Here is a 72,089-nt window from a genome sequence, read left to right on the forward strand (position 1 = left end):
CCAAATCTTCTTCATTCACACTGGGGGGGTCGGATTGTAGAGGTCAGACCAATTTAAAGGGGTTGTCCTGTTATGGACACTTATTCCCTAGCCATAGAACAGGGGCTAAGTGTCTAATTACAAGGGGCTCGATCGCTGGGTCCCCCAGTGATCAGGAGGACTGAGAGTTCCCCGACGTCGTCCTTGTACACGGATTCGCTTGTGTGACCGGCGATCCATTTACTTCTGTGGGGCCATGGGCACGGCCCATAGAAGTGAATGGAGCGCCGGTCACACGAGTGTACTGGCGCTCGGGCTTTAAAGGGATTGTCGAACTGCCGTGCTCCTGATCGCTGGGGGATTTTTTTTTTTTGTAATAATTGGGAAAATTGGATGCGGTGTAAAATGGTTTCGATCTGGTGACAAAAAGGCCAAGCACTGGCCTCAGGGGTTAGGAACCGGTGCGATCACGGCTGGTGATACCCAACATGTGCCCACTGAGGTCAGTAAGTGGCCGTAGTGATCACCATTGTCAGACATAATAATGGACCTGAACACACTTGTGTGAAATTTGTCATATTTGTCAAGCTATAGCAGACAAGACAGTAAAGATGGGAATGGGGGGGAGCCCAGCACTCAGGATTAGAGCAGAGAGCGCCTCCTACAGGAGATATCACATGCTTTACACCATACACATGTACAGACTTCTATATGAGGCTGAAGATTGCACAGCCAAAGACCATTGAGAATGTGGCTCCATCCTATGGCCTGGGGAAGAATCGGTACAAGAAGGAAGAATAAGATAATACTGAACATGATGTGGATTTGGATACACCATCAATATCCGATCGGGTGTGACCATTGACATCACCATGATCAGCTTTTTGAAGAAGTGCAGTACATTGGTGGCCATGCATGGCTCTAAATAGTAAAGCTGTGGAGGTGCTGAGAGTCGCCCATCAAGGTCCTTGAGGTTTGTAGGTACATAAAGTAACCCCCCAATCCCAAACAAGTATGAGTGCTGCAGATTGAAAAAAGTGAACTTGTCTGACCCGAAGAGTAACCCATACATGACCCCATAATCGTATGTAGCAGCCATTGACACTCATACCAGTGTGTTGGCCACGAATATTCCATCCTAAGATGTCCACTACTGGTTTTTGCCACTTACCAATATGTCCTTAGATGATTTACAATAATGGACCAGCAAAGAAGCCTCAACCAAGCACTGGTAGCCTTCTGCTAAAAGAGAGGTCTCCATAAACCATTTCCCAACCCTTCAAGCAAGGAGGCCCTAAAGAGGTTGAGCCTTGATGGTCCTCAGAGCTTTGCGAGACCCGTCTTACTCTCGGCTCCCACCTGGGCCTTCACATTAGTGTCCTCCAAGGAACCTACATTTGGTTGGCGGGTTTGCCTCAGCTACGTGCCCTGCAAGCTCTGCACATAGGGTAGAGGCTAGACTGTCCATCACCTGGATCTTTGGGGGTTCTGCTAGGGAATGAGAACGATCTCACTAGTGCCATCTTGTACAGATAACTCGAGGTCAATCAGTAGAAACAAGAGCTGGGGCTTAGCTAAAGTTGTGGTGTAGCCCTAATTTAAGGCTATGTTTACCCTACTGTCACCCTGTCCATTGTTCTGATCTGATCAGTTTCCCCAAATAATGGAGTGAGAAGTTAGAAGATCCCAATCTCTGGCCTCCTCTGTCATGCGCCATAATTGTTACCATCACTATTGGCCCCACTGGTTGGCTGCAGCGCTCATGGAAGTGATATATGGGCTCTGCAGGACATGGAGGTCGGGGAATCCCAGTACCTAGACAACAATGAAGCGGAGAAGCTTCTAGAATATCAGGTTCCTATCGGGGCCCTAAAATTCCAGATGAGAAAGTGGGCAGGTGAAAGGGGTCCTCCAGGCAAAGTGAAAAACTCAGGGGGGGGTGGGTAAGGGAAAAATATAACAGGCAATACCTGACCCCGTCTGCTCTAGTCCCCCTTGCGTCACTACTTACCCCTGTGTTACTGCTGTCGGTGACTTAGATGTGGACCAGAGCGATGTAATAGCGCCATCATGTCTGCTACACCGAGACAGCGGAGAAGACCAGAGGAACAGGCCAGGTGAGTATTCTGATTTTTTTATTTTTTGGCATCGAACTGGAGGGGCTACAAGGGTGCATTATACTGTGTACAGGCCGTTCAGGGGGTGCTATACTGTATGGGGGACACTGTCCGGTACTGCCGCTCAGCTCCATAGGAGTGAATAGAGCTGAGCTGCAATACTGGAAATATATGGGTAAAAACAGAAATCCCACAAGTTATAGATATAATGTATCATTGTATTACTATATAGCTGTATTGGGGGTCACAAGGGGAGCGTTATACAGTGCTGGATCCACTTGGAGGATATTATATGGTGTGGGGGCCACAAAGGGAACATTATATTGGGTGATACACGGGGGAGCTTATACGGTGTGTGGGGGGCATTATATTCAGTGGACATAAAGGACATGATACCATATCGGGGCAATAAGGGGGAATTATATTGTGTGTGTGGGGCTTATAATGACATGATTGTGTTAGGGAGCCCTCACGGAGTATGCGCATGTATTTTTGCAAAATACACGTGTAAAAATAAGACTCCCATTGACATTTTACAGGCGTATTTTTACACGTGTAAAAAATATCATTGAAGTCAATGGGAGTCTTATTTTTACACATGTATTTTGCAAAAATACACGCGCATACTCCGTTTGAAGGCTCCCTCATAACATGGGGAAAGTATTAGCCTTGCAGAACATGCAATTTCTGCCACTGGCTGTCACCCAGCTTTCCTAGGCTGGGATGTCAATGCTTCTATCTCCATTTTTGGACATTTATTGAGAATAACAAGCAGATACAACACTTTGAGACTATTTCTACGGCGAGGGATTGGGGACAAACTTCTTCCATGTCGCGTTGCTCTTCAGCTTCAGGAAAGGGCGACGTGTCACGTGATGCGCTCTGTGGCTGCAGCCAATCACACGCGGAGGAGGGCGGGGTTTTCCGAAGTGTCATGGCGGCCTCCAGGATTGGTTGACAGCTTTCAGTCTGGGGTCATCGCGGCGGCTTCACCGGAGAACGAAACAGAGCGGGGAGATGGGGACGGTGCACGCCCGGGTGAGGCCTGGAGAGGGCGGGACAGGTTTAGGAGGGGTATAAGGGTATGGGGCGGGAGGATATAGACGTGTGGAGGGCGGTATATATACTTATACATATACTACATGTATACTCGATTGGAGGGTGTGACATATATATATATATATATATATATATATATATATATACACAGTGATCACTGTCTGATGTATAGTATACTTAGTTATATCTTTACCTGGGAAAGTTGGGTGATTGCCAATATGGCCGCCATTGCGTCATACATGAGGCTCGCCACCCAGCTTGCCAGTAATCCTGACTGCCCTGAAATAAAACTTGCAACAAAGTAGAAATCATTCTCTTCTTACCTTACGCAGTGACGTAGCGTCCATGGGGATCTAGTGTCATGTGACCGCGACGTCCGACAAGGCGTCACATGACTAGATTCTGATTGACACAGTCTGTATACACCAGGAGTGGTCAGGGGGTGACTTTTCGGACCCCACAATCTCAGGGACAGGGGCCTCTGACCCCCATATTGATCATCTATCCGTAATACAGTGGGGCAAAAAAGTATTTAGTCAGTCACCAATAGTGCAAGTTCCACCACTTAAAAAGATGAGAGGCGTCTGTAATTTACATCATAGGTAGACCTCAACTATGAGAGACAAAATGAGAAAACAAATCCAGAAAATCACATTGTCTGATTTTGTAAGAATTTATTTGCAAATTATGGTGGAAAATAAGTATTTGGTCACCTACAAACAATCAAGATTTCTGGCTCTCACAGACCTGTAACTTCTTCAAGAGTCTCCTCTTTCCTCCACTCATTACCTGTAGTAATGGCACCTGTTTAAACTTGTTATCAGTATAAAAAGACACCTGTGCACACCCTCAAACAGTCAGACTCCAAACTCCACTATGGTGAAGACCAAAGAGCTGTCAAAGGACACCAGAAACAAAATTGTAGCCCTGCACCAGGCTGGGAAGACTGAATCTGCAATAGGCAACCAGCTTGGATTGAAGAAATCAACTGTGGGAGCAATAATTAGAAAATGGAAGACATACAAGACCACTGATAATCTCCCTCGATCTGGGGCTCCATGCAAAATCTCACCCCGTGGGGTCAAAATGATCACAAGAACGGTGAGCAAAAATCCCAGAACCACGCGGGGGGACCTAGTGAATGAACTGCAGAGAGCTGGGACCAATGTAACAAAGCCTACCATCAGTAACACACTACGCCGCCAGGGACTCAGATCCTGCAGTGCCAGACGTGTCCCACTGCTTAAGCCAGTACATGTCCGGGCCCTTCTGAAGTTTGCTAGAGAGCATTTGGATGATCCAGAAGACTATTGGGAGAATGTCCTATGGTCTGATGAAACCAAACTGGAACTGTTTGGTAGAAACACAACTTTTCGTGTTTGGAGGAAAAAGAATACTGAGTTGCATCCATCAAACACCATACCTACTGTAAAGCATGGGGGTGGAAACATCATGCTTTGGGGCTGTTTCTCTGCAAAGGGGCCAGGACGACTGATCCGGGTACATGAAAGAATGAATGGGGCCATGTACCGTGAGATTTTGAGTGCAAACCTCCTTCCATCACCAAGGGCATTGAAGATGAAACGTGGCTGGGTCTTTCAACATGACAATGATCCAAAGCACACCGCCAGGGCAACGAAGGAGTGGCTTTGTAAGAAGCATTTGAAGGTCCTGGAGTGGCCTAGCCAGTCTCCAGATCTCAACCCTATAGAAAACCTTTGGAGGGAGTTGAAAGTCCGTGTTGCCAAGCGACAGCCCCAAAACATCACTGCTCTAGAGGAGATCTGCATGGAGGAATGGGCCGACATACCAACAACAGTGTGTGCCAACCGTGTGAAGACTTACAGAAAACGTCTGACCTCTGTCATTGCCAACAAAGGAGAGAGAACAAAGTATTGAGATGAAATTTTGTTACTGACCAAATACTTATTTTCCACCATAATTTGCAAATAAATTCTTACAAAATCAGACAATGTGATTTTCTGGATTTGTTTTCTCATTTTGTCTCTCATAGTTGAGGTCTACCTATGATGTAAATTACAGACGCCTCTCATCTTTGTAAGTGGTGGAACTTGCACTATTGGTGACTGACTAAATACTTTTTTGCCCCACTGTATGTAACTTACATAGCAGCTGTAGACACAAAACAGTAGTTCAGATTTTAGTCCAAATTTTGCTTTAATTTTAATTTGATGTATTGCAAAAGTCTACACACCCTGAAGCCATTAAAAAAAAAAAAATTGTTCCTAATGTCCGTTCATTTCTCGGCAGAGTCTGGACCCCCTTCCTATGGACGGGCCAGATTTTGGGTCTGCGAGTGACGACAGCGACTTGGTGGAAGTGGAACCGCAGAAGAAGCAGGAAATCTTAGAAAATAAGGATGTGAGTGTCCGGCCTGTGACATATTGTATAGAGCGGCGGGCCCTAGAGCTGAGGGGCCCCGAGGGAGGCCAAAGGAGGCAGCGAGTCACAAGGGGAACACCGTATGATTCAGGAGACCCTAAGCTGTGGGCTGGACGACCCCTTTAAGTCAGTAGTACAATATTGATGACCTATCCCTAAGATCGGATATCGGTATTAGGTTGCTAGAGGTCTGACACCCGGGACCAGCGTAGATCAGCTGATCAAATCAGTATTACCACTCCGTGTGAAGCCATGTTTGTTAGTCACATGGCCAAGTAAATAGCGCTAAGCTGTAATACCAAGCACAGCCACTATACAATGTATGGCGCTGTACTTAGTAAGTAGCAAAGAGGGGCGCTGGTCCCTTCAAACTGCTGGTCGGTGGGGTTTGACCCCCACTGATCTATATTGATGCCCCATCCTATGGATAGGTCATTAATATTTTAGCCCTGGAATATCCCTTTAAAGGGATCCTATCATTCTGAAGTAATTTTTTGTCCCTAACACATCGGAATAGCCTTAAGAAATGCTATTCTTCTCCTACCTGTAGATGTTTTCTCTGCCCCGCCATTCCGTAGAAATACCGTTTTTCACCATTATGCAAATGAGTGGGGGTGCCCTTAATGCTGCCAGAGAACTCTCCAGCACCGCCTCCATCTTCTTCAGGAACGTCATCTTCCTGTGTCTTCTTCCGGTAAGTAAGCGGCCATTTTCTTGTGGCCGGCGGGCATGCGCAGTTGGCTCTGTCCGAGGGCTACAAGTTTCAAAGCATGCGCCGAAAGAATACACAGGAAGATGACGTTCCTGAAGAAGATGGAGGCGGAGCTGGAGAGTTCTCTGGCAGCATTGGGGACGCCCCCAGTGCTGTTTGAGCACTGGGGCCCACCCCCAGTGCTGCAAGAGAACTCATTTGCATACCGGCGAAAACGGGTATTTCTACGGAACGGCGGCGCAGAGAAGACATCTAAAGGTAGGAGAAGAATAGCCTTTCTTAAGGCTATTCCTATGTGTTAGGGATAAAAAATTACTTTTGAATGATAGGATCCCTTTAATGAGTCCTTTAAAGGGGTGTTCACAAATTATAACCTATCGCCTATCTACAGCATAGTTGATAAGTGCTGATTGGTGCGGGTGCAGCCACTGGGACCCCCAGCAATCCCAAGAATGGGGACTACAAAAAGATCTTCTCCCTCTCCTAGGTGGTGGTGCAGCGCGTTCACTTCGAAGGTCTGGGAAGGACCAAGGACGATCTGGTCATGTACGAAATCTCTGATGTCTTCAAGGCCAAGAACCTTATTGATGTAAGTGCGGGGGGGATAAGAAGGGTCTTTCCCGGGTGGGGGGGGGGAGAGGTATCGCCCCGGGTCCGTTCACCATATTCACCCTTTGCAGGTCATGAGGAGGGCCCACGAGGCCAGAGAGAAGCTGCTGCGCCTGGGAATATTCAGACAAGTGGAGGTCTTGGTTGATACCTGTCAAGGTAAGAATATAAACGATGGCGCCCTCTACTGGTTTGGCGACCTCTAAGCATGTTTGTACACTCACCAGCAGGTGGCGGCACTTCTAGTAGTTGTCTAGAACGATGGAAGCAATGTGCTTTGAGGTCTGGAGGTAGGGCTCTCCCTCCCGGGCGACCGGTCAGTTTGGCGCAGGTATAAGCAATCGGTGCGCGGTATTTATTAATCCAATCTTCACACCCGCAGATGAGGACGCCCTTCCCAACGGCCTGGACGTCACCTTCGAAGTCACAGAATTAAGAAGGCTAACAGGAAGTTATAACACCATGGTCGGCAACAATGAGGGCAGCATGGTACGATACTTCCTGGGGCACTACAAGGCAATGCAATAAGTAATTGCCCCCCTGCCCCAATACAGGGGGACCTGTCCGCTCTCCTTACACCTCCATACTGGTATCCCCCATGAAATAAGAATGGTAGAACCTCTTTGGTTAGAGGCGTACGTGTTGTCCCTCTGTTATTCCTCCTGGAAATAAATAAATGGACAACTTTATTTGGCGGTGCGTCCTTGCCCAACCAGTTCCGGCCTTCTCAGACTGTATATGGCCACTGTGGGAACGGTAACACCTGGTTGTCAATGTATTCATAGATTTCCAAGAGGTGCAACAGAGGAACGACAGAACATGGCGATATTAGGAGGTGCCTCAGAATTCAGATTCGATGGGGGATAAGCCCAATGGGCTGAAGACTACAAGGCATTTGTGAAAATGGGGCCCACACAGATGCAAAATGGCTCTCAAAAAAGGGCCGACGCCTCCATTTTTGATGGCCACTGAACAGCTCCAGGTAGCCTAAAACAGATCGGCCAGGAGAGTCGTCAGATCCTTTTTACCTGTCCTCTAGAGGGCGCACTGGGGTGTGTGAGGGAATCTTCAGTAACTGGGGGCACGATGTGTCACTGACATCTTTCTATCTTAATGTTTAAGGTTCTCGGACTCAAGTTGCCCAACCTCTTTGGTCGCGCTGAGAAGATGACCTTCCAGTTCTCGTACGGCACCAAGGAGACGTCTTACGGCCTGTCATTCTTCAAACCGCAAGTTGGGAACTTCGAAAGGAAGTAAGAAAACTCCTCCTCATCCTCAGAAGGTGTCGGACTCCTCAAAATCTCATGACTCTTCTTCTTTGTGCAGCTTCTGCCTGAACATGTATAAAGTCACCGGCCAGTTCCCCTGGAGTTCGCTGCGAGAGACCGACCGCGGGATATCCACCGAAATCAATGTAAGGATTGTCAGGGCTGGGGGGTAAAACAGCGCCATACCTGTCCACAGGCTATGTGTGGTATTGCAGCTCAGCCCCTTTCACTTCAATGGTACTGAGCTGTAATACCAGACCTGACCTGTGGATAGGTGTGGTGCTGTTCTTGGAAGAAAGCATTCTCTAACCCTTATTTTTCAGTTCCCAATATGGAAGACCAGCCACACCTTGAAGTGGGAAGGAGTCTGGAGGGAACTTGGGTGTTTATCAAGAACGGCCTCGTTCGCCATTCGGGAGGAGAGCGGACACACTCTTAAGTCTTCTCTCTCGGTACGTCAAGTTGCAGCCTGTCTTGTCATGTGACAATTGGGGACCTATCCGAGGATCCGTCTGCAGATGGATTTATTTTGTGGGGTCGGGTGGTCTTATTATCTTACTGATCCTCTATTTGCTTTAACAGCATTCAATGGTGATCGATTCCCGCAACTCCTCCATCCTGCCAAAGAGGGGCGCCTTACTGAAGATCAATCAGGTGACTACGGGGAGGACATCCAGGATTTAGGGCACATTCACTCTGTGTTTTGCAGCATCCAGTCCACTGGCCATATGTACAATATACTTGCTCCCTATTGGGTAAACAGATACATTTGACATCCATGTTGGAGCGTTCTAGCACATACTCCAAATAAACATGGTGTGAAGAACCTGACAAGGGAGGGGTCTCTTTTAGACACCCCCTTTCCATATGAGTTATTATAACACATTTGCAGTATTAATACAAATAGAGGAGGGGGATGCAGCTGCAGGTTCTGCGACATTTGGATGCTGTGGGAGGGGAGGAGGAGCGGCCGTAGACTGGTATGTGTGATGATATCAGGACTTTTGCAGTACCATTTCTTTTAGTGTGTGTGTCATCTGACTTTTGTCTGTATTTGCGCCCCACAGGAACTGGCGGGGTACACCGGAGGAGACGTCAGCTTCTTAAAGGAGGATTTTGAACTGCAACTAAACAAGCGGCTAGCCTGGGACTCGGTGAGATGATGTTGAAGGGGTTATAGATTATCCACGGGATAGGGGGCAGATCACGAGGGGTCCAACCGCCGGGTCTCCCAGTGATGAGGACGGGGAATGGAAGTCTCCTAAATCCTCCTTGTGATTGGCGCTCCATTCACTGCTATGGGGTGCAGGCACTGCTGGAGATTAGTCTCGGCAGCCCCATAATGGATGGAGCACCGGTCACACAAGTGCACTCGCCCTCCAATCACAAGGAGGCTTTAGGGGGGAGGGGTCATCAGTCCCCCTCCTCTTGGTAACTTGGTCCCAGTGTTCGGACACATCCTCTTGTCCTGAACAGCACAACCCCTTTAATGAATACACGCTTCCCTAAATGTGGCCTCCCCAGAGCTATCTATGGTGCCAATCGGTGCCAGCAACCTTCAGCTATTGTAAAACTACAACTCCCAGCATGCACTTGCTCTGCTGTTCTCAGATCTCTCATAGATGTGACTGGAGCATGCTGGGAGTTGTAGTTTCCCAACAGCTGAAGTTTACAACCTTGAAGGAGTCATGGAATGAGACTTGTCCACAGGAGACGCCCCCTATAGATCCCCTAAAGGCTATTATTGAGGAACGCCATCTAGTGGTAGAATCCGGCACCTCATATATTCTCCCATAACATTGTCAGCTGCGGATTTGGAGCTTTGTGTCAGACAACTGATCCGTGATTCGTAAAGAGAGATCTTGTAAAATGAATCCGAACAGAATTTTGGGTCTGCCTAAATGTATCAGTCCGCTGTATGTGACTGCTCTAACATGGGGCTCTCCGCAGGTCCTGTCCACGTCTCTGTGGGGCGGGATGCTGGTCCCTCTCGGTGATAAGCCCTCCAGCATTGCCGATCGGTGAGTAGGGGGGGAGGGGCTGCTCGCTGGTCGTCAATGGCTTTGTATTTTTCTCACCATTTGTTCTCATGTCCAGGTTTTATCTGGGAGGACCAACAAGTGTGCGGGGATTCAGTATGTACAGCATCGGGCCCCAGAGCGAAGGTCAGTGCCCGAAATCAGAATTGGGGTTGTCAATTGTCAAGGAGAGGCAGAACAGCGCCACCTACTGACCGTAGCTGGTCATCAGTGTAAGGCTGTGCTGCATTCAGAGATGGCATCTCAACGGGGCTGCGGCTTTTAGTGCTACAGCGTTATCGTGGGGTCCTTACTGGAGGGGCGAGGGTACTTTTTGGTACCCCCCCCATCCATGAACCCTTGGGTGCGTCCTCTTACGGTCAGCCATTCTTCATGGTCTATACATTGTCCTTGCAGGTGATTATCTTGGCGGTGAGGCCTACTGGGCCGGCGGTGTCCATCTCTACACCCCGCTACCCTTCCGTCCTGGTCGCGGCGGTTTCGGCGACCTCTTCAGGACACATTTCTTCCTCAACGCTGGAAACCTCTGCAACTTAAACTACGGTATGGAAGATATACATTGGAATACGGATGAAAAGGGGTATCCAGGCTTATGAGTGGATGACCTATCCTCATGATAGGATTGGGGGGATGGAGGGGGTCTGCCGCCCAGATCAACTGTTTGACGAGACAGCACCACAGTGGCTGTGCTTGGTATTGCAGCTCAGCCCCATTCACTTGAATGGGACTGAGCTGCAAACAGGCCATGTGAACAATAAATATGACATCGCGTGGTCTGTGCAGCAGAATTGGCGCTCAGGGATCAAACAGCTGATCCATATGTGGACCTGGGGGTTTGGCCCCCCCCTGATATTTAGTCAGTGACCTATTCCAAGGAAACCCCTTTTTAAATATCAGTTCCCGCTTCTGAGAATGTTCTTATTATATTTATATTGTGTTTCTACCATTCAATACCCAGGTGAAGGCCCAAGAGCTCATATTCGCAGGTTGGCCGAGTGTATCCGCTGGTCCTACGGGGCGGGCATTGTGCTACGACTCGGAAACATTGCCAGGCTGGAACTAAATTATTGCATCCCCATGGGTGTCCAGAGCGGAGACAGGTACGTAAAATGCACCTGCATAGGGGCCGATACTGCTGCTCAGTCCCATTCAAATTAATGGGGCTGAGCTGCAATACCAAGCACAGCCACTATACAATGTACGGCGCTGTGCTTGGTAAGTAGTGAAGAGGCCACAGCAGTCCGTACCGTAGTCCTGGACAAGCCCTTTAAGTTGTACCTGTCCTGTGTTTCAGGATATGTGACGGCGTTCAGTTCGGGGCTGGAATCCGGTTCCTGTAATCGTTGCTCGTGGTCCAGACGAGATCGCTGCAGAAAACAATCTCCTCTCTATTTAAATCCGACATTTTGGTTTTCTCCTCTCTCCAAAGATTTCTATCGTTTCATCCGCGTACTATATTTTATGCACAAATTTATCAGCCGTACCATTAAAAACATCAAAACCAAGCAGTTGGATGAAGGTTCAGTCATCAAGGAGGGTCAAGTCAGGTCCAAAATCTGAATTCTACAGCGATTCGAGCATAGGTAGTTACTATGTGAGCAGTGTGGAAGGGTAAAGTAAGGTGCACAAAGTGGGCGGAGCATAACTTGGTGGTGACGTGTTGAGTTAGATAGGCCACTATTATCAACATGACCTAGTAATCAAGAAGGCGGAACAAAAAGGAGAGTCGGTTGGGTCAGCCTTGTGGGTGTGGCTTAAAGGGGTTGTCCAGAATTCAAAGACCTTGGCTGCTATATTTGAGAAACCACGTCCCATCCATGAATCGTGTCCGATATTACAGCTCAGCCCTATTACAGCGAATAAGGCTGAGCTGTAATACCATAAACAACCTGTGGACAAGGGTGGCGCTGTTTTTGGTAGAAGGAGAATAAACAAAAAAACAAAACATTTTTTTTGCAAAATCAATTTAATAATTAGAACTTCTGTACAATTTGAGAAAATTCATCGAAGTATCTACAAAAGCTGAAATTCACATTGAGGTCCAGTCTCCTGAAAGCCAGAATTGTCATAGGCGAAAAGGTTACACCACTAGGTGGCGCTGGAGAGGATTTTTGCATAATTTTCCCAGGTGGCTTTGCAGTACTCTCCCTGATTACCTACCACTCTGATCTGTATGGGGGGAGGGGACGGGTAAGTAGTTTTAGGCCGTCAGTAAGGCAGTGAGTGATCGATTCCCAGAGACGGGGCTGATTTTGGTCAGTATTGGCAATTGGTTGTGGCTGATGATAGAGTTTCGGACCCGTAAGGTCTATATGAGGGTATGAACAGCGCTCGCCTTCCTCATCAGCCTCTCCGTCATTGGCGAGTTGGGTCTCAAGACATCTCTTTCGATTAAAAGACTTCTGTAAAAAGAGAAAAAAAAAATTCATGATGAGTCTTAAAGGGATTGTCTTGGACTCTGCTGGGGCCACTTTACTACTTACCAAGAACAGCGCCATACATTGTGTAGTGGTTGTGCTTTGTATTACAGCTCAGCCTCATTCGAGTGGGACTGAGCTGCTGCATAGTCACATGAACATGATGAGAGTCAAATGGAGCTCGATATCCTAGTCCTGTATGAGCCCTTTAAATAATGGGGACTTCTAGAATTAAAACATGGCTGCCTTCAGATTTTGTCTGAATTTGTAGCTCATTTATATTGACTTTAATGGCACTGAGCTGCAATACCACACCCAACCTGTAGACAAGTGTGGCGCTATTTTTTTAAATCTTTTTTGAAAGGAAGCCATGTTTTTCTAAACCTGGACAACCCCTTATCAATTATTGGGTGCCCCATAACCCACTAATCCTCCCTCCCTGTGGTCCTGTCACTCACAAAATCGGAAGCCGCCAGAGAACGCCTGTGAGGGGGGGGGGGGGGGGATATTGGGGACAGTTACCCCCTCTGGTTCGGCTACAATAGGGCATCACACATGAAGGAACAGATTGTGAGCTCCTCGTACCTGGCTAGGTTGTGATGGGACTTGGTGTTACTGCTAATGGCCGCCCGAATGAGGACTTGGTTGAAAATATCTCTCTGGAAAACAGAACAGATCGGAGAAAGGTCACACAAGAAGGTCAATCAGCGGGAGGAGCTTACTCAGGGGTGGGGTCACATTTTTAAGAACTGGTTCTTTGCGTGGGGTACACAAAGCATGAAAATGTTTTCAGCCTGTGCCCGGAGGGTTCCCCACATTAATGCTTCCCTTATATTAATATTCTATCCTAATGTCGTACACCAGATAATACCCCCTTGGTGCCCCCCCACACACACCACTGACCCCCTAGGTCACCCCTCCCCACACACACGTCATGGTGCCCCCACACACACACTACTTTACTGTCCCTCCCCACACGTCACGGTGCCCCCACACACACACACATGCCACATCACGGTGCCCCCAAACCCCCCCCCCCGCCACATCATGGTACCCTCAGTGCCACCACCCCCCCCCCCCTTCCACACACACGACACGATCCCCCTCGGTGCCCCCACACACATGCCACATCACGGTGCCCCCCCCACACACACACACTACGTTATGGTCCCCCTCGGTTCCCCCACACACGCCACGTCTCGGTCCCCCCCCCTCCACACGCCACATCACGGTCCCCCCCCCCCCCCCTCCACATGCCACACCACGGTCCCCCTCGGTGCCCCCACACACACACGCTACGTCATGGTCCCCCTCGGTGCCCCCCCCCCCCCCTCACACACACGCTACGTCATGGTCCCCCTCGGTGCCACACACACACACGACATGACACAGTCCCCCTCGGTGACCCCACACCGGCCATGTCTCGGTCCCCACCCCCCCACACACATACCACATCACGGTCCCCCTCAGTGTCCGTCCGTCATGACCCCCCCCCCCCCCCTGCCAAATCACGGTCCCCCTCTGTGCCACAACACACCACGTCACGGTTCCCCCTCAGTGCCCCCAAACACACACGCCACGTAATGGTCCCCCTCAGTTCAGCCCTCTAGTGGTGGCTACAAGTAACAAGAATCATCCCTTATCCAGCGCATCGGTTACCTGGGCATTGCTGCCTCCTATGTCCACAAGCTTGTAGCGGATGGGGTACATGAGCTCCACCACACGGTCATAGTTCCCACTGCTGAACTCCACAAGGGCCTGGCAGAGCGGGAGGCCGAGATCTCTGATCAGAGCGTGCTGGTAGTTCTCACCTGGAGATCTGAAGATAGAACATAGACAAGAAGTCTATCATCCAGAGAAGAAGCTGGGTGGTCCATGGGGGGGGGGGGGGGTGTCCTCTTGACTAGACATGGACACAATAGATGGGACCTGACCAGACAGACATAAATCAGAAGTCACTGTCTGACGACCTTACTTGGAGAGTTCCTGCAGAGGCTGGAGGAGCCGAGTTGTCATCTCCTGATCTTTGGCGCCCAAGGAGGACATTAAGAAGTGAAGGTCGTTGAAGATCAGGACGTGGTCGTCGGTGTGTTTCTTGGTAACCTGGACAAACTTATCCCACCGGTTTCCGACATCCACTCCTAAAAAAAGAGCACATGAGGGCGGGAGCTGTCCATCTTATCTGTCAACACTGACCCCCACGACTCTCCATTAAAGGGAATGTCCTCGATTACAAGAACATGGCTGCTTTAGTTCACAAACAGCGCCACACCTGTCTATGGGTTGTATCTGGTATTGCAGTTTAGTCTTATAGAAAGTGACTGAGGCTGAGCTACAATACCAAACACAACCTGCAGACTGGTGTGGCGCTGTTTTCAGAAGAACGCCATGTTATCTTAGTTCAAGATCTCCTATGTAGGTGAATACAAAGATCAGGTGCCCTCGTTCTTAGGATTGGTGGGCCCTCACTAATCCTGTCGGTGTTCCTTACAAATCTGATGCTTCATGGTAACATGTTTTTAGAATCCTGGACATCCCCTTTAACCAATGCTTATGTAATGTATTTCTTTCAAAAACAGCGCCACAGCCGCCCACTGGTTGTACGTGGTATTACAACTCAGCATATTCACTTCAATGGGTTTGAGCTGCAATACCAGACACAACCCATGGACAGGTGTGGCGCTGTTTCCGACTGAAGGTAACCATGTTTATCTAATCGTGAACAACCGCGCACCTTCCATCTGAAGCCGATGCAGCAGAGACGAGTTGTCTACGATATCCAGCATGCTTCCGCTTCTGAAACATATGGGCGCGATCTGCGGGCGAGGAGACAGATTAGTGGAGGAGGCGGAGGTGTTACCTGGGGCAATCATATAGTTTATTACCCCAGCCCTGTATCTAAATACCCCAGCCAAGGCCGAGTGACTTGTAAGAGCTCCCCCCAGCCCTTCACAACATGCCCCCCTGGCTTTTCTTTTACACCCCTGGAAGGACTTGGGGGACAAGTACGTGGTCGCCCCCTAGTGTTGTAGATATTGGGGGTTATAGTACCCAGATCACTGGTGGGTGGGCTGCCTAAAAATGGGAGCCTTAGATGGAAAACCCCTTTAAATGATTTGAAGGTACTTACATATTTATCGTACAGGCTCAGGGCGGCTTCATACTCCCCCTAGAGGCAGAGCAGATATTGCATTACATCACGATATACATTGACCACTAGGCACACAGCGCTGTAGTTACAACTTTTGTTCCCTGTTGTCAGCCATGTCAGGCTGCTCCGCTATGGACGCTACAGGTCAAAGGCCAAAAATCTGTAACGCCAGATATAAGCGAAGCAATACGCGCCCACCCCAGGTCCTCCGGTCCAACATGTGACCACATAGGCCAGTGATGGGCTGCAGTGAGGGTCAGCCAGAATGGAGGACTAGGGGGGGGGGGATATTTGAGCCCACCCCCAGGCCCCAACAAGTTACCTTGAAACCCCCTTTAAGATGCCCCCATAACTGCCCCAATAATATACCAGCCAATAAAGTTAGAATTGTCCAACCTTCTCGATGAAATACAAGGCCCAGTGCCAGTAGACATGACAGGCGAGCATGTCACCTTCCTGCAAGAAAATACAAGGCAAGTCTTACAAGATGTTCTAAATACTGGAGATGAGACTAAACTCTGACTGTAAGGCAACTGGGAGCAGCAGCAGCCCTCCTCCAATGTCCTGTCTGTAGCAAGAGTCTAGGCATGCTAAGCTCCACCCTCTAATGAAGCTCCACCCTCTAATGAAGCCCTGCCCCATCTATACATACTAAGTTCCATCCTCTCCTGAAGCTCTGTCCCATCTAAGCATGCTAAGCTCCGCCCTCTATTGAAGCTCTGACCCATCTAGGCAAGCTATGCTCCACCCTCTAGTAAAGCTCTGCCCCATCTAGACATGCTAAGCCCCACCCTCTAGTGAAGCTCTGCCCCATCTAGACATGCTAAGCCCCACCCTCTAGTGAAGCCCCACCCTCTCGTGAAGCTCTGCCCCATCTAGGCAAGTTAAGCTCCGCCCTCTAGTGAAGCTCCACCCTCTAATACAGCACTGCCCCTTCAGACAAAAAAATAGAAGGGCTGAAGAAGAAATTAACCCTGTGTTCTCTGAAAGATTTCTACACGACTGCTTTAGGAGCTGCAGACTGACACAGTGTTTGCCCCTCGGAGGGTCCGATAACTTTCGCAGAGATGCTCGCGTAGCGTTGTAGACGATTTTACCTTCCAGTTGTTCTCGGTTTGTTTCATGAAGGACAGGCCGTCCTCTATGTCTGCCTTCATCTCGTACACATGAGCGATGGTGTGCACCGACCAGGCGTCCTTAGGGTCTGCAGACAGGGCCTGGACAAGGACAGACATGTTATATATACCGTATATGCCTATAGGTCCAGTGTGGAGCATCTGTCCTTAGAACGTTCCTCTGTAACTCCTCCTGGAAATGTAAGATTACATTGAAAACTGAGTGCTATCATTGGCTCTCAGAAGGGGGTGTGTCCCAACACACAGCAATGTCAGCACTGATTGGGCCATTTATATTTGGTTATATCCAGTTGTCCTACTTTTCCCGGAGGAATAACAGAGGAGCAGCGCAATGTAGATTTCTAATTTTCTGATTGTAGATTTTTTAATTCTATTTTCTGTTCATGATTACACGGCGGCCATCTTGTCTGAGCTTCTCCTCTGCCGTGTTAACAGCATTTAGTGACCTGCTTTACGGCACACTCATGGCCCTAGACAGTAATAGTCTGGAGCCGATTCATTGAGGTCTATGGGAGAGTTTTCTAGACGTGTTCTGTGCAGGGAGGGGGTGGAGATAAGCTGTGACATTATCAAAACCCTACAGAATTGACAAGTGTCAGTCTATTATTAGGCTTAGTGGTCAGAAAAAAAAATTGCAGGATATAGATATACTTTAAGGTAACATTACCTCACTGGCCACCTTCAGGGCCTGGTCATAGAAGTTTGTTTCAAGCAGCCCAAAGGAGTACATGCCTTTTACATAACTGGGGGAGAGAAAACAGGAAATTTCCTTCAATCTGGCATCTGAAACTGCGTGATAATCTGGAAATTCACAATCCATGTCAGAGGGATCAGGTCTCCTGGATAGTTCTCCACTAGGGGGCGCGTGCTGTATATATCTTTATATTTCACATATATTATAATTTCGTATACAGAGAGTTCCCTCTAGTGGCGACTGGAGGAAGGAAAAAACTTTATAGTTTATTCTAGGACCATGTGAATGGACGCATAGGACGGTGAGTAGCAAGCTGCACAAGGTAAGTACCGTATGCGTGGTGCTGACATACCTACTTAAAGGAGTACTCTCCGTCCAATATGGAAGAATACGGGAGATGGAGTCTCTCATCTGCGTTTGTTGTCCAAGGTAGAAATAGGAGTCATGGGCGAGTTTGATAGCGAGGAGGTCTAAGGGGTGGTCCTGTAAGATCTGGTCCCACATGACGGCAGCCTTGGGCATGTTTCTGCAGATGAAATAGAAGGTAAGTGCCCTTTAAGAAAGATCTGACAACTCTCCTGACATATAGGTTACATTTTACATGAAATATCAAGTCTGGAGCGGATTTTTATACATGTCCCTCTGTTGTTCCTCCTGGAAATTCATGAAGAAACTGGCCTAAAGTTCCCTTTGTAAGTGGGGTGTGCAGTTAAACAGTCCGCCATTGTCCAGTCAGTACTAAGTGTCAGATTGTCCCTTTATTCGGGTATTTCCAGGAGGAACATAAGGAGGGACCAAGGCCATTTATACTAGTTATCCATGACAAGTGACGCCAGCCTGGCAGTATCTGCTGTGGACGCTCCATAGAACAGAATATGCTCTGCACAGACACTCAGCAGGAGATACAGCAAAGCTAAAAAGAAGCTTGAACGCAGCTTTGGATGTGAATGGAGTATAAGACGATGCAAAATAGATTGCACCTACATTTTACAAATCACCCGCCCCATAAAGACTGAGACAATAAATGATAAGTCTGCGATACCCTTTGGCAAATGTCTCCAGCGCGGCCACGTGCAGCTTCTCCCTGTCGGTCAGGGGCTGAGTCTTGGCCAAATCTGACATTACTCTTAAGTTCTTCTCCAATTCCTTATCGATGAAAGGTGAACGACCGGTGCCGATCAGCTCCAGACCGTTAGAGATCACATGACCCATGACTAACGGGGAAGAAGAGAGAAAGAAGTCATGCGAAATCACCGAAATACAACACTACACGAGGACTACCCAGCTTTCCCAGATTCCTGAAAAGCAGGAATCCTCCACTTCGCCTATGTCACGGGTAACAGGGCCAATCTGTTGTGTACAAGTGGGAGAAATTTACCAAGACTGCCGTTTTTGGAGAGATGCCCCGCCCCCGCAGTCGGCGGCCATATTTCCAAGGCTGCAATTGCGCGCATGCGCAGTACACTCCTCTCATCTTCGCCGAACAGAGTGTACTGCGCATGCTCAGTAAGGTCCGTACAGCCCTCCGACACCTGGATGAGTTCACTTGCACGTTGAAGGGCTGTACGGACCTTACTGAGCATGCGCAGTACACTCTGTTCGGCGAAGACGTGAGGAGCATACGTCAGACATGACGAAGAAAGAAGACGATAGACAAGGGGAGGAGGCAGATGAAGAAGAAGGACGCCCTCATTGCTGCTGAGACCTCATTAGCATACCAGTAAGTACCAGTATTTCTAAGGAACAGCGCGACGGAGACCACATCTAAAGGTAGGAGACGAATAGCCTTTCTTAATGCTATTCTGACGTGGTAATTAGAAAAAAGTTGCTTTAATGGTAGAATCCCTTTAAAGGGGTTTTCCACTTAGGACACGCCATCAATACTAGATCGGTAAAGGAACACCCCGGACCCCGTGATCGGCACTCGTGGTCACATGACCAGGCTGCAACTCACTTCCTTTCAAAGGGATGGGGCTGAGCTGCAATACCGAATACAGCCACTATGTAACGTAAGGTGCTGTGCTTGGTGAGCAGTGAAGAGGCCGCACGACTAAATATCACAGTCCCAGGGAGCCCCTTTAAGCGGCCATTACGTCCTTCTGTCTGGTGACTGGAAACAAGCAGAGGGTTTATTTAACATTTTGCCTCAAAATCCGCCTCATTACAATAGTGGTCAATGTAATTTACGTGTGAACTAGCCCTGAAGCTTCGGGTGTGAACAGAGACTAAAAACACAAAACCTTATTTAACCTTTTACTTTCCTGACTGTTTCATTAGATGACAACATTGGATGTTACGTCTGCACGTACCGAAATTTGGATCGGCCCCTTTCATTTTGTCCAGGCATCCTTCAATTCCTCCCATTGTCTGGTCATTGGTCCACGTCACATACTATACATAGAAAAACATAAAATATGGCCGTTACCCGTAGCATCCAGGCAGCCATGTGAAGCGTACGGGGGTCTATGGACCCTCCCTCATAGCAGATGTCGGGGTAAACAAGGATCGGACATCTTATATTCAAAATGTCTTCTAAACACATGCACACTCGGCCACGCTCGCCGTGTCGGGTGTGCTGCCCCTTTAATTGGCAGAGTATGGAGAGCTTATATGAAGGTCATGTCCCCTATAGGGCTCTGGGATGGCAGGTAATGGCTGCCTCAGAACTCTACGCAGAGAGGATTTTTCGCCGTCAGCCGACCGGGGCAACGCCTCCAAAACGAGAACATATAATCTACCAGCAAAATGAGACCATTAAAGGGGCCTTAAAGGGATTTTCCAGGTTTTATAATCAATGACCTATCTGTAGGACCACCAGTGAGGATCTAACACCCTGCCGATCATCCGTTTGCAGCGCCGCTTCAGTTTCGCAGGCCATGCGACATCACGATCATGACCGGTTCACAGCTCAGTCCCATTCAAGTGTTTGGGGCTGAATTGTGATTGCAACGTGGTTAAGAAGAGTCCGAACGAAGCGCCCAAGTTCCCCGCTGATCTTCAATTGATGAACTAGCCTAAGGATAGGTCGTTCATGATTAAAAGGGGCTGTGCAGGACTTCAAAAACATGGCTGCTTTCTTCTTCTGAGGAAGTGACATCATAGCTCAGGGTTACATGGCCGTGCAACAGTTCAGTCCCATTCATTTTAATGGGACAGAGCTGTGGTATTGCCATGTGACCAACGGATGAAGAAGAAAGCAGCCATGTTTACGAAATCCTGTACAACCCCTTTAAGCCTGGAAACCCCCTTTAAATCGGAGGCAGACTGGTTATTATGGAGTCACTGACTAGCAACCCATCACTGTGTCTGGTAGGCAGTGTAAACCTAAAAACGGGAACGTGTCAATTTTTGGGGAGGCAAAAAACACCCCATTTTATAGGCCACATCGCCCTAAATGCGGATCTGGGCCGAGCCCATCATGGAGGCCAGCTTACTAAGAGATATTTCCAAACTCTTTTAGGAGATTGGGGGACCTACCAAATGTTGTGAGAGAGTCGGGGTTAAGGTACGGCCTCACGTTACAGCAGGGGGGTTGTTACAATGGGTGCAGGGGCAGTAGTCGCAGGTTACTCGGCACTTTTTGATCACAATGAAGGGTCAGAGGTCACCCGTTCCGGCCAGGATGGCGTCTCACCTGATGAAGGGTGGCGTCAAAGAGTTTACAGGCCTCATTGCTAGTAGTGGAAAGAGTCATCCCCGCATCGCGCCAGGCCTGCAAAGTCATAAACACGTTATATACAAGACACTAGAAGTCACGTTATAAGGAAGTCTTAAAGGGAAAATATAGTTAAAGGGAGTGTGTCACCAGAGCCCAGTCTTGCAGAGGACACCTGATCATGCAAAAAATAATGCAGCGGAGACCCTGGAGCTCTATAGTAAGATGGCGGCAGGCGCCAAATCCCATTTCCCCCCTCCCTTATATTCTAATATTTTCTCCTCCATTCACGTTTCATTCAGCAATTTTTGACTGAGATTCCAGCTCAGGTGTGAACCTTCTCCTAATCCGCCATAATGGGAGACGCCCCCTACAGGGTAAAACTCCATTCCAGGTCATAAAGGGGGCTCCTTCCTCTATACGGCACAGGAACAGCGGGGGAATTTACTAAGACTGGCGTTTCCAATGTCTTATTCCCTCAGAGGATCTCTTAAAGGGGTTCTCCCTTAAAACACACGGACCACGGAGGGTCCAAACACTATCAAATCTGCACCAGTCAGGGAGCGGCGCAGATATCCGACATGAGTTATTCGCCGTGATTCGCTCCCTGCTCCACCCAGTCTTCAAAAGGGGCGCAGAAGATGGACCATTGTATCTCCAAAATATGCCAATTTAGGTAGCTGTTTTGGCCATTTCTAAGGTGCAACTTTTTTGGCCTTGTGCACCCCAAGTCTCTTCCAATTTGATATAAGATTTGCATTATACATATCGGGCTACGCTCGGCCATAATCTGAGTCCGTGGTTGTCCATAAGAAGCCCCCCCGCCATATCTGAGCTCCCTGGACCCTATGAGAGTAAGCGGGTCCTATAGGGGTACCTTGCGGTCATACGCTGAAGTTCGAGCGGGTTACACAAGACATTACAGATTATATTTCAAGGGCTGGAGATTTTTGGCACAAGTCGCTGCATTTCTTGGCCCAGATGCTTCGGTGTCATCAAAAAAAAAAGAAAAACAGTTGAAGTTCCTGCGAGGACAACAGAAGTATTTGCCTCCCTACAACATGGTCATTGTATAGAATGTACAAGGTGCGTCGTATATAATGACCATGGTGCAGGGGGGCAAATACTATCCCGTAGAATAGTCTTAGTATACAATAGAAGCAACACAGGTATTGGGAGGGGGCAGTTATTTGCCCTTAAAGAGTACAGCCTATAGGTAGGGGGGCACAGAGGTGCCAGGCGGGTACGGACTCACCTTACAGTCCTTTAGACACACAGGTGCCATGCTGCTCTATACAGTGCACTTGCAGACAGCTGGTAGTGACCCCGCACTGGAGGCTGCACAAGACTCTGCTGCACTAAAGCCCTCCCCTCCAGTAGGAGGAGACCAGGATCCAGGAAGGCTCAGGAGCGGGGTAGGCCATGTGCAGCTTAAAGAGGAAGCCAAGCTGTATATACCCTATATACCCTATGTAGCCGTGTAACGTCCCTGAGCTGTGTGCTTTGCTTATTTCGCATGCATAGATGTAGCAGAGCTGAATTTGTTGCCTCCCTCTGATAACGTATGGCAGTATTGTCAGCAGCAGGTAAAAGCATTGATAGCAAACCCCGAAGTCACAGGATTTGTGCTAGAGGACAAATTCAGCTCTGCTACATCTGCTCGTCCTTTGTACTCTCTCTGCCGCACACATGACCGGGTTTAGGATTTGAGATTCTGGAGCACGCTCTTATTATTATTATTATGCACATTTTTTTGGGGGGCGGTTTAGTCTAAGGCCCCACGTAGCGCAGCGGCAACACATTTTATTTTTTCCTGCAGCGAAGTTTGCAGAGGTTTCCTCTACGGATTTTCGGCTTCCATTATACTTATAGGGAAACCGCCGGCGTTACCATAGGTATAAGTAACATGCAGCGATTTCCAAAACCGCATATTTTTCAGCAAGGTGGGGATGGGATTTGCTAGAATCCCATCCAACTTGCAGTGACTGTAAAATGCTGCGTTTTATTCCGTGGCAAACTGCGCCAGTTTTGAAAATTGTAGCAAGTCAATTCTACCTACGGAAACGCCTGGCTATTTTGATTTTTTTTTTTCTCTTCTACGCCATTTATATTTTATTAGTTCGGACATTTTTGAGCTCGGGGGTCCCCAAAGTGTTATTGGTTATTAGAGAAGAGTGAATACTATTCAAAATGGCAGTTTCGAATACCACGCACCCATAGGAATGAATGGGAGCGGCCAGCGCCCAGGGGGTTAAGCGGCCGGACGTAGGTGTAATTGACAGTCTGCCGCAGTTTTGGATATCGCAGCATATACGTTGCGTGTATTTTTTTTTACAATTTGTGAATGGGATTCGCCAATCCGCTGCGTTTACGGCACACGGGACCCCAGCTTAACATTGGCAAGGGCTGTTCATCTAGGACCCCCTGCTTTCTTGGGGGGCTCTCTTCAGTTTGACTCCTGGACCCTAAACTCTCCGTTCCTGGCTGGGTGAGGCCTAGGCGTACGTGGTGCCCTATCCATCCACTACATGACTCTGTGGTATATCATGCCCCACATATACCCATAGCGTCTACATATATATAGTGACCTGGCACTACATACACTATATACACGCCATATGACGCACTTCCTTATACTGACCCTCCCCGTATTTCCTGTTCATTTACAGATGGACCTCGATGAAACCCAAAGTCCTAAAGGAATATTTGAATGTCAGCTCTGCAAGTTATCGGTCCCGTATACTTACTTTGGCCAAAAGCCGCCAAATACGCAATCCATTATGTAAGTAAAAGTGGAAAATCAAGTTTTGTCAGCCTTTATGTTGTTGTTGCCTGAAAACCATCAGCAAGCAGGCTAGCTGCCGCTGATCTCTGATTTAGATGCTGTGAAAATATAGGGCGCATGGCTTGTGTCTTGCGGTTCATGGACACCGTTATAGGTGGAGACATATAATAAATGAAAGATTCATCAACAACTTGCTGATGGTTTCCAGATTTGATTTGCACTACTAACCTAAAAAAATAAGTGAATACTACAAAATATGACGACCCATTACAATTTTGCCCTTTATATGGTCACTGTTTAGGTCCCTCAATCATTAGTGACAAAGTTGGTCTCTTGCTCTGTAGGAGCCGCCATTGATTTAAAGGGGTACACCTGTCTTATAAAGTATCACTAGGATATGCCATGACTTTGTGGGGGAGTTCAACCTCAGGGCCCCCCCATCTATTATGAAAGAAGGTGCCACAGCACTAGTATGTTGAAGTATCCCATTCACCCTTTGTGCGAGGGACGGCCTCATTTAAGCGAACGCATCAAGTTACTGGAACCTCCACAGTCGGGACCTCCCTTTGCAAGGAAAAGATTTTCCATTCTTAGGTTTAGGGGCATCGCAAAGTTCAGAACCCTCCACCAATCAGAATAGGAAGACATGTCGTTGGGATATGAAATGATAAACTCATTAAATTTGAAAGGTGTAGTACTTCTTTTGTCCTGTGGGAGTGCTGCAGGAATACTGAACACTTGTAGCCGAGCTCCCCCACACCCAGCTGACTGCAGGAGGTCTCAGCAGTGGGATACCCTGTGATTGGCGGTGTTGTGACCTTTCCAATTCCTTTAAAAGAACTGTGGTCCATGTATAATGAGTAGAGATGAGCGAGTACTGTTCGGATCAGCCGATCCGAACAGCACGCACCATAGAAATGAATGGAAGCACCTGGTACTTCCGCTTTGACGTCGGCCGGCCGCTTAACCCCCCGCGTGCCGGCTACATCCATTCATTTCTATGCCAGCATGCTGTTCGGATTGGCTGATCCCAACAGTACTCGCTCATCTCTTATAATGAGGTAATCACTGATGTCATGTTACGTTACAGCCTCTTGGAAGAATGCTACATCATGAGGGATCCCTTCGTTCCTGACAAAGAGAAGTTCCTGATTTTGGGCTCTCCCTGCAGCTTGTGTAAGAAGGTGGTCTGTGTTGGCACGGTAAATAATTATAATTAAGGTTAATTAAATATATGTCTTGTTTTTATATAGGCTGCAATTTGTGGTTAGAAATGGTGTAATACTCCCTCTCTCCTGTGGGAGTGCTGTAGGGATATTGTACACTTGCTACCAGGTTCCCTTATGGATTACAGTAGATTGATGGGGGTCTCAGCTGTGGGACACCCTATGACCGTGATGGAGAACCTCAGAGCACTCATCCATGGAACAGATTATGGATGGGTGCCCAAAAGTGTGAGGGCCACCGTGGCGCAAATTGTACTGTGTGTGGACCACTGTGGAGCTGATTGTACTGTGTGGGGACCACTGTGGAGCTGATTGTACTGTGTGGGGACCACTGTGGAGCAGATTGTACTGTGTGGAGGCCACTGTGGAGCTGATTGTACTGTGTGGAGGCCACTGTGGAGCAGATTGTACTGTGTGGACGCACTGTGCAGCAGATTATACTGTGTGGGGACCACCGTGCAGCAGATTATACTGTGTGGGGACCACCGTGCAGCAGATTGTACTGTGTGGGGACCACCGTGCAGCAGATTGTACTGTGTGGGGACCACCGTGCAGCAGATTGTACTGTGTAGGGGCCACCGTGGAGCTGATTGTACTGTGTGGGGACCACTGTGCAGCAGATTATACTGTGTGGGGGCCAAAGTGGAGCAAATTGTACTGTGTGTGGGTCACTATGGAGCAGATTATACTGTGTGGGGACCACCGTGCAGCAGATTATACTGTGTGGGGACCACTGTGCAGCAGATTATACTGTGTGGGGACCACAGTGCAGCAGATTGTACTGTGTGGGGGCCACCGTGGAGCTGATTGTACTGTGTGGGGACCACTGTGCAGCAGATTATACTGTGTGGGGGCCAAAGTGGAGCAAATTGTACTGTGTGTGGGTCACTATGGAGCAGATTATACTGTGTGGGGGTCACAGTGCAGCAGAAAGCCCCATTCGTATGACCATATTTTGCTGGTCTGTAATTGTCCGCACATTATTAAGGTTAAATTGCCGCGTTGGCACTTTGTGATAAATTAGTGGGTTTTGGGTTGCAGTTTGGGCACTCGGTCTCTAAAAGGTTCACCATCAATGAGAACCCTTAGCAAGTAATACAAGATAATTTTTTACATCAAACACGTGGCGCCCTCTCATGGCTGTCTTGTTTTGCTCCATGTCACAGCCATATACTGTATAACTTGGCGCTATTTACCACATATGTAATAAGAGAAACACGTCCATCAATTACCGACAGAGGATGGTTTCCAAACAACAGATGTCAGTAACTACTTGTTGATGGTTTCCAATGAACGATCTCCAAGTAGTAAGAATATTCTGCGTTTATTTTCTCGCCAAGAAATTTATGGGTGTACAAATTGGGCAATATGGCCACGTGAAGGAACCCGATTGAACCTTCCGTAGCCTCACAGTTTCTTCTGTCCTTCCTCAGGAGTGCAGCCTCTTCTACTCCAAGAGATTCTGTCTCCCCTGCGTCACCAAGAACAAGGACGCTTTTCCTCAGGAGATACAGCAGGACTTAGACAAGCGGAAGGCCCAGGCGAAATGATCACCTGACTGATGAAGGTCGCCCTTATGGACAGCTCGGCACGTACCGTCACTTAAAGGAACAGTCCAGATATGAGATATGAAGGGGCGGGGCATGACACCAGGATTGTAAAAGAGTGTCATGCCCTCTAAGGCCCTGCTGGCTAGTCTGATGATACATAAAGCCAGAGGACCCCTTTAAGCTGCAAAGAACTGTATTCCTAGAGACGCACCGGTGGGTATTGTGTTATGTAGACAGCAGACATGGTGTAATGTACAACTGATACAGTTATTTATTAAAAATCCTTCGCACGCCACAGTCCTGTATATACAGCGCACAGGTTCTCACGTAGTGAGAGTAAGGACCCTCAGGGGGTCGGGGGGCCGCGTCACAGCTGCAGCCACTTCACAATGTAGAAGTTCTTCTTCCCGACCTTGATAAGGGACAGGCCGTTTTGGAGGATGTGTTGGCCGACGACAAGGACCTCGTCCGGGTTTGTGACTCTCACGTGGTTGAAGCTGACCCCTCCGCTGCTTAACATGTCAAAACTGAAAGACAAAATTGTTCCTCAAAAGTGGGGCCTGAGCAGCACAGAGGCCTCGGGGGCATTTGGCTACCCCACGTCTGCTTGATGTGATGCTCAGCCCCCCTACTCCATGCCCAGGATCCCAAAAGCAAAATTCCCTCCTTGTTTTACTAAGCACCGCCACTAGAGGGCATCATCTTGTCTTCTATTTGACAAGCAAAAATCGAAATACCTACCCACGAGGACCTTCTGGGATGGCGGACACCTTAAGACAAGCGTCGAGCACCCTCATGCCGGGTTCCAGCAACAGTTCAGCAAAAGGGGCTCCCTGGAAGAGTTCCTGCAGCTCTTGGTCAGACATGGACCCCAGGGCGTCAATGCTGCCATGATACAGAGCCTGAGTGCACCTAGTGGAGGAAGACAGACATGACAGTCTAGGAGTTCTCAGGCTATACTGGGAGTCGGAGAGCCACAGATTGCAGCAGGTAGCGGGGGGCTCCTCACCTCTTGGCCGACTCCAGGCCCTCTTTGCCATGGACCAGCTTGGTCACCTCTGCTGCCAGTCTCTTCTGGGGTAGTCGTTTCCCCGGTTCCTTGGCGTGTTGTTCCATGATGTGCCCAATCTCCGTGAGGGGGAGGAAAGTGAAAAGTTTTAGAAACCTAAAAAGAAAAAAAATAGTCACGCTGTTAGTTTCGGCACCAATATAAATCCCTTTACAGTCAGAGGGACGGGACTTAATGCTCAGCGTCGGCGCTGTACTGCACATACTGTCAGGGGGGCGTTCCTTACTGCCCAGTGATGACCCCGCCCCTCTGACTGTGAAGGGATATACTGCTGCCGAAACGAACAGCATCCTTAGCATAGGGCAGCACTATTACATCTGCGAGTGTCAGACCCCTGCTGATCAGCTGTTCCGGGACATTGTGACTTCCATACAATGTATAATAACTGGTATACAACTACCCCAATGACAAGTTAAAGGGGTTCTCCAGGGAGTGATTAAACACTTACTCCCCGTGTGGTTATGCAACGCAAATTTTTGAGGTGTTGCTCCGCCTCCTCCCTGACAGCTATAGGTTACCTGGATTATGGCGGCTGCTTTACCATCACACTGACCTAGTCTGCCAGTCCCTATAGTACATGGGAGAGGAAGGGGAGCAACCAGGGAACCCAAGGTGTGACCCAAACAGCACCCCTGAGGAAGTGAGTGTCCATCCAAGGGGGTCGGAGTGGAATGCGAATGTTGTTCATTAAATACCACACAACTGCACGCCGGCTCCCCCTTCTGGCTGAGCAAAACCGAGGCTCTGATGTGACGATGTAAATATCAGAGCACAGACAAGTTCTCCTGGATGAGGGCACAAGACACCCGCTGCCCCGTGCACACGTTACCTCTCCACATTGCCGTCTTGCTGCCGTACGAAATATTGGTAAAATTCAAAGGGCGACGTCCGCTCTCTGTTCAGCCACACGGCATTGCCGGCCGACTTGCCCAGCTTATCCCCGGTGGTGCTTGTAATTAGGGGCAGCAGAATCCCGAAGACGTCTTCTCCTGTGGTCCTGCGCACAAGACATGATATAAAGCAGAGGTCAACTACCGTATCTGAGAGTCTTCATCAGACGTACAACATGCTCAGCCTGGCTAGTGAGGACGGGTCCGCCGTGGGACAAAGGAACAACTTTAGGATCAGGCCCCACGTGGCGGAAACGCAGCTTTTTTTGCGTTTTTTTGAGCCAAAGCCGAGAATGTCTACAAAAGGAGATGGATATAAAGTACGTATCTCCCTTCTGCTCAATCCACTCCGGGCTCAAAAAACTGCAGCAAAATCTGCAACGAAAAAAGCTGCGTTTCTGCAATGTGGGGCCTCAGCCTAAAGAGGAGCTTTCATGTCCTCATAGATGTGCGGTATTATACACTGTTATAAGGAGACAGTGTGCTGAATGACGCTAGGCTGATGTCAGTGTCGAAACTAACGGCATCCATATCTCCAGCACAAGGGCACAGGGAAAGCAGACAGTGTGCCGAATTTGGCTTCCTAGTGTTATATAATATCGCACTTCTACGAAGACGTGACAGACCCTCTTTAAAGGGATTCTACCATTAAACTACCCTTTTTTTCTAATGAACACGTCGGAATAGCCTTAAGAAAGGCTATTTGTCTCCTACCTTTAGACGTGGTCTCCGCCGCGCTGTTCCGTAGAAATACCGGTTTTAACGGGTATGCAAATGAGCTCTCCGCAGCAATGAGGGCGGGCCCCAGCGCTGAAACACCGATGAGCGCGTCCCCATTGCTGCCCAGAGCTCTTTCCTGCGCCGCCTCCTTCCTCTGCAGCAACTCCGCCTCTTCTGGCTTCTCTTGCTCTTGTAGTTCTATACAGGAGCATAGATAGGCCACCCCAAAATGGCTGGCGGCCATTTTTGGGTAGCTGCTCTTGCAGTTCAATACAGGAGCTGGCCGGTGGCCATTTTGGGGTGGCCTCTCTATGCTCCTGTATAGAACTACAAGAGCAAGAGAAGCCAGAAGAGGCGGAGTTGCTGCAGAGGAAGGAGGCGGCGCAGGAAAGAGCTCTGGGCAGCAATGAGGATGCGCTCATTGGCCTTTCAGCGCTGGGGCCCGCCCTCATTGCCGCAGAGAGTTCATTTGCATACCGGTTAAAACTGGTATTTCTACGGAACGGCGCGGCGGCGACCACATCTAAAGGTAGGAGACGAATAGCCTTTCTTAAGGCTATTCCAGCGTGGTAATTAGAAAAAAAAAAAAAAGTAGTTTAAATGGTAGAATCCCTTTAAATGGTCTGGTTTCTGCAACTGATTCTTGGGCAACTAGCCCACCTTATAACCTAATGGCCAAACACGCTGCAATAAAACCCACAAGACGCTTTACACGGCGAGGTTTTCTATATTCTAGCGCATTGTGTTAGTCTGTTATTCCTCCTGGAAACGTATAACTCAATCGATACGATTAGAGGAACGGTAATACCGAGCTGTCCATTACATTATACATTTCCCGGAAGAATAACAGAGGGACAACATAAATACAAAGATTATCCAGAATTATTTAGTGGGGGGGATACAAGTATTTACTAAATCTGTTAGAAGAGGTGAGGGGTATTCTTTATTTGATGAGGACTAGGGTGCGGGTCAGATGGGGCGCGGCTGCTCCATTCATTTCAATGAGAACCAAGCACTTGGCTGTGTCTGGCAGTCCCATTGAAATGAATGGAGTGTTGTGCCCTGTCCGATCAGCACCGTCCAGGGGGCTCCCAGTGATCAGACTACCACCGATCCCTATAGGGGATGACTTGCTCTTGCTGGGATACCCCCATTCATATCAGTATGGATGCCTACAAGGGTTTGGGGGTTCGCCCAGGACCTCGTGTAGCTGTGTATTATTATGGGGTAACCACTGACTGTAATGGGTTCACAGCTGATCTTTAGGGTTCCCGGTGCCTGACCCTTGGCACCCAGCACTAGTGTCCTAGCCCACTCCCCATATACTGGCACGTGCCCACCCACCTCTGGATGAAGTCGTGGCCGGACATGAGGTTGCCCAGTTGGTCGGTGCCCCCCAGCTGGATCTTGCAGCCATGTTTCTGGTGCAGGTAGTAGAAGTCGTAGGCCTGGAAGACCTGGTAGGTGAATTCGGTGAGGCTCATGCCCTCCGGGGAGCTGAGGCGGCTCTGTACGCTGTGCCTGCTTAGGAGGGTGCCCATCCGGAAGTGTCTGCCCACCGATGCCAGGAACTCCACCGCCCCGCGCTGCCGGTACCAGGTGGCGTTATCCAGCACCGTCACCCGCCCTCCAGGCTGCCCCCCGGGCATCACCTCCTCGTAGTTACTGAAGATTCGGTGCAGGGAGTCCCGGAGACCCCGCACATTCTCCTCTACCTGCTCCGGCCTCAGTGGCGCCCTCTCCTGGTGACGCCCACTAGGATCCCCGATCTGAGCGGTGGCCCCACCGACCACAGCGATGACATGGTGGCCGGCCCGGTGGAAGTGGAGGAGGCCGAGCACGGCCAGGAGATTCCCCACATGAAGAGAGTCCGCCGTGGGGTCAAAGCCGCAGTACACGGTCTGGGGGCCGGAGGACAGGAGCTCTGGGAGCCGCAGCCGGGCGCTCTCTGACGGGAAGACATCCTTAAAGAGGCCCCGCCGGGTACCGGACACGAGCGGGTCTGAGGAGCCGGACAGAGAGCGGGTGTGAGGGCGGCACAGCCGGGAGACTGACCGGAGAACGTGTAGAATGGGCGCCGCCATGATGTGAGAGCGCGGGGGCTGCCGGGAGTCACGTGATTCATAAGCGGCCAAATATTAAATAACATACACTGAAGTATAGGAGGGGGAGGGCCGTGTGACGTCAGAAGGTCATGTGACCAGTTATGTGCCTGGGAGAGTCTGCCATTAGGATATCACGTCGGTACAAGGTCACATGACCGGATAGGCGTGTCTTTAATTGCAAGCAGGACCTACTACTTTATCCTGTGTAGTGGAGCAACATGGAGACCTGCGAGGTGCAGGGTGTAGTGAGGGGGAAGGTACAGCAGGTGGACTGCAGGGAGTAGTGTAGAGGGAGAGAGATGTAAGATGTGGGGGAGAGATGTGGGGTGCATGGTGCAGTACTGTGGGGGAGAGATGTGGGGTGCATGGTGCAGTACTGTGGGGGAGAGATGTGGGGTGCATGGTGTACTGTGGGGGAGAGATGTGGGGTGCATGGTGTACTGTGGGGGAGAGATGTGGGGTGCATGGTGTACTGTGGGGGAGAGATGTGGGGTGCATGGTGTACTGTGGGGGAGAGATGTGGGGTGCATGGTGCAATACTGTGGGGGAGAGATGTGGGGTGCATGGTGCAGTACTGTGGGGGAGAGATGTGGGGTGCATGGTGCAATACTGTGGGGGAGAGATGTGGGGTGCATGGTGCAGTACTGTGGGGGAGAGATGTGGGGGAGAGATGTGGGGTGCATGGTGCAGTACTGTGGGGGAGAGATGTGGGGGAGAGATGTGGGGTGCATGGTGTACTGTGGGGGAGAGATGTGGGGGAGAGATGTGGGGTGCATGGTGTACTGTGGGGGAGAGATGTGGGGTGCATGGTGTACTGTGGGGGAGAGATGTGGGGGAGAGATGTGGGGTGCATGGTGTACTGTGGGGGAGAGATGTGGGGTGCATGGTGTACTGTGGGGGAGAGATGTGGGGTGCATGGTGTACTGTGGGGGAGAGATGTGGGGTGCATGGTGTACTGTGGGGGAGAGATGTGGGGTGCATGGTGTACTGTGGGGGAGAGATGTGGGGTGCATGGTGTACTGTGGGGGAGAGATGTGGGGGAGAGATGTGGGGTGCATGGTGTACTGTGGGGGAGAGATGTGGGGTGCATGGTGTACTGTGGGGGAGAGATGTGGGGTGCATGGTGTACTGTGGGGGAGAGATGTGGGGTGCATGGTGTACTGTGGGGGAGAGATGTGGGGTGCATGGTGTACTGTGGGGGAGAGATGTGGGGTGCATGGTGCAATACTGTGGGGGAGAGATGTGGGGTGCATGGAGTACGGTGGGGTGCATGGTGAACTGTGAGGGAGAGATGTGGGGGGCATGGTGTACTGTGGGGGAGAGATGTGGGGTGCATGGTGAACTGTGGGGGAGAGATGTGGGGTGCATGGTGAACTGTGGGGGAGAGATGTGGGGTGCATGGTGAACTGTGGGGGAGAGATGTGGGGTGCATGGTGTACTGTGAGGGAGAGATGTGGGGTGCATGGTGAACTGTGGGGGAGAGATGTGGGGTGCATGGTGTACTGTGGGGGAGAGATGTGGGGGGGTGCCTGTGTTCCTTTAGGGGATGCCAAGGTATGGTTGATGCTTGGTGAATTTAGGGTAAGTTCACACGGGTTTTTTTGGACAGGATTTTGAGGCCGTATCCGCCATATTTATGTGTGTGCACATAAATATGCGCGCACATAACTACCATAAATATAACTACCATAAATATGCGCGCACATAAATATGCACGCATTTATGGTAGTTATGTGCGCGCATAGTTATGATATTCGTGTGCGCGCATATTTGTGTGCGCGCATAATTATGGTAGTTATATTATGGTAGTTATGTGCGCGCATATTTATGGTAGTTATGTGCGCGCACATTTATGTGCGCGCATATTTATGGTAGTTATGTGTGCGCATATTTATGTGCGCGCATATTTATGGTAGTTATGTGCGCGCATATTTATGGTAGTTATGTGCGTGCATATTTATGTGCGCGGATATTTATGGTAGTTATGAGCGCGCATATTTGTGTGCGCGCATATTTGTGTGCGTGCATATTTATGGTAGTTATGTGCGCGCATATTTATGTGCGTGGATATTTATGGTAGTTATGTGCGCGCATATTTATGTGCACGCATATTTGTGTGCGCGCATATTTATGGTAGTTATGTGTGCGCATATTTATGGTTATGTGCGCGCATATTTATGTGCACGCATATTTATGGTAGTTATGTGCGCGCATGTTTATGTGCGCGCATGTTTATGTGCGCGCATGTTTATGTGTGCGCATGTTTATGGTAGTTATGTGCGTGCATATTTATGTGCGCGGATAATTATGGTAGATCTGTACGCGCATATTTATGGTAGTTATGTGCGCGCATATTTGTGTGCGCGCATATTTATGGTAGTTATGTGCGCGCATATTTATGTTTGCGGATATTTATGGTAGTTATGTGCGCAGATATTTATGGTAGTTATGTGCGCAGATATTTATGGTAGTTATGTGCGCGCATATTTATGGTAGTTATGTGCGCGCATATTTATGTGCGTTATGTATATGGTAGTTATGTGCGCGCATATTTATGTGCGTTATGTATATGGTAGTTATGTGCGCGCATAATTATGGTAGTTATATATGGTAGTTATGTGCGCGCATATTTATGGTAGTTATATATGGTAGTTATGTGCGCGCATATTTATGTGCGCGCATATTTATGGTAGTTATATGCGCGCATATTTATGTGCGCGAATATTTATGTGCGCGCATATTTATGTGCAAGCATATTTATGGTAGTTATGTGCGCGCATATTTATGTGCGTGGATATTTATGGTAGTTATGTGCGTGCATATTTATGGTAGTTATATATGGTAGTTATGTGCGCGCATATTTATGTGCGCGCATATTTATGTGCGCGCATATTTATGTGCGCGCATATTTATGTGCGCGCATATTTATGTGCGCGCATATTTGTGTGCGCGCATATTTATGGTAGTTATGTGTGGGCATATTTATGGTAGTTATGTGCGCGCATATTTATGTGCGCGCATATTTATGGTAGTTATGTGCGCGCATATTTGTGTGCGCGCATATTTATGGTAGTTATGTGCGCGCATATTTATGTGCGCGCATATTTATGGTAGTTATGTGTGGGCATATTTATGGTAGTTATGTGTGGGCATATTTATGGTAGTTATGTGCGCGCATATTTATGTGCGCGCATATTTATGGTAGTTATGTGTGGGCATATTTATGGTAGTTATGTGCGCGCATATTTATGTGCGCGCATATTTATGTGCGCGCGTATTTATGTGCGCGCGTATTTATGTGCGCGCGTATTTATGTGCGCGCGTATTTATGTGCGCGCGTATTTATGTGCGCGCGTATTTATGTGCGCGCATATTTATGGTAGTTATGTGCGTGCATGTTTATGTGCGCGCATGTTTATGGTAGTTATGTGCGTGCATATTTATGTGCGCGGATAATTATGGTAGATCTGTACGCGCATATTTATGGTAGTTATGTGCGCGCATATTTGTGTGCGCGCATATTTATGGTAGTTATGTGCGCGCATTTTTATGTTTGCGGATATTTATGGTAGTTATGTGCGCAGATATTTATGGTAGTTATGTGCGCGCATATTTATGGTAGTTATGTGCGCGCATATTTATGTGCGTTATGTATATGGTAGTTATGTGCGCGCATAATTATGGTAGTTATATATGGTAGTTATGTGCGCGCATATTTATGTGCGTGCATATGTATGGTAATTATATGCGCGCATATTTATGTGCGCACATATTTATGGTAGTTATATATATGGTAGTTATGTGCGCGCATATTTATGTGCGCGCATATTTATGTGCGCGCATATTTATGTGCGCGCATATTTATGTGCGCGCATATTTATAGTAGTTATATGGTAGTTATGTGCGCGCATATTTATGCTAGTTATATATGGTAGTTATGTGCGCGCATATTTATGTGCGCGCATATTTATGTGCGCGCATATTTATGTGCGCGCATATTTATGTGCGCGCATATTTATGTGCGCGCATTTATGTGCGCGCATATTTATGTGCGCGCATATTTATGTGCGCGCATATTTATGTGCGCGCATATTTATGTGCGCGCATATTTATGTGCGCGCATATTTATGGTAGTTATATATATGGTAGTTATGTGCGCGCATATTTATGTGCGCGCATATTTATAGTAGTTATATGGTAGTTATGTGCACGCATATTTATGGTAGTTATATATGGTAGTTATGTGCGCGCATATTTATGTGCGCGCATATTTATGTGCGCGCATATTTATGTGCGCGCATATTTATGTGCGCGCATATTTATGTGCGCGCATATTTATGGTAGTTATATATATGGTAGTTATGTGCGCGCATATTTATGTGCTCGCATATTTATGGTAGTTATTTGTAGGTATTTATGTGCGCGCATATTTATGTGCGCGCATATTTATGTGCGCGCATATTTATGTGCGCGCATATTTATGTGCGCGCATATTTATGGTAGTTATATATATGGTATTTATGTGCGCGCATATTTATGTGCGCGCATATTTATGTGCGCGCATATTTATGTGCGCGCATATTTATGTGCGCGCATATTTATGTGCGCGCATATTTATGTGCGCGCATATTTATGTGCGCGCATATTTATGTGCGCGCATATTTATGTGCGCGCATATTTATGTGCGCGCATATTTATGGTAGTTATATATATGGTAGTTATGTGCGCGCATATTTATGTGCGCGCATATTTATGTGCGCGCATATTTATGTGCGCGCATATTTATGTGCGCGCATATTTATGTGCGCGCATATTTATGTGCGCGCATATTTATGTGCGCGCATATTTATGTGCGCGCATATTTATGTGCGCGCATATTTATGTGCGCGCATATTTATGTGCGCGCATATTTATGGTAGTTATGTGCACGCATATTTATGTGCGTTATGTATATGGTAGTTATGTGCCCGTATATTTATGTGCGCGCATATTTATGGTAGTTATATATATGGTAGTTATGTGCGCGCATATTTATGTGCGCGCATATTTATGTGCGCGCATATTTATGTGCGCGCATATTTATGTGCGCGCATATTTATGTGCGCGCATATTTATGTGCGCGCATATTTATGTGCGCGCATATTTATGTGCGCGCATATTTATGTGCGCGCATATTTATGTGCGCGCATATTTATGTGCGCGCATATTTATGTGCGCGCATATTTATGTGCGCGCATATTTATGTGCGTTATGTATATGGTAGTTATGTGCGCGCATATTTATGTGCGTTATGTATATGGTAGTTATGTGCGCGCATATTTATGTGCGCGCATATTTATGGTAGTTATATATGGTAGTTATGTGCACGCATATTTATGTGCGCGCATATTTATGGTAGTTATATATGGTAGTTATGTGCGCGCATATTTATGTGCGCGCATATTTATGTGCGCGCATATTTATGTGCGCGCATATTTATGTGCGCGCATATTTATGTGCGCGCATATTTATGGTAGTTATATATATGGTAGTTATGTGCGCGCATATTTATGTGCGCGCATATTTATGTGCGCGCATATTTATGTGCGCGCATATTTATGTGCGCGCATATTTATGTGCGCGCGTATTTATGTGCGCGCGTATTTATGTGCGCGCGTATTTATGTGCGCGCATATTTATGTGCGCGCATATTTATGGTAGTTATGTGCACGCATATTTATGTGCACGCATATTTATGTGCGTTATGTATATGGTAGTTATGTGCGCGTATATTTATGTGCGCGCATATTTATGGTAGTTATATATATGGTAGTTATGTGCGCGCATATTTATGTGCGCGCATATTTATGTGCGCGCATATTTATGTGCGCGCATATTTATGTGCGCGCATATTTATGTGCGCGCATATTTATGTGCGCGCATATTTATGTGCGCGCATATTTATGTGCGCGCATATTTATGTGCGCGCATATTTCTGTGCGCGCATATTTCTGTGCGCGCATATTTCTGTGCGCGCATATTTATGTGCGCGCATATTTATGTGCGTTATGTATATGGTAGTTATGTGCGCGCATATTTATGTGCGTTATGTATATGGTAGTTATGTGCGCGCATATTTATGTGCGCGCATATTTATGTGCGCGCATATTTATGTGCGCGCATATTTATGTGCGCGCATATTTATGGTAGTTATGTGCACGCATATTTATGTGCGCGCATATTTATGGTAGTTATATATGGTAGTTATGTGCGCGCATATTTATGTGCGCGCATATTTATGTGCGCGCATATTTATGTGCGCGCATATTTATGTGCGCGCATATTTATGTGCGCGCATATTTATGGTAGTTATGTGCACGCATATTTATGTGCGCGCATATTTATGGTAGTTATATATGGTAGTTATGTGCGCGCATATTTATGTGCGCGCATATTTATGTGCGCGCATATTTATGTGCGCGCATATTTATGTGCGCGCATATTTATGTGCGCGCATATTTATGTGCGCGCATATTTATGTGCGCGCATATTTATGTGCGCGCATATTTATGTGCGTTATGTATATGGTAGTTATGTGCGCGCATATTTATGTGCGCGCATATTTATGTGCGCGCATATTTATGGTAGTTATATATGGTAGTTATGTGCACGCATATTTATGTGCGCGCATATTTATGGTAGTTATATATGGTAGTTATGTGCGCGCATATTTATGTGCGCGCATATTTATGTGCGCGCATATTTATGTGCGCGCATATTTATGTGCGCGCATATTTATGTGCGCGCATATTTATGTGCGCGCATATTTATGTGCGCGCATATTTATGGTAGTTATGTGCACGCATATTTATGTGCGCGCATATTTATGGTAGTTATATATGGTAGTTATGTGCGCGCATATTTATGTGCGCGCATATTTATGTGCGCGCATATTTATGTGCGCGCATATTTATGTGCGCGCATATTTATGGTAGTTATATATATGGTAGTTATGTGCGTGCATATTTATGTGCGCCCATATTTGTGCGCGCATATTTGTGTGCGCACATATATATGGAAGTTATTTGCGCAGTTATGTGCGCGCATATTCATGTGCGCGCATATTTTTGGTAGTTATGTATGCGCATATTTATGTGCACGCATATTTATGGTAGTTATTTGTAGGTATTTATGTGCGTGCATATTTATGTGCGTTATGTATATGGAAGTTATGTGCGCGCATATATATGGTAGTTATATATGGTAGTTATGTGCGCGCATATTTATGGTAGTTATATATATGGTAGTTATGTGCGTGCATATTTATGGTAGTTATTTGTAGGTATTTATGTGCGCGCATATTTATGGTAGTTATTTGTAGGTATTTATGTGCGCGCATATTTATGGTAGTTATGTGCGCGCATATTTATGGTAGTTATTTGTAAGTATTTATGTGCGCGCATATTTATGGTAGTTATGTGCGCGCATATTTATACCCCCGATACCCGTTCCAACGGTGTGCCCCCCCACCTTCACCCCAGAAATACCCTGCAAGTCCCCTAGCAATAGAATTGGGGCTATATACACCCACTATTTTTGCTACTGCCATATAGTGCCATTGTCTCACTGGGAATTCAAAGAATATATTGGGCTTACATATAACTTCAATTCCAGGGAGAAGCTTGTCAGTGTAACGTGGCACTGACGGGCTCAATCGCCGCAACCCAGCTTTCCCAGGATCCTGAATGGAATACACTGACAGTGTATTCCCGTATACCCCATATATACACCCCAAATCCCCGTTCCAACGGTGTGCCCCCCCACCTTCACCTCAGAAATACCCTGCAAGTCCCCTAGCAATAGAATTGGGGTATATACACCCACTATTTTTGCTACTGGTATATAGTGCCATTGTCTGACTGGGAATTCAAAGAATATATTGGGGTTACGTGCACCCACAATTTTTGCTACTGGTATATAGTGCCATTGTCTCACTGGGAATTCAAAGAATATATTGGGGTTACGTGCACCCACAATTTTTGCTACTGGTATATAGTGCCAATTTCTAACTGGGAATTCAAAATGCGCAAGGCTCCCGGAAAGGGACGTGGACGAGGCCGTGGGCGAGGTCGGGGGAATGGTTCTGGGGAGCAAGGTAGCAGTGAAGCCACAGGGTGTCCCGTGCCTACTCCTGTGGGGCAGCAAGCATTGCGCCACTCCACAGTGCCAGGGTTGCTTGCCACATTAACTAAACTGCAGGGTACAAACCTTAGTAGGCCCGAGAACCAGGAACAGGTCTTGCAATGGCTGTCAGAGAACGCTTACAGCACATTGTCCAGCAGCCAGTCAGACTCTGCCTCCTCTCCTCCTATTACCCAACAGTCTTGTCTTCCTTCCTCCCAAAATTCCGAAGCTTTACAGAACAATAACCCAAACTGTCCCTGCTCCCCAGAGCTGTTCTCCGCTCCTTTCATTGTCCCTCAACCTGCCTCTCCACGTCACGATTCCACGAACCTAACAGAGGAGCATCTGTGTCCAGATGCTCAAACACTAGAGTCTCCTCCATCTCCGTTCGACTTGGTGGTGGATGACCAGCAACCCACCCTCATCGACGATGATGTGACGCAGTTGCCGTCAGGGCATCCAGTTGACCGGCGCATTGTGCGGGAGGAGGAGATGAGACAGGAGTTGGAAGAGGAAGTGGTGGATGATGAGGACACTGACCCGACCTGGACAGGGGGGATGTCAAGCGGGGAAAGTAGTGTGGATGTTGAGGCAGGTGCAGCACCAAAAAGGGTAGCTAGAGGCAGAGGTCAGCAGCTTAGGCGAAGCCAGGCCACACCCGGAATCTCCCAAGATGTTCCAGTTCGTACCCAGCCCCGAAAAACTCCCACCTCGAGGGCACGTTTCTCGAAGGTGTGGAGTTTTTTCAAGGAATGCGCCGAGGACAGATATAGTGTTGTCTGCACAATTTGCCTCTCGAAATTGATTAGGGGCTCTGAGAAGAGCAACCTGTCCACCACTTCAATGCGCCGTCATTTGGAATCCAAGCACTGGAATCAGTGGCAGGCAGCAACGGCAGGACAAAGGCCGCCTGCCGTTCACGCCACTGCCACTGCCTCTGCCACTGCCTCTGCCTCTGCCTCTGCCACTGCCACTGCTGACTGTGCTGGCGATGCACTCCAGAGGACGAGCCAGGACACCACTTCATCTGCCTCCGCCACTTTGTTGACTTCTACCTCATCCTCCCCTGGTCCTGTCTTATCTCCTTCTCCTGCACCATCAAAGGCACCATCAGGCGTTTCTTTACAACAACCCACCATCTCTCAGACATTGGAGCGGCGGCAGAAATACACTGCTAACCACCCACACGCGCAAGCCTTGAACGCCAACATCGCTAAACTGCTGGCCCAGGAGATGTTGGCGTTCCGGCTTGTTGAAACTCCCGCCTTCCTGGACCTGATGGCAACTGCGGCACCTCGCTATGCCGTCCCTAGCCGTCACTACTTCTCCCGGTGTGCCGTCCCCGCCTTGCACCAGCACGTGTCACTCAACATCAGGCGGGCCCTTAGTTCCGCGCTTTGCACAAAGGTCCACTTGACCACCGACGCGTGGACAAGTGCATGCGGACAGGGACGCTACATTTCACTGACGGCACACTGGGTGAATGTAGTTGAGGCTGGGACTGCTTCCCAAACTGGCCCGGTGTACCTCGTCTCCCCGCCTAACATTCCTGGCAGGGACACGAGAAGAACACCCCCCTCCTCCTCCTCCTCTACCGCCTCCTCCTCCGCCACCGCCTCCGCCACCGCCTCCTCCTCCGCTGTTAGATTGACCCCAGCTACGAGTTGGAAACGTTGCAGCACTGGCGTTGGTAGACGTCAGCAGGCTGTGCTGAAGCTGATCAGCTTGGGGGACAGACAGCACACTGCCTCCGAGGTGAGGGATGCCCTCCTCGATGAGACGGCAATATGGTTTGAGCCGCTGCACCTGGGCCCAGGCATGGTCGTTTGTGATAACGGCCGGAACCTGGTAGCAGCTCTGGAGCTTGCCGGACTCCAACACGTTCCATGCCTGGCCCACGTCTTCAACCTAGTGGTGCAACGTTTCCTAAAGAGCTACCCCAATGTTCCAGAGCTACTGGTGAAAGTGCGGCGCATGTGCGCCCACTTTCGCAAGTCGACAGTAGCCGCTGCTAGCTTAAAATCTCTCCAGCAACGCCTGCATGTGCCACAACACCGGCTTTTGTGCGACGTCCCCACACGCTGGAACTCAACGTTTCAGATGTTGAATAGAGTGGTTGAGCAGCAGAGACCTTTGATGGAATACCAGCTACAAAACCCTAGGGTGCCACAAAGTCAGCTGCCTCAGTTTCACATCCATGAGTGGCCATGGATGAGAGACCTTTGTGACATCCTACGGGTCTTTGAGGAGTCCACAAGGAGGGTGAGCTCTGAGGATGCGATGGTGAGCCTTACAATCCCGCTCTTGTGTGTTCTGAGAGAATCCCTGATTGACATCAGGGATAACTCAGATCACACAGAGGAGTCAGGGATAGCATCCGATCCGTCACAGCTGGAGAGTAGGTCCACACATCTGTCCGCTTCACTGCGTTTAATGGAGGAGGAGGAGGAGGAGGAGGAGGAAGAAGAGTTGTCCGATGATGTGATGGTGATACAGGAGGCTTCCGGGCAACTTCGAATCGTCCCATTGTTGCAGCGCGGATGGGTAGACATGGAGGATGAGGAGGAAATGGAGATTGAACTTTCCGGTGGGGCCAGAGGAGTCATGCCAACTAACACTGTGGCAGACATGGCTGAGTTCATGTTGGGGTGCTTTACAACCGACAAGCGTATTGTCAAAATCATGGAGGACAACCAGTACTGGATCTTTGCTATCCTTGACCCCCGGTATAAAAACAACATCTCGTCTTTTATTCCGGTAGAGGGGAGGGCCAATCGCATCAATGCTTGCCACAGGCAATTGGTGCAGAATATGATGGAGATGTTTCCAGCATGTGACGTTGGCGGCAGGGAGGGCAGTTCCTCCAGTAGGCAACCAAGTTCTCACCGGTCCACACAAACGAGGGGCACACTGTCTAAGGTCTGGGACACCTTGATGGCACCCCCTCGCCAAAGTGCCGCCACGGAGGGTCCTAGTGTCACCAGGCGTGAGAAGTATAGGCGCATGTTGCGGGAATACCTTTCCGACCACAGCCCTGTCCTCTCCGACCCCTCTGCGCCCTACACGTATTGGGTGTCGAAGTTGGACCTGTGGCTTGAACTTGCCCTATATGCCTTGGAGGTGCTGTCCTGTCCTGCCGCCAGCGTCCTATCTGAGAGGGTGTTCAGTGCAGCCGGTGGCATCATCACTGACAAGCGCACCCGTCTGTCAGCTGAGAGTGCCGACCGGCTCACTTTGATAAAAATGAACCACCACTGGATAGAGCCTTCATTTTTGTGCCCACCTGTGTAAAGCACCCCAACATGAAACTCCATGTCTGTACTCAACCTCTACAATTCCTCCGCATCCTCATACTCCTCCACCATAAGCGTTGCACAATTCTGCTAATACTAGGCTCCCTCCAACATGATTTCCCCCAACTCTGCTGGTTAGAGGCTCCCTCCACCCTGATTTCCACCAACTCTGCTGTTTAGAGGCTCCCTCCACCATGAATTTGCCCAAACTCTGCTGGTTAGAGGCTCAATCCACCCTGATTTTCAAAACAAATGTTGGTGCCAACCTCAACTTACTACAAGGGCCAAATTCACTGCTGGTGACAAGCTCTCCTCACTGCAAGTGCCAAATACACATGTTTCAAGGTGTTTTCCTACTGTCAGAGAGGTGGTATTGAGTGTGTAAAGTGTGTAGTTGTTAGGCTGTGATGTTGGGGTAATAGAGGGTCTTTGGTGTGTTAGATGCCCCCAGACATGCTTCCCCTGCTGCCCCAGTGTCATTCCAGAGGTGTTGGCATCATTTCCTGGGGTGTCATAGTGGACTTGGTGACCCTCCAGACACGGATTTGGGTTTCCCCCTTAACGAGTATCTGTTCCCCATAGACTATAATGGGGTTCGAAACCCGTTCGAACACACGAACATTGAGCGGCTGTTCGAATCGAATTTCGAACCTCGAACATTTTAGTGTTCGCTCATCTCTAGTAGTTATATATATGGTATTTATGTGCGCGCATATTTATGTGCGTTATGTATATGGTAGTTATGTGCGCGCATATTTATGGTAGTTATATATACAGTCCTATGAAAAAGTTTGGGCACCCCTATTAATCTTAATCATTTTTAGTTCTAAATATTTTGGTGTTTGCAGCAGCCATTTCAGTTTGATATATCTAATAACTGATGGACACAGTAATATTTCAGGATTGAAATGAGGTTTATTGTACTAACAGAAAATGCGCAATATGCATTAAACCGAAATTTGACCGGTGCAAAAGTATGGGCACCTCAACAGAAAAGTGACATTAATATTTAGTAGATCCTCCTTTTGCAAAGATAACAGCCTCTAGTCGCTTCCTGTAGCTTTTAATCAGTTCCTGGATCCTGGATGAAGGTATTTTGGACAAACAATTCAAGTTCAGTTAAGTTAGATGGTCGCCGAGCATGGACAGCCCGCTTCCAATCATCCCACAGATGTTCAATGATATTCAGGTCTGGGGACTGGGATGGCCATTCCAGAACATTGTAATTGTTCCTCTGCATGAATGCCTGAGGATTTGGAGCGGTGTTTTGGATCATTGTCTTGCTGAAATATCCATCCCCGGCGTAACTTCAACTTCGTCACTGATTCTTGAACATTATTCTCAAGAATCTGCTGATACTGAGTGGAATCCATGCGACTCTCAACTTTAACAAGATTCCCGATGCCGGCATTGGCCACACAGCCCCAAAGCATGATGGAACCTCCACCAAATTTTACAGTGGGTAGCATGTGTTTTTCTTGGAATGCTGTTTCTTTTTGGACGCCATGCATAACGCCTTTTTTTATAACCAAACAACTCAATTTTTGTTTCCAAAATGAAGCTGCCTTGTCCAAATGTGCTTTTTCATACCTCAGGCGACTCTGTTTGTGGCGTACGTGCAGAAACGGCTTCTTTCTCATCACTCTCCCATACAGCTTCTCCTTGTGCAAAGTGCGCTGTATAGTTGACCGATGCACAGTGACACCATCTGCAGCAAGATGATGCTGCAGCTCTTTGGAGGTGGTCTGTGGATTGTCCTTGACTGTTCTCACCATTCTTCTTCTCTGCCTTTCTGATATTTTTCTTGGCCTGCCACTTCTGGGCTTAACAAGAACTGTCCCTGTGGTCTTCCATTTCCTTACTATGTTCCTCACAGTGGAAACTGACAGGTTAAATCTCTGAGACAACGTTTTGTATCCTTCCCCTGAACAACTATGTTGAATAATCTTTGTTTTCAGATCATTTGAGAGTGGGCTGTCCATGTTCGGCGACCATCAAACTTAACTGAACTTGAATTGTTTTGTAGAAAGAAATGGTCCAAAATACCTTCATCCAGGATCCAGGAACTGATTAAAAGCTACAGGAAGCGACTAGAGGCAAAAGGAGGATCTACTAAATATTAATGTCACTTTTCTGTTGAGGTGCCCATATTTTTGCACCGGTCAAATTTTGGTTTAATGCATATTGCGCATTTTCTGTTAGTACAATAAACCTCATTTCAATCCTGAAATATTACTGTGTCCATCAGTTATTAGATATATCAAACTGAAATGGCTGCTGCAAACACCAAAATATTTAGAACTAAAAATGATTAAGATTAATAGGGGTGCCCAAACTTTTTCATAGGACTGTATGTATATATGGTATTTATGTGCGCACATATTTATGGTATTTATGTTTTGCATATTTATGTGCGCGCATATATATGGTTATGTGCGCGCATATATATGGTAGTATATATGTGGTAGTTATGTGTGCGCATATTTATGGTAGTTATATATATGGTAGTTATGTGCGTGCATATTTATGTGCGCGCATATATATGGTAGTTATGTGCGCGCATATTTATGGTAGTTATATATATGGTAGATATGTGCGCGCATATTTATGGTAGTTATGTGTGCGCATATTTATGTGCGCGCATATATATGGCAGTTATGTGCGCGCATATTTATGGTAGTTATTTGTAGGTATTTATGTGCGTTATGTATATGGTAGTTATGTGCGCGCATAATTATGTGCGCGCATATATATGGTAGTTATATATGGTAGTTATGTGCGCACATATTTATGGTAGTTATATATATGGTAGTTATGTGCGTGCATATTTATGTGCGCGCATATATATGATAGTTATATATATATGGTAGTTATCTGCGCGCATATTTATGTGCACGCATATTTATGGTAGTTATATATATGGTAGTTATGTGCGCGCATATTTATGGTAGTTATTTGTAGGTATTTATGCGCGCGCATAGCTATGTGCGCGCATAGTTATGTGCGCGCATAGTTATGGTAGTTATATGTGCGCACGTATTTATGGTAGTTATATATATGGTAGATATGTGCGCGCATATTTATGGTAGTTATATATATGGTAGTTATGTGCGCGCATATTTATGTGCGTGCATATTTGTGCGCATATTTATGGTAGTTATGTGCACGCATATTTATGTGCACGCATATTTATGTGCGTTATGTATATGGTAGTTATGTGCGCGCATATTTATGTGCGCGCATATTTATGTGCGCGCATATTTATGTGCGCGCATATTTATGTGCGCGCATATTTATGTGCGCGCATATTTATGGTAGTTATATTTATGGTAGTTATGTGCGCGCATATTTATGTGCGCGTATATTTATAGTAGTTATATATATGGTAGTTATGTGCGCGCATATTTATGGTAGTTATTTGTAGGTATTTATGTGCGTGCATATTTATGTGCGTTATGTATATGGTAGTTATGTGCGCGCATAATTATGTGCGCGCATATATATGGTAGTTATATATGGTAGTTATGTGCGCACATATTTATGGTAGTTATATATATGGTAGTTATGTGCGTGCATATTTATGTGCGCGCATATTTATGTGCGCGCATATATATGGTAGTTATATATATGGTAGTTATGTGCGCGCAAATTTATGTGCACGCATATTTATGGTAATTATATATATGGTAGTTATATGCGTGCATATTTATGGTAGTTATTTGTAGGTATTTATGTGCGCGCATATTTATGTGCGTTATGTATATGGTAGTTATATGCGCGCATAATTATGGTAGTTATATACTGTATATGGTAGCATATTTATGTGCGCGCATATTTATGGTAGTTATGTGCGCGCATATTTATGTGCGCGCATATTTATGTGCGCGCATATTTATGTGCGCGCATATTTATGTGCGCGCATATTTATGTGCGCGCATATTTATGTGCGCGCATATTTATGTGCGCGCATATTTATGTGCGCGCATATTTATGTGCGCGCATATTTATGTGCGCGCATATTTATGGTAGTTATGTGCGCGCATATTTATGTGCGTTATGTATATGGTAGTTATGTGCGCGCATATTTATGTGCGCGCATATTTATGTGCGCGCATATTTATGTGCGCGCATATTTATGTGCGCGCATATTTATGTGCGCGCCTATTTATGTGCGCGCCTATTTATGTGCGCGCCTATTTATGTGCGCGCCTATTTATGTGCGCGCCTATTTATGTGCGCGCCTATTTATGTGCGCGCCTATTTATGTGCGCGCCTATTTATGTGCGCGCCTATTTATGTGCGCGCCTATTTATGTGCGTTATGTATATGGTAGTTATGTGCGCGCATATTTATGTGCGCGCATATTTATGTGCGCGCATATTTATGTGCGCGCATATTTATGTGCGCGCATATTTATGTGCGCGCATATTTATGTGCGCGCATATTTATGTGCGCGCATATTTATGTGCGCGCATATTTATGGTAGTTATATATATGGTAGTTATGTGCGCGCATATTTATGGTAGTTATATATATGGTAGTTATGTGCGCGCATATTTATGTGCGCGCATATTTATGTGCGCGCATATTTATGTGCGCGCATATTTATGTGCGCGCATATTTATGTGCGCGCATATTTATGTGCGCGCATATTTATGTGCGCGCATATTTATGTGCGCGCATATTTATGTGCGCGCATATTTATGGTAGTTATGTGCGCGCATATTTATGTGCGCGCATATTTATGTGCACGCATATTTATGTGCGCGCATATTTATGTGCGCGCATATTTATGGTAGTTATATATGGTAGTTATGTGCGCGCATATTTATGTGCGCGCATATTTATGTGCGCGCATATTTATGTGCGCGCATATTTATGTGCGCGCATATTTATGGTAGTTATGTGCGCGCATATTTATGTGCGTTATGTATATGGTATTTATGTGCGCGCATATTTATGTGCGCGCATATTTATGTGCGCGCATATTTATGTGCGCGCATATTTATGTGCGCGCATATTTATGTGCGCGCATATTTATGTGCGCGCATATTTATGTGCGCGCATATTTATGTGCGCGCATATATTTATGTGCGCGCATATATTTATGTGCGCGCATATATTTATGTGCGCGCATATATTTATGTGCGCGCATATATTTATGTGCGCGCATATATTTATGTGCGCGCATATATTTATGTGCGCGCATATATTTATGTGCGCGCATATATTTATGTGCGCACCTATTTATGTGCGCGCCTATTTATGTGCGCGCCTATTTATGTGCGTTATGTATATGGTAGTTATGTGCGCGCATATTTATGTGCGCGCATATTTATGTGCGCGCATATTTATGTGCGCGCATATTTATGTGCGCGCATATTTATGTGCGCGCATATTTATGTGCGCGCATATTTATGTGCGCGCATATTTATGGTAGTTATGTGCGTGCCTATTTATGTGCGCGCCTATTTATGTGCGCGCCTATTTATGTGCGTTATGTATATGGTAGTTATGTGCGTGCATATTTATGTGCGCGCATATATATGGTAGTTATATATATGGTAGTTATATGCGTGCATATTTATGGTAGTTATTTGTAGGTATTTATGTGCGCGCATATTTATGTGCGCGCATATTTATGGTAGTTATTTGTAGGTATTTATGTGCGCGCATATTTATGTGCGTTATGTATATGGTAGTTATATGCGCGCATAATTATGGTAGTTATATACTGTATATGGTAGTTATGTGCGTGCATATTTATGTGCGCGCATATATATGGTAGTTATGTGCGCGCATATTTATGTGCGCGCATATTTATGGTAGTTATTTGTAGGTATTTATGTGCGCGCATATTTATGTGCGCGCATATTTATGGTAGTTATGTGCGCGCATATTTATGTGTGCGCATATTTATGTGCGCGCATATTTATGGTAGTTATGTGCGCGCATATTTATGTGCGTTATGTATATGGTAGTTATGTGCGCGCATATTTATGTGCGCGCATATTTATGTGCGCGCATATTTATGTGCGCGCATATTTATGTGCGCGCATATTTATGTGCGCGCATATTTATGTGCGCGCATATTTATGTGCGCGCATATTTATGTGCGCGCATATTTATGTGCGCGCATATTTATGTGCGCGCATATTTATGTGCGCGCATATTTATGTGCGCGCATATATTTATGTGCGCGCATATATTTATGTGCGCGCATATATTTATGTGCGCGCATATATTTATGTGCGCGCATATATTTGTGCGCGCATATATTTGTGCGCGCATATATTTGTGCGCGCATATATTTATGTGCGCGCATATATTTATGTGCGCGCATATATTTATGTGCGCGCATATATTTATGTGCGCGCATATATTTATGTGCGCGCATATATTTATGTGCGCGCATATATTTATGTGCGCGCATATATTTATGTGCGCGCATATATTTATGTGCGCGCATATATTTATGTGCGCGCATATATTTATGTGCGCGCATATTTATGGTAGTTATGTGCGCGCCTTTTTATGTGCGCGCCTTTTTATGTGCGCGCCTATTTATGTGCGCGCCTATTTATGTGCGCGCATATTTATGTGTGCGCCTATTTATGTGCGTTATGTATATGGTAGTTATGTGCGCGCATATTTATGTGCGCGCATATTTATGTGCGCGCCTATTTATGTGCGCGCCTATTTATGTGCGCGCCTATTTATGTGCGCGCCTATTTATGTGCGCGCCTATTTATGTGCGCGCCTATTTATGTGCGTTATGTATATGGTAGTTATGTGCGCGCATATTTATGTGCGCGCATATTTATGTGCGCGCATATTTATGTGCGCGCATATTTATGTGCGCGCATATTTATGGTCGCGCATATTTATGGTCGCGCATATTTATGGTAGTTATATATATGGTAGTTATGTGCGCGCATAGTTATGTGCGCGCATAGTTATGTGCGCGCATAGTTATGTGCGCGCATAGTTATGTGCGCGCATAGTTATGTGCGCGCATAGTTATGTGCGCGCATAGTTATGTGCGCGCATAGTTATGTGCGCGCATAGTTATGTGCGCGCATAGTTATGTGCGCGCATAGTTATGTGCGCGCATAGTTATGTGCGCGCATAGTTATGTGCGCGCATAGTTATGTGCGCGCATAGTTATGTGCGCGCATAGTTATGTGCGCGCATAGTTATGTGCGCGCATAGTTATGTGCGCGCATAGTTATGTGCGCGCATAGTTATGTGCGCGCATAGTTATGTGCGCGCATAGTTATGTGCGCGCATAGTTATGTGCGCGCATAGTTATGTGCGCGCATAGTTATGTGCGCGCATAGTTATGTGCGCGCATAGTTATGTGCGCGCATAGTTATGTGCGCGCATAGTTATGTGCGCGCATAGTTATGTGCGCGCATAGTTATGTGCGCGCATAGTTATGTGCGCGCATAGTTATGTGCGCGCATAGTTATGTGCGCGCATAGTTATGTGCGCGCATAGTTATGTGCGCGCATAGTTATGTGCGCGCATAGTTATGTGCGCGCATAGTTATGTGCGCGCATAGTTATGTGCGCGCATAGTTATGTGCGCGCATAGTTATGTGCGCGCATAGTTATGTGCGCGCATAGTTATGTGCGCGCATAGTTATGTGCGCGCATAGTTATGTGCGCGCATAGTTATGTGCGCGCATAGTTATGTGCGCGCATAGTTATGTGCGCGCATAGTTATGTGCGCGCATAGTTATGTGCGTTATGTATATGGTAGTTATGTGCGCGCATATTTATGTGCGTTATGTATATGGTAGTTATGTGCGCGCATATTTATGTGCGCGCATATTTATGGTAGTTATATATGGTAGTTATGTGCGCGCATATTTATGTGCGTGCATATTTATGGTAGTTATGTGCCCGCATATTTATGTGCGCGCATATTTATGGTAGTTATGTGCGCGCATATTTATGTGCGTGCATATTTATGTGCGCGCATATTTATGTGCGCGCATATTTATGGTAGTTATATATGGTAGTTATGTGCGCGCATATTTATGTGCGCGCATATTTATGTGCGCGCATATTTATGTGCGCGCATATTTATGTGCGCGCATATTTATGTGCGCGCATATTTATGTGCGCGCATATTTATGTGCGCGCATATTTATGTGCGCGCATATTTATGTGCGCGCATATATATGTGCGCGCATATATATGTGCGCGCATATATATGTGCGCGCATATATATGTGCGCGCATATATATGTGCGCGCATATATATGTGCGCGCATATATATGTGCGCGCATATATATGTGCGCGCATATATATGTGCGCGCATATATTTATGTGCGCGCATATATTTATGTGCGCGCATATATTTATGTGCGCGCATATATTTATGTGCGCGCATATTTATGTGCGCGCGTATTTATGGTAGTTATGTGCGCGCATATTTATGTGCGCGCATATTTATGGTAGTTATGTGCGCGCATATTTATGGTAGTTATGTGCGCGCCTATTTATGTGCGCGCCTTTTTATGTGCGCGCCTTTTTATGTGCGCGCCTTTTTATGTGCGCGCCTTTTTATGTGCGCGCCTATTTATGTGCGCGCATATTTATGTGTGCGCCTATTTATGTGCGTTATGTATATGGTAGTTATGTGCGCGCATATTTATGTGCGCGCATATTTATGTGCGCGCATATTTATGTGCGCGCCTATTTATGTGCGCGCCTATTTATGTGCGCGCCTATTTATGTGCGTTATGTATATGGTAGTTATGTGCGTGCATATTTATGTGCGCGCATATATATGGTAGTTATATATATGGTAGTTATGTGCGCGCAAATTTATGTGCACGCATATTTATGGTAATTATATATATGGTAGTTATATGCGTGCATATTTATGGTAGTTATTTGTAGGTATTTATGTGCGCGCATATTTATGTGCGTTATGTATATGGTAGTTATATGCGCGCATAATTATGGTAGTTATATACTGTATATGGTAGTTATGTGCGTGCATATTTATGTGCGCGCATATATATGGTAGTTATGTGCGCGCATATTTATGGTAGTTATTTGTAGGTATTTATGTGCGCGCATATTTATGTGCGCGCATATTTATGGTAGTTATGTGCGCGCATATTTATGTGCGCGCATATTTATGTGCGCGCATATTTATGTGCGCGCATATTTATGTGCGCGCATATTTATGTGCGCGCCTATTTATGTGCGCGCATATTTATGGTAGTTATGTGCGCGCCTATTTATGTGCGCGCCTATTTATGTGCGCGCCTATTTATGTGCGCGCCTATTTATGTGCGCGCCTATTTATGTGCGTTATGTATATGGTAGTTATGTGCGCGCATATTTATGTGCGCGCATATTTATGTGCGCGCATATTTATGTGCGCGCATATTTATGTGCGCGCATATTTATGGTCGCGCATATTTATGGTCGCGCATATTTATGGTAGTTATATATATGGTAGTTATGTGCACGCATATTTATGTGCGCGCATATTTATGTGCGCGCATATTTATGTGCGCGCATATTTATGTGCGCGCATAGTTATGTGCGCGCATAGTTATGTGCGCGCATAGTTATGTGCGCGCATAGTTATGTGCGCGCATAGTTATGTGCGCGCATAGTTATGTGCGCGCATAGTTATGTGCGCGCATAGTTATGTGCGCGCATAGTTATGTGCGCGCATAGTTATGTGCGCGCATAGTTATGTGCGTTATGTATATGGTAGTTATGTGCGTGCATATTTATGTGCGTTATGTATATGGTAGTTATGTGCGCGCATATTTATGTGCGCGCATATTTATGGTAGTTATATATGGTAGTTATGTGCGCGCATATTTATGTGCGCGCATATTTATGTGCGCGCATATTTATGGTAGTTATGTGCCCGCATATTTATGTGCGCGCATATTTATGGTAGTTATGTGCGCGCATATTTATGTGCGTGCATATTTATGTGCGCGCATATTTATGTGCGCGCATATTTATGGTAGTTATATATGGTAGTTATGTGCGCGCATATTTATGTGCGCGCATATTTATGTGCGCGCATATTTATGTGCGCGCATATTTATGTGCGCGCATATTTATGTGCGCGCATATTTATGTGCGCGCATATTTATGTGGTTATGTATATGGTAGTTATGTGCGTGCATATTTATGTGCGTTATGTATATGGTAGTTATGTGCGCGCATATTTATGTGCGCGCATATTTATGTGCGCGCATATTTATGTGCGCGCATATTTATGTGCGCGCATATTTATGTGCGCGCATATTTATGTGCGCGCATATTTATGTGCGCGCATATTTATGTGCGCGCATATTTATGTGCGCGCATATTTATGTGCGCGCATATTTATGTGCGCGCATATTTATGTGCGCGCATATTTATGTGCGCGCATATTTATGTGCGCGCATATTTATGTGCGCGCATATTTATGTGCGCGCATATTTATGTGCGCGCATATTTATGGTAGTTATGTGCGCGCATATATTTATGTGCGCGCATATATTTATGTGCGCGCATATATTTATGTGCGCGCATATATTTATGTGCGCGCATATATTTATGTGCGCGCATATATTTATGTGCGCGCATATATTTATGTGCGCGCATATTTTTATGTGCGCGCATATTTATGGTAGTTATGTGCGCGCCTATTTATGTGCGCGCCTATTTATGTGCGCGCCTATTTATGTGCGCGCCTATTTATGTGCGCGCCTATTTATGTGCGCGCCTATTTATGTGCGCGCCTATTTATGTGTGCGCCTATTTATGTGCGTCATGTATATGGTAGTTATGTGCGCGCCTATTTATGTGCGCGCATATTTATGTGCGCGCATATTTATGTGCGCGCATATTTATGGTAGTTATGTGCGCGCCTATTTATGTGCGCGCCTATTTATGTGCGCGCCTAATTATGTGCGTTATGTATATGGTAGTTATGTGCGCGCAAATTTATGTGCACGCATATTTATGGTAATTATATATATGGTAGTTATATGCGTGCATATTTATGGTAGTTATTTGTAGGTATTTATGTGCGCGCATATTTATGTGCGTTATGTATATGGTAGTTATATGCGCGCATAATTATGGTAGTTATATACTGTATATGGTAGTTATGTGCGTGCATATTTATGTGCGCGCATATATATGGTAGTTATGTGCGCGCATATTTATGTGCGCGCATATTTATGGTAGTTATGTGCGCGCATATTTATGTGCGCTCATATTTATGGTAGTTATGTGCGCGCATATTTATGTGCGCGCATATTTATGTGCGCGCATATTTATGTGCGTTATGTATATGGTAGTTATGTGCGCGCATATTTATGTGCGCGCATATTTATGTGCGCGCATATTTATGGTAGTTATGTGCGCGCATATTTATGTGCGTTATGTATATGGTAGTTATGTGCGCGCATATTTATGTGCGCGCATATTTATGTGCGCGCATATTTATGTGCGCGCATATTTATGTGCGCGCATATTTATGTGCGCGCATATTTATGGTAGTTATGTGCGCGCATATTTATGGTAGTTATGTGCGCGCATATTTATGTGCGCGCATATTTATGTGCGCGCATATTTATGGTAGTTATGTGCGTGCATATTTATGTGCGCGCATATTTATGTGCGCGCATATTTATGTGCGCGCATATTTATGTGCGCGCATATTTATGTGCGCGCATATTTATGGTAGTTATGTGCGCGCCTATTTATGTGCGCACCTATTTATGTGCGCGCCTATTTATGTGCGTTATGTATATGGTAGTTATGTGCGCGCATATTTATGTGCGCGCATATTTATGTGCGCGCATATTTATGTGCGCGCATATTTATGTGCGCGCATATTTATGTGCGCGCATATTTATGGTAGTTATGTGCGCGCATATTTATGTGCGCACATATTTATGTGCGCGCATATTTATGTGCGCGCATATTTATGTGCGCGCATATTTATGTGCGCGCATATTTATGGTAGTTATGTGCGCGCCTATTTATGTGCGCGCCTATTTATGTGCGTTATGTATATGGTAGTTATGTGCGCGCATATTTATGTGCGCGCATATTTATGTGCGCGCATATTTATGGTAGTTATGTGCGCGCATATTTATGTGCGCGCATATTTATGTGCGCGCATATTTATGGTAGTTATATATGGTATTTATGTGCGCGCATATTTATGTGCGCGCATATTTTTGGTAGTTATGTGCGCGCAAATTTATGTGCACGCATATTTATGGTAATTATATATATGGTAGTTATATGCGTGCATATTTATGGTAGTTATTTGTAGGTATTTATGTGCGCGCATATTTATGTGCGTTATGTATATGGTAGTTATATGCGCGCATAATTATGGTAGTTATATACTGTATATGGTAGTTATGTGCGTGCATATTTATGTGCGCGCATATATATGGTAGTTATGTGCGCGCATATTTATGTGCGCGCATATTTATGGTAGTTATTTGTAGGTATTTATGTGCGCGCATATTTATGTGCGCGCATATTTATGGTAGTTATGTGCGCGCATATTTATGTGCGCGCATATTTATGTGCGCGCATATTTATGTGCGCGCATATTTATGGTAGTTATGTGCGCGCATATTTATGTGCGTTATGTATATGGTAGTTATGTGCGCGCATATTTATGTGCGCGCATATTTATGTGCGCGCATATTTATGTGCGCGCATATTTATGTGCGCGCCTATTTATGTGCGCGCCTATTTATGTGCGCGCCTATTTATGTGCGCGCCTATTTATGTGCGTTATGTATATGGTAGTTATGTGCGCGCATATTTATGTGCGCGCATATTTATGTGCGCGCATATTTATGTGCGCGCATATTTATGTGCGCGCATATTTATGTGCGCGCATATTTATGTGCGCGCATATTTATGTGCGCGCATATTTATGTGCGCGCATATTTATGGTAGTTATGTGCGCGCCTATTTATGTGCGCGCCTATTTATGTGCGCGCCTATTTATGTGCGCGCCTATTTATGTGCGTTATGTATATGGTAGTTATGTGTGCGCATATTTATGTGCGCGCATATTTATGTGCGCGCATATTTATGTGCGCGCATATTTATGTGCGCGCATATTTATGTGCGCGCATATTTATGTGCGCGCATATTTATGGTAGTTATATATATGGTAGTTATGTGCGCGCATATTTATGTGCGCGCATATTTATGTGCGCGCATATTTATGTGCGCGCATATTTATGTGCGCGCATATTTATGTGCGCGCATATTTATGTGCGCGCATATTTATGTGCGCGCATATTTATGTGCGCGCATATTTATGTGCGCGCATATTTATGTGCGCGCATATTTATGTGCGCGCATATTTATGTGCGCGCATATTTATGTGCGCGCATATTTATGTGCGCGCATATTTATGTGCGCGCATATTTATGTGCGCGCATATTTATGTGCGCGCATATTTATGTGCGCGCATATTTATGTGCGCGCATATTTATGTGCGCGCATATTTATGGTAGTTATATATGTGCGCGCATATATTTATGTGCGCGCATATTTATGTGCGCGCATATTTATGTGCGTGCATATTTATGGTAGTTATGTGCGCGCCTATTTATGTGCGCGCCTTTTTATGTGCGCGCCTTTTTATGTGCGCGCCTTTTTATGTGCGCGCCTTTTTATGTGCGCGCCCATTTATGTGCGCGCCTTTTTATGTGCGCGCCCATTTATGTGCGCGCCTATTTATGTGCGCGCATATTTATGTGTGCGCCTATTTATGTGCGTTATGTATATGGTAGTTATGTGCGCGCATATTTATGTGCGCGCATATTTATGTGCGCGCATATTTATGTGCGCGCATATTTATGTGCGCGCATATTTATGGTAGTTATGTGCGCGCCTATTTATGTGCGCGCCTATTTATGTGCGCGCCTATTTATGTGCGTTATGTATATGGTAGTTATGTGCGCGCATATTTATGTGCGCGCATATTTATGGTAGTTATATATGGTATTTATGTGCGCGCATATTTATGTGCGCGCATATTTATGTGCGCGCATATTTTTGGTAGTTATGTGCGCGCCTATTTATGTGCGCGCCTATTTATGTGCGCGCCTATTTATGTGCGCGCCTATTTATGTGCGTTATGTATATGGTAGTTATGTGCGCGCATATTTATGTGCGCGCATATTTATGTGCGCGCATATTTATGTGCGCGCATATTTATGTGCGCGCATATTTATGTGCGCGCCTATTTATGTGCGCGCCTATTTATGTGCGCGCCTATTTATGTGCGCGCCTATTTATGTGCGCGCCTATTTATGTGCGCGCCTATTTATGTGCGCGCCTATTTATGTGCGCGCCTATTTATGTGCGCGCATATTTATGTGCGCGCATATTTATGGTAGTTATATATGGTATTTATGTGCGCGCGTATTTATGTGCGCGCGTATTTATGTGCGCGCGTATTTATGTGCGCGCGTATTTATGTGCGCGCATATTTATGTGCGCGCATATTTATGTGCGTTATGTATATGGTAGTTATGTGCGCGCATATTTATGTGCTCGCATATTTATGTGCGCGCATATTTATGTGCGCGCCTATTTATGTGCGCGCCTATTTATGTGCGCGCCTTTTTATGTGCGCGCCTATTTATGTGCGCGCATATTTATGTGTGCGCCTATTTATGTGCGTTATGTATATGGTAGTTATGTGCGCGCATATTTATGTGCGCGCATATTTATGTGCGCGTATATTTATGTGCGCGCATATTTATGTGCGCGCATATTTATGTGCGCGCATATTTATGTGCGCGCATATTTATGTGCGCGCATATTTATGTGCGCGCATATTTATGTGCGCGCATATTTATGTGCGCGCATATTTATGTGCGCGCATATTTATGGTAGTTATGTGCGCGCATATTTATGTGCGCGCCTATTTATGTGTGCGCCTATTTATGTGCGTTATGTATATGGTAGTTATGTGCGCGCATATATATGTGCGCGCATATTTATGTGCGCGCATATTTATGTGCGCGCATATTTATGTGCGCGCATATTTATATTTATTTATGGTAGTTATATATGGTATTTATGTGCGCGCATATTTATGTCCGTGCATATTTATGTGCGCGCATATTTATGGTAGTTATATATGGTATTTATGTGCGCGCGTATTTATGTGCGCGCATATTTATGTGCGCGCATATTTATGTGCGCGCATATTTATGTGCGTTATGTATATGGTAGTTATGTGCGCGCATATTTATGTGCGCGCATATTTATGTGCGCGCATATTTATGTGCGCGCATATTTATGTGCGCGCATATTTATGGTAGTTATGTGCGCGCATATTTATGTGCGCACATAAATAGGCGCGCACATAAATATGCGCGCACATAACTACCATATATATAACTACCATACATTTATGTGCGCATATTTATGTGCCCGCATATTTATGGTAGTTATATGTGCGCGCGTATTTATGGTAGTTATTTGATAGTTATGTGCTTGCATATTATGTGCTTGCACGCATATTTATGTGCCCGCATATTTATGTGCGCGCATATTTATGGTAGTTATATATATGGTAGTTATGTGCGCGCATATTTATGTGCGCGCATATTTATGTGCGCGCATATTTATGGTAGTTATATATGGTATTTATGTGCGCGCATATTTATGTCCGTGCATATTTATGTGCGCGCATATTTATGGTAGTTATATATGGTATTTATGTGCGCGCATATTTATGTGCGCGCATATTTATGTGCGCGCATATTTATGTGCGCGCATATTTATGGTAGTTATATATGGTAGTTATGTGCGCGCATATTTATGTGCGCGCATATTTATGTGCGCGCATATTTATGTGCGCGCATATTTATGTGCGCGCATATTTATGTGCGCGCATATTTATGTGCGCGCATATTTATGTGCGCGCATATTTATGGTAGTTATGTGCGTGCATATTTATGTGCGTTATGTATATGGTAGTTATGTGCGCGCATTTTTATGTGCGCGCATATTTATGTGCGCGCATATTTATGTGCGCGCATATTTATGGTAGTTATGTGCGCGCATATTTATGTGCGCGCATATTTATGTGCGCGCATATTTATGGTAGTTATATATATGGTAGTTATGTGCGCGCATATTTATGTGCGCGCATATTTATGTGCGCGCATATTTATGTGCGCGCATATTTATGTGCGCGCATATTTATGTGCGCGCATATTTATGTGCGCGCATATTTATGTGCGCGCATATTTATGTGCGCGCATATTTATGTGCGCGCATATTTATGTGCGCGCATATTTATGTGCGTTATGTATATGGTAGTTATGTGCGCGCATTTTTATGTGCGTTATGTATATGGTAGTTATGTGCGCGCATATTTATGTGCGCGCATATTTATGTGCGCGCATATTTATGTGCGCGCATATTTATGTGCGCGCATATTTATGGTAGTTATATATATGGTAGTTATGTGCGCGCATAATTATGTGCGCGCATAATTATGTGCGCGCATAATTATGTGCGCGCATAATTATGTGCGCGCATAATTATGTGCGCGCATAATTATGTGCGCGCATAATTATGTGCGTTATGTGCGCGCATATTTATGTGCGCGCATATTTATGTGCTTGCATATTTATGTGCTTGCATATTATGTGCTTGCACGCATATTTATGTGCGCGCATATTTATGTGCGCGCATATTTATGGTAGTTATATATATATATATATATGGTAGTTATGTGCGCGCATAGTTATGTGCGCGCATAGTTATGTGCGCGCATAGTTATGTGCGCGCATAGTTATGTGCGCGCATAGTTATGTGCGCGCATAGTTATGTGCGCGCATAGTTATGTGCGCGCATAGTTATGTGCGCGCATAGTTATGTGCGCGCATAGTTATGTGCGCGCATAGTTATGTGCGCGCATAGTTATGTGCGCGCATAGTTATGGTAGTTATATATATGGTATTTATGTGCGCGCATATTTATGCGGGCACATAAATATGCGCGCACATAACTACCATATGTATAACTACCATACATTTATGTGCGCATATTTATGTGCCCGCATATTTATGGTAGTTATATGTGCGCGCGTATTTATGGTAGTTATTTGATAGTTATGTGTTTGCATATTATGTGCTTGCACGCATATATATGGTAGTTATGTGCGCGCATATTTATGTGCGCGCATAATACCATATATATAACTACCATAAATATGCGCGCACATAAATATGCACGCACATAAATATGCACGCACATAAATATGCGCGCACATAACTACCATAAATATAACTACCATAAATATGTGCGCACATATAACTACACATAACTATGCGCGCACATAACTATGCGCGCACATATGGTAGCATATTTATGGTAGTTATGTGCGCGCATATTTATGTGCGCGCATATTTATGTGCGCGCATATATATGTGCGCGCATATATATGTGCGCGCATATATATGTGCGCGCATATATATGTGCGCGCATATATATGTGCGCGCATATATATGTGCGCGCATATATATGTGCGCGCATATATATGTGCGCGCATATATTTATGTGCGCGCATATATTTATGTGCGCGCATATATTTATGTGCGCGCATATATTTATGTGCGCGCATATTTATGTGCGCGCGTATTTATGGTAGTTATGTGCGCGCATATTTATGTGCGCGCATATTTATGGTAGTTATGTGCGCGCATATTTATGGTAGTTATGTGCGCGCCTATTTATGTGCGCGCCTATTTATGTGCGCGCCTTTTTATGTGCGCGCCTTTTTATGTGCGCGCCTTTTTATGTGCGCGCCTATTTATGTGCGCGCCTATTTATGTGCGCGCATATTTGTGTGCGCCTATTTATGTGCGTTATGTATATGGTAGTTATGTGCGCGCATATTTATGTGCGCGCATATTTATGTGCGCGCATATTTATGTGCGCGCCTATTTATGTGCGCGCCTATTTATGTGCGCGCCTATTTATGTGCGTTATGTATATGGTAGTTATGTGCGTGCATATTTATGTGCGCGCATATATATGGTAGTTATATATATGGTAGTTATGTGCGCGCAAATTTATGTGCACGCATATTTATGGTAATTATATATATGGTAGTTATATGCGTGCATATTTATGGTAGTTATTTGTAGGTATTTATGTGCGCGCATATTTATGTGCGTTATGTATATGGTAGTTATATGCGCGCATAATTATGGTAGTTATATACTGTATATGGTAGTTATGTGCGTGCATATTTATGTGCGCGCATATATATGGTAGTTATGTGCGCGCATATTTATGGTAGTTATTTGTAGGTATTTATGTGCGCGCATATTTATGTGCGCGCATATTTATGGTAGTTATGTGCGCGCATATTTATGTGCGCGCATATTTATGTGCGCGCATATTTATGGTAGTTATGTGCGCGCATATTTATGTGCGTTATGTATATGGTAGTTATGTGCGCGCATATTTATGTGCGCGCATATTTATGTGCGCGCATATTTATGTGCGCGCATATTTATGTGCGCGCCTATTTATGTGCGCGCATATTTATGGTAGTTATGTGCGCGCCTATTTATGTGCGCGCCTATTTATGTGCGCGCCTATTTATGTGCGCGCCTATTTATGTGCGCGCCTATTTATGTGCGTTATGTATATGGTAGTTATGTGCGCGCATATTTATGTGCGCGCATATTTATGTGCGCGCATATTTATGTGCGCGCATATTTATGTGCGCGCATATTTATGTGCGCGCATATTTATGGTCGCGCATATTTATGGTAGTTATATATATGGTAGTTATGTGCACGCATATTTATGTGCGCGCATATTTATGTGCGCGCATATTTATGTGCGCGCATATTTATGTGCGCGCATAGTTATGTGCGCGCATAGTTATGTGCGCGCATAGTTATGTGCGCGCATAGTTATGTGCGCGCATAGTTATGTGCGCGCATAGTTATGTGCGCGCATAGTTATGTGCGCGCATAGTTATGTGCGCGCATAGTTATGTGCGCGCATAGTTATGTGCGCGCATAGTTATGTGCGTTATGTATATGGTAGTTATGTGCGTGCATATTTATGTGCGTTATGTATATGGTAGTTATGTGCGCGCATATTTATGTGCGCGCATATTTATGGTAGTTATATATGGTAGTTATGTGCGCGCATATTTATGTGCGCGCATATTTATGTGCGCGCATATTTATGGTAGTTATGTGCCCGCATATTTATGTGCGCGCATATTTATGGTAGTTATGTGCGCGCATATTTATGTGCGTGCATATTTATGTGCGCGCATATTTATGTGCGCGCATATTTATGGTAGTTATATATGGTAGTTATGTGCGCGCATATTTATGTGCGCGCATATTTATGTGCGCGCATATTTATGTGCGCGCATATTTATGTGCGCGCATATTTATGTGCGCGCATATTTATGTGCGCGCATATTTATGTGGTTATGTATATGGTAGTTATGTGCGTGCATATTTATGTGCGTTATGTATATGGTAGTTATGTGCGCGCATATTTATGTGCGCGCATATTTATGTGCGCGCATATTTATGTGCGCGCATATTTATGTGCGCGCATATTTATGTGCGCGCATATTTATGTGCGCGCATATTTATGTGCGCGCATATTTATGTGCGCGCATATTTATGTGCGCGCATATTTATGTGCGCGCATATTTATGTGCGCGCATATTTATGTGCGCGCATATTTATGTGCGCGCATATTTATGTGCGCGCATATTTATGGTAGTTATGTGCGCGCATATTTATGTGCGCGCATATTTATGTGCGTTATGTATATGGTAGTTATGTGCGCGCATATTTATGTGCGCGCATATATTTATGTGCGCGCATATATTTATGTGCGCGCATATATTTATGTGCGCGCATATATTTATGTGCGCGCATATATTTATGTGCGCGCATATATTTATGTGCGCGCATATATTTATGTGCGCGCATATATTTATGTGCGCGCATATATTTATGTGCGCGCATATATTTATGTGCGCGCATATATTTATGTGCGCGCATATATTTATGTGCGCGCATATATTTATGTGCGCGCATATATTTATGTGCGCGCATATATTTATGTGCGCGCATATATTTATGTGCGCGCATATATTTATGTGCGCGCATATATTTATGTGCGCGCATATTTTTATGTGCGCGCATATTTATGGTAGTTATGTGCGCGCCTATTTATGGTAGTTATGTGCGCGCCTATTTATGTGCGCGCCTATTTATGTGCGCGCCTATTTATGTGCGCGCCTATTTATGTGCGCGCCTATTTATGTGCGCGCCTATTTATGTGTGCGCCTATTTATGTGCGTCATGTATATGGTAGTTATGTGCGCGCATATTTATGTGCGTCATGTATATGGTAGTTATGTGCGCGCATATTTATGTGCGCGCATATTTATGTGCGCGCATATTTATGTGCGCGCATATTTATGTGCGCGCATATTTATGGTAGTTATGTGCGCGCCTATTTATGTGCGCGCCTATTTATGTGCGCGCCTAATTATGTGCGTTATGTATATGGTAGTTATGTGCGCGCAAATTTATGTGCACGCATATTTATGGTAATTATATATATGGTAGTTATATGCGTGCATATTTATGGTAGTTATTTGTAGGTATTTATGTGCGCGCATATTTATGTGCGTTATGTATATGGTAGTTATATGCGCGCATAATTATGGTAGTTATATACTGTATATGGTAGTTATGTGCGTGCATATTTATGTGCGCGCATATATATGGTAGTTATGTGCGCGCATATTTATGTGCGCGCATATTTATGGTAGTTATGTGCGCGCATATTTATGTGCGCTCATATTTATGGTAGTTATGTGCGCGCATATTTATGTGCGCGCATATTTATGTGCGCGCATATTTATGTGCGTTATGTATATGGTAGTTATGTGCGCGCATATTTATGTGCGCGCATATTTATGTGCGCGCATATTTATGGTAGTTATGTGCGCGCATATTTATGTGCGTTATGTATATGGTAGTTATGTGCGCGCATATTTATGTGCGCGCATATTTATGTGCGCGCATATTTATGTGCGCGCATATTTATGTGCGCGCATATTTATGTGCGCGCATATTTATGTGCGCGCATATTTATGTGCGCGCATATTTATGGTAGTTATGTGCGCGCATATTTATGGTAGTTATGTGCGCGCATATTTATGTGCGCGCATATTTATGTGCGCGCATATTTATGGTAGTTATGTGCGTGCATATTTATGTGCGCGCATATTTATGTGCGCGCATATTTATGTGCGTTATGTATATGGTAGTTATGTGCGCGCATATTTATGTGCGCGCATATTTACGTGCGCGCATATTTATGTGCGCGCATATTTATGTGCGCGCATATTTATGGTAGTTATGTGCGCGCCTATTTATGTGCGCACCTATTTATGTGCGCGCCTATTTATGTGCGTTATGTATATGGTAGTTATGTGCGCGCATATTTATGTGCGCGCATATTTATGTGCGCGCATATTTATGTGCGCGCATATTTATGGTAGTTATGTGCGCGCATATTTATGTGCGCACATATTTATGTGCGCGCATATTTATGTGCGCGCATATTTATGTGCGCGCATATTTATGTGCGCGCATATTTATGTGCGCGCATATTTATGGTAGTTATGTGCGCGCCTATTTATGTGCGCGCCTATTTATGTGCGTTATGTATATGGTAGTTATGTGCGCGCATATTTATGTGCGCGCATATTTATGTGCGCGCATATTTATGGTAGTTATGTGCGCGCATATTTATGTGCGCGCATATTTATGTGCGCGCATATTTATGGTAGTTATATATGGTATTTATGTGCGCGCATATTTATGTGCGCGCATATTTATGTGCGCGCATATTTTTGGTAGTTATGTGCGCGCAAATTTATGTGCACGCATATTTATGGTAATTATATATATGGTAGTTATATGCGTGCATATTTATGGTAGTTATTTGTAGGTATTTATGTGCGCGCATATTTATGTGCGTTATGTATATGGTAGTTATATGCGCGCATAATTATGGTAGTTATATACTGTATATGGTAGTTATGTGCGTGCATATTTATGTGCGCGCATATATATGGTAGTTATGTGCGCGCATATTTATGTGCGCGCATATTTATGGTAGTTATTTGTAGGTATTTATGTGCGCGCATATTTATGTGCGCGCATATTTATGGTAGTTATGTGCGCGCATATTTATGTGCGCGCATATTTATGTGCGCGCATATTTATGTGCGCGCATATTTATGGTAGTTATGTGCGCGCATATTTATGTGCGTTATGTATATGGTAGTTATGTGCGCGCATATTTATGTGCGCGCATATTTATGTGCGCGCATATTTATGTGCGCGCCTATTTATGTGCGCGCCTATTTATGTGCGCGCCTATTTATGTGCGCGCCTATTTATGTGCGTTATGTATATGGTAGTTATGTGCGCGCATATTTATGTGCGCGCATATTTATGTGCGCGCATATTTATATGCGCGCATATTTATGTGCGCGCATATTTATGTGCGCGCATATTTATGTGCGCGCATATTTATGTGCGCGCATATTTATGTGCGCGCATATTTATGGTAGTTATGTGCGCGCCTATTTATGTGCGCGCCTATTTATGTGCGCGCCTATTTATGTGCGCGCCTATTTATGTGCGTTATGTATATGGTAGTTATGTGTGCGCATATTTATGTGCGCGCATATTTATGTGCGCGCATATTTATGTGCGCGCATATTTATGTGCGCGCATATTTATGTGCGCGCATATTTATGTGCGCGCATATTTATGGTAGTTATATATATGGTAGTTATGTGCGCGCATATTTATGTGCGCGCATATTTATGTGCGCGCATATTTATGTGCGCGCATATTTATGTGCGCGCATATTTATGTGCGCGCATATTTATGTGCGCGCATATTTATGTGCGCGCATATTTATGTGCGCGCATATTTATGTGCGCGCATATTTATGTGCGCGCATATTTATGTGCGCGCATATTTATGTGCGCGCATATTTATGTGCGCGCATATTTATGTGCGCGCATATTTATGTGCGCGCATATTTATGTGCGCGCATATTTATGTGCGCGCATATTTATGGTAGTTATATATGTGCGCGCATATATTTATGTGCGCGCATATTTATGTGCGCGCATATTTATGTGCGTGCATATTTATGGTAGTTATGTGCGCGCCTATTTATGTGCGCGCCTTTTTATGTGCGCGCCTTTTTATGTGCGCGCCTTTTTATGTGCGCGCCTTTTTATGTGCGCGCCTTTTTATGTGCGCGCCCATTTATGTGCGCGCCTATTTATGTGCGCGCATATTTATGTGTGCGCCTATTTATGTGCGTTATGTATATGGTAGTTATGTGCGCGCATATTTATGTGCGCGCATATTTATGTGCGCGCATATTTATGTGCGCGCATATTTATGGTAGTTATGTGCGCGCCTATTTATGTGCGCGCCTATTTATGTGCGCGCCTATTTATGTGCGTTATGTATATGGTAGTTATGTGCGCGCATATTTATGTGCGCGCATATTTATGGTAGTTATATATGGTATTTATGTGCGCGCATATTTATGTGCGCGCATATTTATGTGCGCGCATATTTTTGGTAGTTATGTGCGCGCCTATTTATGTGCGCGCCTATTTATGTGCGCGCCTATTTATGTGCGTTATGTATATGGTAGTTATGTGCGCGCATATTTATGTGCGCGCATATTTATGGTAGTTATATATGGTATTTATGTGCGCGCATATTTATGTGCGCGCATATTTATGTGCGCGCATATTTTTGGTAGTTATGTGCGCGCCTATTTATGTGCGCGCCTATTTATGTGCGCGCCTATTTATGTGCGCGCCTATTTATGTGCGTTATGTATATGGTAGTTATGTGCGCGCATATTTATGTGCGCGCATATTTATGTGCGCGCATATTTATGTGCGCGCATATTTATGTGCGCGCATATTTATGTGCGCGCATATTTATGTGCGCGCCTATTTATGTGCGCGCCTATTTATGTGCGCGCCTATTTATGTGCGCGCCTATTTATGTGCGCGCCTATTTATGTGCGCGCATATTTATGTGCGCGCATATTTATGTGCGCGCATATTTATGGTAGTTATATATGGTATTTATGTGCGCGCGTATTTATGTGCGCGCGTATTTATGTGCGCGCGTATTTATGTGCGCGCATATTTATGTGCGCGCATATTTATGTGCGTTATGTATATGGTAGTTATGTGCGCGCATATTTATGTGCTCGCATATTTATGTGCGCGCATATTTATGTGCGCGCCTATTTATGTGCGCGCCTATTTATGTGCGCGCCTTTTTATGTGCGCGCCTTTTTATGTGCGCGCCTATTTATGTGCGCGCATATTTATGTGTGCGCCTATTTATGTGCGTTATGTATATGGTAGTTATGTGCGCGCATATTTATGTGCGCGCATATTTATGTGCGCGCATATTTATGTGCGCGCATATTTATGTGCGCGCATATTTATGTGCGCGCATATTTATGTGCGCGCATATTTATGTGCGCGCATATTTATGTGCGCGCATATTTATGTGCGCGCATATTTATGGTAGTTATGTGCGCGCATATTTATGTGCGCGCCTATTTATGTGTGCGCCTATTTATGTGCGTTATGTATATGGTAGTTATGTGCGCGCATATATATGTGCGCGCATATTTATGTGCGCGCATATTTATGTGCGCGCATATTTATGTGCGCGCATATTTATGTGCGCGCATATTTATATTTATTTATGGTAGTTATATATGGTATTTATGTGCGCGCATATTTATGTCCGTGCATATTTATGTGCGCGCATATTTATGGTAGTTATATATGGTATTTATGTGCGCGCGTATTTATGTGCGCGCGTATTTATGTGCGCGCATATTTATGTGCGCGCATATTTATGTGCGCGCATATTTATGTGCGTTATGTATATGGTAGTTATGTGCGCGCATATTTATGTGCGCGCATATTTATGTGCGCGCATATTTATGTGCGCGCATATTTATGTGCGCGCATATTTATGGTAGTTATGTGCGCGCATATTTATGTGCGCACATAAATAGGCGCGCACATAAATATGCGCGCACATAACTACCATATATATAACTACCATACATTTATGTGCGCATATTTATGTGCCCGCATATTTATGGTAGTTATATGTGCGCGCGTATTTATGGTAGTTATTTGATAGTTATGTGCTTGCATATTATGTGCTTGCACGCATATTTATGTGCCCGCATATTTATGTGCGCGCATATTTATGGTAGTTATATATATGGTAGTTATGTGCGCGCATATTTATGTGCGCGCATATTTATGTGCGCGCATATTTATGGTAGTTATATATGGTATTTATGTGCGCGCATATTTATGTCCGTGCATATTTATGTGCGCGCATATTTATGGTAGTTATATATGGTATTTATGTGCGCGCATATTTATGTGCGCGCATATTTATGTGCGCGCATATTTATGGTAGTTATATATGGTAGTTATGTGCGCGCATATTTATGTGCGCGCATATTTATGTGCGCGCATATTTATGTGCGCGCATATTTATGTGCGCGCATATTTATGTGCGCGCATATTTATGTGCGCGCATATTTATGTGCGCGCATATTTATGTGCGCGCATATTTATGTGCGCGCATATTTATGTGCGCGCATATTTATGTGCGCGCATATTTATGTGCGCGCATATTTATGGTAGTTATGTGCGTGCATATTTATGTGCGTTATGTATATGGTAGTTATGTGCGCGCATTTTTATGTGCGTTATGTATATGGTAGTTATGTGCGCGCATTTTTATGTGCGCGCATATTTATGTGCGCGCATATTTATGTGCGCGCATATTTATGGTAGTTATGTGCGCGCATATTTATGTGCGCGCATATTTATGTGCGCGCATATTTATGGTAGTTATATATATGGTAGTTATGTGCGCGCATATTTATGTGCGCGCATATTTATGTGCGCGCATATTTATGTGCGCGCATATTTATGTGCGCGCATATTTATGTGCGCGCATATTTATGTGCGCGCATATTTATGTGCGCGCATATTTATGTGCGCGCATATTTATGTGCGTTATGTATATGGTAGTTATGTGCGCGCATTTTTATGTGCGTTATGTATATGGTAGTTATGTGCGCGCATATTTATGTGCGCGCATATTTATGTGCGCGCATATTTATGTGCGCGCATATTTATGTGCGCGCATATTTATGGTAGTTATATATATGGTAGTTATGTGCGCGCATAATTATGTGCGCGCATAATTATGTGCGCGCATAATTATGTGCGCGCATAATTATGTGCGCGCATAATTATGTGCGCGCATAATTATGTGCGCGCATAATTATGTGCGTTATGTGCGCGCATATTTATGTGCGCGCATATTTATGTGCTTGCATATTATGTGCTTGCACGCATATTTATGTGCGCGCATATTTATGTGCGCGCATATTTATGGTAGTTATATATATATATATATATGGTAGTTATGTGCGCGCATAGTTATGTGCGCGCATAGTTATGTGCGCGCATAGTTATGTGCGCGCATAGTTATGTGCGCGCATAGTTATGTGCGCGCATAGTTATGTGCGCGCATAGTTATGTGCGCGCATAGTTATGTGCGCGCATAGTTATGTGCGCGCATAGTTATGTGCGCGCATAGTTATGTGCGCGCATAGTTATGTGCGCGCATAGTTATGTGCGCGCATAGTTATGTGCGCGCATAGTTATGTGCGCGCATAGTTATGGTAGTTATATATATGGTATTTATGTGCGCGCATATTTATGCGGGCACATAAATATGCGCGCACATAACTACCATATATATAACTACCATACATTTATGTGCGCATATTTATGTGCCCGCATATTTATGGTAGTTATATGTGCGCGCGTATTTATGGTAGTTATTTGATAGTTATGTGTTTGCATATTATGTGCTTGCACGCATATATATGGTAGTTATGTGCGCGCATATTTATGTGCGCGCATAATACCATATATATAACTACCATAAATATGCGCGCACATAAATATGCACGCACATAAATATGCACGCACATAAATATGCGCGCACATAACTACCATAAATATAACTACCATAAATATGTGCGCACATATAACTACACATAACTATGCGCGCACATAACTATGCGCGCACATATGGTAGCATATTTATGGTAGTTATGTGCGCGCATATTTATGTGCGCGCATATTTATGTGCGCGCATATTTATGTGCGCGCATATTTATGTGCGCGCATATTTATGGTAGTTATTAGAGATGAGCGAACAGTGTTCTGTCGAACTCATGTTCGATTGGATATTAGGCTGTTCGGCATGTTCGAATCGAATCGAACACCGCGTGGTAAAGTGCGCCATTACTCGATTCCCCTCCCACCTTCCCTGGCGCCTTTTTTGCTCCAATAACAGCGCAGGGTAGGTGGGACAGGAACTACGACACCGGTGACGTTGAGAAAAGTAGGCAAAACCCATTGGCTGCCGAAAACATGTGACCTCTAATTTAAAAGAACAGCGCCGCCCAGGTTCGCGTCATTCTGAGCTTGCAATTCACCGAGGACGGAGGTTTCCGTCCAGCTAGCTAGGGCTTAGATTCTGGGTAGGCAGGGACAGGCTAGGATAGGAAGGAGAAGACAACCACAACAGCTCTTATAAGAGCTAAATTCCAGGGAGAAGCTTGTCAGTGTAACGTGGCACTGACGGGCTCAATCGCCGCAACCCAGCTTTCCCAGGATCCTGAATGGAATACACTGTCAGTGTATTCCCGTATACCCGATATATACCCCGATACCCGTTCCAACGGTGTGCCCCCCCACCTTCACCCCAGAAATACCCTGCAAGTCCCCTAGCAATAGAATTGGGGCTATATACACCCACTATTTTTGCTACTGCCATATAGTGCCATTGTCTGACTGGGAATTCAAAGAATATATTGGGGTTACGTGCACCCACAATTTTTACTACTGGTATACAGTGCCATTGTCTGACTGGGAATTCAAAGAATATATTGGGAATACAAATACCCTCATTTCTTGCTACTAGTATATAGTGCCATTGTCTGACTGGTAATTCAAAGAATATATTGGGGTTACGTGCACCCACAATTTTTACTACTGGTATACAGTGCCATTGTCTGACTGGGAATTCAAAGAATATATTGGGGTTATAAATACCCTCATTTCTTGCTACTGCCATATAGTGCCAGTGTCTGACTGGGAATTCAAAGAATATATTGGGGTTACGTGCACCCACAATTTTTACTACTGGTATACAGTGCCAATTTCTAACTGGGAATTCAAAATGCGCAAGGCTCCCGGAAAGGGACGTGGACGAGGCCGTGGGCGAGGTCGGGGGAATGGTTCTGGGGAGCAAGGTAGCAGTGAAGCCACAGGGCGTCCCGTGCCTACTCCTGTGGGGCAGCAAGCATTGCGCCACTCCACAGTGCCAGGGTTGCTTGCCACATTAACTAAACTGCAGGGTACAAACCTTAGTAGGCCCGAGAACCAGGAACAGGTCTTGCAATGGCTGTCAGAGAACGCTTACAGCACATTGTCCAGCAGCCAGTCAGACTCTGCCTCCTCTCCTCCTATTACCCAACAGTCTTGTCCTCCTTCCTCCCAAAATTCCCAAGCTTCACAGAACAATAACCCCAACTGTTCCTGCTCCCCAGAGCTGTTCTCCGCTCCTTTCATTGTCCCTCAACCTGCCTCTCCACGTCACGATTCCACGAACCTAACAGAGGAGCATCTGTGTCCAGATGCTCAAACACTAGAGTCTCCTCCAACTCCGTTCGATTTGGTGGTGGATGACCAGCAACCCACCCTCATCGACGATGATGTGACGCAGTTGCCGTCAGGGCATCCAGTTGA

The 72,089-nt window shown here is 45.8% G+C and overlaps 4 protein-coding genes across 4 annotated transcripts; 2 read left to right on the plus strand and 2 right to left on the minus strand.

The window, feature by feature from the left end:
* The first annotated feature begins 3,006 nt into the window (after positions 1 to 3,006).
* SAMM50 (SAMM50 sorting and assembly machinery component) lies at positions 3,007 to 11,691 on the plus strand. The gene is made up of 15 exons (XM_075275145.1): positions 3,007 to 3,134; positions 5,427 to 5,537; positions 6,758 to 6,859; positions 6,951 to 7,038; positions 7,262 to 7,368; positions 8,002 to 8,132; positions 8,206 to 8,293; positions 8,471 to 8,599; positions 8,730 to 8,801; positions 9,215 to 9,301; positions 10,098 to 10,168; positions 10,245 to 10,312; positions 10,583 to 10,729; positions 11,145 to 11,286; positions 11,481 to 11,691. The coding sequence occupies exons 1-15, from the start codon at positions 3,114 to 3,116 to the stop codon at positions 11,524 to 11,526; spliced, it is 1,410 nt and encodes a 469-aa protein (XP_075131246.1). The 5' UTR covers positions 3,007 to 3,113; the 3' UTR covers positions 11,527 to 11,691.
* Positions 11,692 to 12,196: 505 nt separating this feature from the next.
* Positions 12,197 to 22,604, minus strand: TTC38 (tetratricopeptide repeat domain 38). The gene is made up of 14 exons (XM_075275147.1): positions 22,495 to 22,604; positions 21,219 to 21,296; positions 19,894 to 19,975; positions 18,627 to 18,798; positions 17,937 to 18,110; positions 17,558 to 17,633; positions 16,852 to 16,971; positions 16,151 to 16,210; positions 15,734 to 15,772; positions 15,338 to 15,419; positions 14,579 to 14,744; positions 14,263 to 14,422; positions 13,189 to 13,262; positions 12,197 to 12,588 (listed from the first exon to the last, which is right to left on the minus strand). Exons 1-14 carry the CDS (start codon positions 22,522 to 22,524, stop codon positions 12,495 to 12,497), a joined length of 1,407 nt encoding a protein of 468 aa, XP_075131248.1. The 5' UTR covers positions 22,525 to 22,604; the 3' UTR covers positions 12,197 to 12,494.
* CDPF1 (cysteine rich DPF motif domain containing 1) lies at positions 22,500 to 27,058 on the plus strand. Its single transcript, XM_075275168.1, has 4 exons — positions 22,500 to 22,654; positions 23,909 to 24,021; positions 25,115 to 25,226; positions 26,684 to 27,058. The coding sequence occupies exons 1-4, from the start codon at positions 22,523 to 22,525 to the stop codon at positions 26,798 to 26,800; spliced, it is 474 nt and encodes a 157-aa protein (XP_075131269.1). The 5' UTR covers positions 22,500 to 22,522; the 3' UTR covers positions 26,801 to 27,058.
* Positions 27,043 to 31,567, minus strand: YARS2 (tyrosyl-tRNA synthetase 2). The gene is made up of 5 exons (XM_075275148.1): positions 30,824 to 31,567; positions 28,699 to 28,866; positions 27,810 to 27,965; positions 27,542 to 27,712; positions 27,043 to 27,327 (listed from the first exon to the last, which is right to left on the minus strand). Exons 1-5 carry the CDS (start codon positions 31,561 to 31,563, stop codon positions 27,168 to 27,170), a joined length of 1,395 nt encoding a protein of 464 aa, XP_075131249.1. The 5' UTR covers positions 31,564 to 31,567; the 3' UTR covers positions 27,043 to 27,167.
* Between the last annotated feature and the right edge of the window lie 40,522 nt (positions 31,568 to 72,089).

The sequence above is a fragment of the Leptodactylus fuscus genome, chromosome 5 (genome assembly GCF_031893055.1).
Source record: "Leptodactylus fuscus isolate aLepFus1 chromosome 5, aLepFus1.hap2, whole genome shotgun sequence".
Lineage (NCBI taxonomy): Eukaryota > Metazoa > Chordata > Amphibia > Anura > Leptodactylidae > Leptodactylus > Leptodactylus fuscus.

Excerpts from the sequence above, each read along its gene's own strand:
- CDPF1 (XM_075275168.1), top strand. The coding sequence starts at position 22,523 with ATGCTGCTCTATACAGTGCACTTGCAGACAGCTGGTAGTGACCCCGCA. Across the intron at positions 24,022-25,114 it reads CCAAATACGCAATCCATTAT|CCTCTTGGAAGAATGCTACA; the intron begins GTAAGTAAAAGT and ends GTTACGTTACAG. Across the intron at positions 25,227-26,683 it reads AGGTGGTCTGTGTTGGCACG|GAGTGCAGCCTCTTCTACTC; the intron begins GTAAATAATTAT and ends GTCCTTCCTCAG.
- YARS2 (XM_075275148.1), bottom strand. The coding sequence starts at position 31,563 with ATGGCGGCGCCCATTCTACACGTTCTCCGGTCAGTCTCCCGGCTGTGC. Across the intron at positions 28,867-30,823 it reads GGCCACGACTTCATCCAGAG|GACCACAGGAGAAGACGTCT; the intron begins GTGGGTGGGCAC and ends TCTTGTGCGCAG. Across the intron at positions 27,713-27,809 it reads GGCCTGGAGTCGGCCAAGAG|GTGCACTCAGGCTCTGTATC; the intron begins GTGAGGAGCCCC and ends TTCCTCCACTAG.
- SAMM50 (XM_075275145.1), top strand. The coding sequence starts at position 3,114 with ATGGGGACGGTGCACGCCCGG. Across the intron at positions 3,135-5,426 it reads TGGGGACGGTGCACGCCCGG|AGTCTGGACCCCCTTCCTAT; the intron begins GTGAGGCCTGGA and ends ATTTCTCGGCAG. Across the intron at positions 8,600-8,729 it reads CTCTTAAGTCTTCTCTCTCG|CATTCAATGGTGATCGATTC; the intron begins GTACGTCAAGTT and ends TTGCTTTAACAG.
- TTC38 (XM_075275147.1), bottom strand. The coding sequence starts at position 22,524 with ATGGCACCTGTGTGTCTAAAGGACTGTAAG. Across the intron at positions 21,297-22,494 it reads TGTGTCTAAAGGACTGTAAG|GCCTGGCGCGATGCGGGGAT; the intron begins GTGAGTCCGTAC and ends ATGACTTTGCAG. Across the intron at positions 14,745-15,337 it reads GCATCGGCTTCAGATGGAAG|GAGTGGATGTCGGAAACCGG; the intron begins GTGCGCGGTTGT and ends CTCTTTTTTTAG.